General features: G+C 47.0%; 1 protein-coding gene across 2 annotated transcripts; it reads right to left on the bottom strand.

Moving 5' to 3' along the window:
* Positions 1 to 45,990: 45,990 nt before the first annotated feature.
* On the bottom strand, positions 45,991 to 68,162 carry CXXC4 (CXXC finger protein 4). Of its 2 annotated transcripts, XM_086888316.1 has the most exons (2): positions 67,065 to 68,162; positions 45,991 to 49,636 (listed from the first exon to the last, which is right to left on the bottom strand). In XM_086888316.1, exons 1-2 carry the CDS (start codon positions 68,151 to 68,153, stop codon positions 49,592 to 49,594), a joined length of 1,134 nt encoding a protein of 377 aa, XP_086744442.1. In that variant the 5' UTR covers positions 68,154 to 68,162; the 3' UTR covers positions 45,991 to 49,591. The 2 variants fall into 2 exon arrangements, with proteins under 2 accessions (XP_086744442.1, XP_086744441.1); XM_086888315.1 differs by lacking the exon at positions 45,991 to 49,636 and having other exon boundaries at positions 66,933 to 68,162.
* Positions 68,163 to 72,089: the final 3,927 nt, after the last annotated feature.

The raw sequence follows: 72,089 nt of genomic DNA, 5'->3' as shown, positions 1-72,089 counted from the left end.
AGTAGCATCCTCCTTCAGAGCAACCTGTTTTCCACAGAGCCCTGCTAGGTCTCCTCTCACCATGTCAGGGGGGAAAGAAACAGCAGCTGCTCCAGCATTTGGTGTACACCACAGTTTAATCAGATTCTGCCTCCAAATATTAATGGCATAAAGAGACTCATGGGCCACAAAGTACTTCAAGAGGTCATCCAGCCCATTTCCTTGATTTAAGGCTGGATTAGTTACAGTATATCATTCCTGCCAAAGCTAGATCTAATCTGCTCTTCGAGATCTTCAGCAATGGAGATTTGACAGCCTCTGAAGGCTGCTGCCTCACCATCATTACCATTACAAAGTCTCTCCTTGATGCCTAACTCGATTCTTCCTGGCAGCGATTGAAGACCAGTGCTCCTCTCCTAGCCACTAGAGAGAAGAGATTATTCCCAGCTACCTTGAGGTGGCCTTTCATCTCTGCAAAGATTGCCTTCACACCTCCTCTCAGTCCTCATCTGTCTGGGCTAAACACAAACTCAGTCCTTTCTTGGTGGCACATTTCCTTCTCTTCTCTCCTCGCTCCATAAAGGTGTGTGCAAACAAGCAAATAAGATCAGCACAGTTACAGGAATTGGGGAGGAGGCTTGTGCCTAAGTGAAACTGCCCAAAGAAAATTCTGGTGTGCTATCTGGCATTTACACAGAAAGTTGTGTAACTATTTACTGAGCAATCAGTAAACATGGTTTTCAACCATGGCAACCTCTGTACCATGCATCCCACATTCATAGACAGCTGCTTCAAATAAATAGGCAACAGACCTGAAATAGCATCACACCACTGCCTTAATTATTAGCCTGTTGATCTCATATCATGTGTAAATAGGGACCTTAGAAAGCAATTTTAGAGGAAAGAAACATGAATCTTAATCATCCCAGATAAAAAGGGGAGCTGTAGACAGACCAGGCTAGGAAAGGTATTGCAAAAATTGCTTCCTCTCTGAAAAAGAGTATGCCAGTTATCTAGAAAATATATCTATCAATCCAAATGCACAGAAAAAAACAAAATCTGACTGATGTGACAGAGTATGCCAGGTGCCACCTGCTGTTACAACCTGCTTTTGCTATTACGATGTGTCACACCCGTGTGCCAACAGTGATGATAAATATAACGTGTATGCTGCTTTAATGCCCAGGTGCTCATTTTGGGTAAATGACCTCTGGATCTGAATATTGTTTCAACCCAGAACTGGTAGTGTCTGTAAACTGGTGACTCAGTCACGTGAATCTCAAATTCAGCATGTTACACTTGCAATCAGTTGGAGGGCAGGTATTAGTGGATACCAAATAGGGGCAGTAGCTCCAAAATCCACGTTGAAGCCTGTTTATGAATACCCATTTAAATATGCCATCTGTGAGAGCATCTCATACATCCTGTTTGGTTCCAAGTTCTGACATTTATTACAGCTGCCTGTCCTAACCTACTGCCCAGAAGCTCACCTTTTCATGGCTGGATACATTAATTGGTGGTGGTGACAAGGACCACCCTACCTGTGGCAACATCCGCCCTCAAGTGACACAATGCTGCTGTACTCTAAATTTTAAGCACCTGTGCCTTCAGCCTTAAGGTTTACCTATCCCTGGATTGGCAATGTGTCACAGCAGAGCCAGCTGAGCGTGGATCATCTTTAAGGATGGTTTCTGAGTTTGTATTAGCCTCATTAAAAAGCCAAGCCACTCCTGCAGTATTTTCTGTGCTGTGGCTCATGATTAACCTACACAGACTGGGGGGTGGTGGTGAGACCCAGTGGTTTGCTAGTCACAAAGCCCTTCCTCACTATCTTTCTGCAGCAACTTAACAGAAGGAGCACAAAAAAGATGAGATGGGATGGGAGGTTGTTTTTCCAAAAATATTATTCATGGATATGATGTAGTGAGAAGGTAGGGCAGGACTTGTGCTCCTTGCTGACCTTGGAGAACCTCAGCTGCTGGTGGCAGGCTGTGCTCAACCAAAATGCAGTCACTGATACAGGAAGACAATTGCAAATGACATCAAAAACTGTGTTTTTCTTAAGATTCTCAAGATTCAACATAACCCCCCCCTAAAATTCATGTCTTTTTAGAAAAATGAAAGATTTAGGGTTTTTCATAATTAAGAAAGCTTTCAGTAGCAATATACATGAAATCAATGGGCACACTTCACTAATTCAGATGATACATGAACCATTCTGTACACTCTTGCAAAATGCCAAATTACCTTTATAAGCAACAAAGTAGATTCTGCCCCCAAAATTGCAGGGTTTCATTTTGCAGCCATTTAGTTGGGAAGCACATGGCTTTCTCCACAGCTCAGCCCAAACAATGCAAGGAACCACAAAAGCAAAATACATGTAAACTCCATTTGGCAGCCATTTGGGGCTTGTTCCCACCGGCCAGGTGAGAAGAGGGATGGACGTGTCACCTCCCACAGATGTAATATCTAAGCAGACTGAGCCACGAGAGGTCAGAGCCGGCACTCAGCGGCGGCAGGCACAAAGCCAGCGTGTTCACCTCGGTTTGCACAGTGCCAGGGACCTGGCCTCTGTCCCAAAAGAAAGGTGACACCACAGTCTAGGATTACAGCTCTGGAACACAAGAGAGGATTGCATCGTTCCCAAAGTCTCCCTCCCTGCACTCCTAACCCCGCCAGGTCCTTCAACCACCTGCGGAAATTGAGATGACCTGACAAAGGGGCAGCATCCGCCTTGGACTCAGTGCTGAAGCATCCTAACCGAGCTGGTCCTCGCAGTGTTGAGCACCTCTCAGAGAGCTAGCCAGCAAATCCTGCACTATAAAATGTGTCCTTGGCTGCTTCCTCCAGTTTTTCAGTGCAGATTTCTTTCCCTTAACCATGCATGCCTGCATGCATTCACCCTCAGTGTCTTCAATTGCAGCAGCTTGCTTAAATATACTTCTACAGAGCACAAGGCAAAGAAAACTCACAGCCAAATCCTACCTGAGGCACCATTCACTTCACCTCAATGTGTGCTCCACACTTAATATTGTTAACATAATGTCTAACAAGTCTCCTCTTGATTACATTGGCAAGAAGAGGGGGGGAAAAAAGAGCAAAACACCGAGTTTCTGAATAGATTATTCAGAGAACAATGAAATAAACTCCAATCTAACTTTTCAAGTGCAAAAAGGTCCAGTGTGTGGAAGCTGAGTGCTGAACTGCAAGATGATCCCAGCAAAGTTCCCCACAGGAATGGTGCAGGGCAGACACAGGCAACACAAGGACAGGGCAAAGGAGCAAGGCAGGTACAGAGAGATCTGCCTTTATTTCATTCCACTGGTGGAAGAATTCAGGTTTTATGGTTGACAGATCACACTGTACCCTGCTTAGATCTAGTCAGAGGAAAACACAAACAAATATCACCCATAAAAGAGGCTCAGGTCAGCCTTTGCCTGCTGCAGACAAGCATGCGCTAACAAATGCAGAAGGAAATCTAGCTCCCTCTGGACAAATGCAGACCATGGAATAAATGTCATGTCTGGCAAATTGCTGCACAAGTTCAGAATGCATTTAACCATTTCCAAACACCCCCAAAACCCATTACTTTTCCTAGATTCTTCCACTGGCACATGTCTGCTCTTGGTGTTTGGCCTTATATAGATGAAGTGGGCAACCAGAGAGGAGTAGTCCCAGACCAAGGTGCTGATGTGGCCACAGCCCACCCAGCAGCAGAGTTCCTGGGGCCATCCAGCCTCAGCCCATCTGGGAGGCATTTCCTCTCCACAGCAGCATACATGAAATGCAGATGATGTGTCTGAATTACAGCCATGAAGGTTTGGTCTCTTACAGTCCCAGTGACAGGCGAGTTATTTGCGGCTACACACAATTATCCTTTCTGCTAATAATTTTCAGGCCTTCACAATAATTTTATTGCCTGCTTAAATCTTCTCCTGTCCATCTTTCCTCCCTGTCAACAAATAGATTGTGCCTAGTTTTGCTTTTTTAAAAGTTGCTTTAAAAAAGCCAGCACAGTAATTCCCTTTGAACAGCCAGACCACGTGGGCTCAAGCTTGAGAGTTCGAACAGCAGCTGTGGCAGAAAATAACCTATTCATTAGGCTTCCAAGGAGAGCCGATCAAATTACTCAATACAAATAATTTATCTAACAATTTTCTCTTTGCAGATAATCTACATGCAGGACACTTCCACTGAGGAAAAACAATTGTTTTTTAATTATTATTTTTTACAAAAATTTGTTTAAAGTTTTGCTGCTTCTGTACACGGTTGCTAGGAGCGTTCATTATTCGTGGGTCAGTATTTGTGCTGTGAGATTGGCACGTGCTATTGTTTCCACACTCTGCTGAGATGACCTATGCTGTGAAACAGGCCTGAATAAAATTGCTGAGGCTTTGTCTTTCCTCTATAGGTAGCATTCTGAGAGGTAGATGTGGAAAAAGTGGTATGGGGAATATTGACATTGCAAGGCTGTTTCTCCCCACCAGCACGGGGCAAGAAAGCGGGGAACACTTAATGTTATAAATGGATCCCAAATTTAAACCTGCTGGAGTTCTTTCTTTGGTCGGAAACAGAAGAACATATATGTGTGTGTGTATATATATGTTGGCTGTTTAGCAAGTTTACATTCCATTTTCTCTTGTCATGCTGACACAAACTATTTGCTCTTGTGTCTGGACTGCTATTTGCAAAGGGCACAGTGACTACCCTTAGCTGTTTTTCTTTGATTAACTGTCTAAAAGCCAGTTTTTGGAGGCAGGTGGGAAGGTCCTGATTGGGTGGCCCAGAGTCCATAAATAACAGAAATTTGCTTTTCCTGTGTGTGGTTGGGATCCACCAATCTCCATTTCACAGCACACTACCAGGCTGCTGGCAGGGGTCCATGAGGAGTGGTGCCTCTGGTCCCCACGGTGCCACCTTCCTGCACAGGACCCCTGGTTACAGCCCTCAGCTGCCTTCAGAAAGAGAAAATTTCCCTCCGTGTGATGCTGCGTGCGTGTCAGCCCGCGGCGCGATGATTGATGGCACAGCTGCTTCTGCAACCCCTGCCGGAGAGCTCTAATTTAATTAATGGCTTTCGGCATGTGCGCGACATAACTCCTGCAGCACCTCCGTGCCCCGGGGGAGCGCGGGCACGGCAGGGTGGCTGCTCCTGGCAGCGGCAGGGAAATCGGGAGGGTGGCAGGACAGATGTGCGCGCACAAGGGCCAGATGCCATGGGGCGCCTCGCGGGTTGGTGTTAACCTTCACACGTTGGCAGCGGCACGTGGAGGCCGCGCTCCATGAGCCTCCCTCAGCAGGGCGGCAGCAGCAGCAGGCTCCAGAGCTGCTGGGCATCTGCCACCTGCCTGCCATGTCCTCGGGAAAGCCACCAGGAGCAGGTGAGAGCTGCCCCACCTGATGCCTTTTGGTGATGCACAGGTGGAAACACCTGGACCCAGGAGTAGGGGAAATGGAGTAATTTGTTTTCCCCTTGATTGGCAGCAAGGGGAGATCTCAAAGGGTTAATGGTGTCTTCTCAGCCCAGATGTACAAAAGGAAAGAAAAAAACAATCTATGCTAAGCTTTCCTGAAGTCTGGGGAACTCAGAAGGATGTGGCAAAAGCATTTCCCAGTTGTAGAATACTGCAGGATGTCTTTTATCTTCTACCGCAGCACCTTTTGTCCTTGTCAGGAGTAGGGGATGTGGGGCCAGACCACAGAACAAGAAAATAGGTTAGAGGTAAGCTGGCTAACATGACACTCCCTTGCCCCCTCAAAACTCCACCCTGGTTTAGAGTCTGAACCTATACCCAGACCTCCCACACCTAACTCAGTCTTGCCTAAAGAGAAAGAGTATTGCCAAAATACCAACTAAATTAGAACCAGTTTTCGGGAATAGCTGCCCTGGGAGAAGGAATTGCAAGAGTTGTCTGAGATCCCAGCTTAGTGGGCTTTCCTTCGTCTCCCCACCTTTAGGCGCAGTCACTGATGACCTTTTAATGCCCACCACTGATGAAGGCTCAAGCTTGGTACCATCTACACTCCTTGACACAATAAAGCTCAGCCTTCAAGAGAAAAGCTGCTGTCTTCCAGACCTGCAGTTCCCAGTGCAAGAAAGAACCATCAACAGAGACACTAATATGTTTTTGGTTTGCTATTGAAAAGAAGAAAGAACAAGGGCAAAGGAAAAACCTCAGAGAACTTCCATCAGCTCCCAAAATGGTCCCTAGCTGTATGGGTTTGGGAAAAGGATAAGCATTTTATTTTCTTCAGCATGCCCTGCAGCATTTGTCCATCATTTTCTTTGAGATGAGCCAGGCTCGTTTAACTCCAATATTTACTGGTAAAAATATTCCTCTATCTTGTTTTCCTGGAACATTTCAGCTTGGCTCTGCAGTCAGGCATTTCTGAAGAGCATTTGCTTCAGTTCAGCAGAATCTTCAACTTAGGACCAGGTTTTAAAAATAGTAAGCTTCTACTTTTTTTTTTTTTTTTTAGCTTTTTTTCCCCTTTCCTTGCTGTTTCCTTTTCATTACCAAGGTACAGCTGGAAAGAGGGAGAGAGACAGACATTCTCCTTTGTTTTGAACTTTGGACCAAAGGCTTATGCTTCAGAAAAGCAATGCTGCTCTCCCAAAGGCCATCCTTCATTTCTGTTATGCCTCGTTGCCTCTCCTCCCCACATGAGAGAAAACCCCCAACAATATCTTCTCCCTCGAGCTCTAAGAAAACAGGTAATGATGCATGGATGTGCAATGAAATTTCAAAAATGTGCACTGACTTTTTAGAAATATGCCAACTGGCAAATAAAAAGTAAAATTAAAAATCAGACCTAGCCAATGTTTAAGGTGTTAAGTCTTCAGTAGCACCAACTGTGAACTGAAGCCTCTGTCACAGCACAGCAGCTTGCCCAATATTTATTGTTTACAATTTAGCCAAAAAATATGATCTGGTGCTTAACATAAAAGATAGTTTGCTTATTGTTATTATCTGTTTCCAGCCTACTGCTGACACACTCCAGCAGTCCTTGAGTGTGTCCTGTACAAGGTATTTATAGGTTTTCCTACTCAAAAAGCCTTCAAAAACCATAGCTTTGGTTGTATAGTGACCTGCCCATATGTATGGATATATCCAGCAGGAGAGACTCTGTATTTTGTGCTTACGTGAAGGCGAAGTGATAGCAACTCCTTCAGAGCTGGGTACAGGAGCCAAGCTACAGATGCAAATACATTGACAAGTCAATAGAAATGTGTGCAAACTCTCTGTGTTGAGTCATATTTGGTTTAATTTCCCTATAGATACAAGTATTTATGGCTGAATCCTATGCTGTGCACCTGAAGGTTTACCATCAAGTGTATGTGTGCAAATGGACATGGCTGTACACCATCGCTAGCGGGTGTGCATATGTGAGCACATGAATTAAAATATATACATTAGTTTTGCTTAAGTCTCCTTTCTCAGTGTTCTCTACAAGGAGTTGTAGGAAGCAAATAGATCTGAAAGTGTGTGTGTGTGTGTGTGTGTGTGTGTGTGTGTGTGTGTGTGAGGCTGCAGGGGTGTTTGTGCGTTCCCGCTGGCACACCCAGCAGTGCGCACGCAGGGATGCCGGAGCAGGGTAGCAGCCAATCCACAATCCCACGTTCTGGATGCTAACAGCAAGGGTGTATCCATGCTGCTGGGTGCAATTCTGAGCTGTGCCCAGAGCTGCTGGCTCCACAGGCAGTGAATGGGCAGTGACTGGGCAAATCAACGCAGCAGAGAAGCCGTCAGGGTAGGTGCTGGTGGGTGGCAAGGCCAAGCCTGCTGGCTGCATGGGCTTGTTCAGCTCCTGCTGGGCTGTGATTGAAAGCAAACAGGATGTGGTTCCCTATGGAAAGGCTGGAGCTGCAGGGGATGTGGCTGGCTGTGCTGGGCAGCACCTGAGAGCCAGCATCAGCCAGGAGGCTGCAGCCCCACACGGGGCCATCCTTCTGTGGCTTATTTTAACCACTTAATCAAATTGCACTCCTGGGCTTTTCACTGAAGGTAGCTCGAATCACATTTAGACAAAGCAATTTGGAAACATTTTATTGAGAGAAGCCAAATAGAAGTAGGCTTAGAAATAATCACATGCATGCCACACATTTTCTGGTCTTTTTCATAAAGCTTTTCAAAGCAGAGATATTTACATTAACAAGGGTTTGCATTTTCCCAGGATTACAGGTTACACTTTCAGCTCTGTGCTGGGGATAACTCCCCTGTGGCTGTAAAGCCCAGGTGTGCCCAGCTGCCCACCCATTCCCCTTTCATGAGCACCCTTGCTCCGCAAGCCCCATCCTCCTAGAGTCCCACCCTGCTGGATGTGTGGCTTGAGCAGACAGAGACCACAGTGGTGCTCCATGGCCCCACCATGGAACACAGCAGAGCTGCCTTGGGACGCTGGCCCAGCAGGGTCCCAGGTGCCTGTGCCAGCGCAGCTGGACCCTGGAGGATGCAGGATGGTGACACCCACCACTGTACCTCTGACCTGGAGGGTGGCATCGAGCACTGCCCGGCTCTGATGGACTGTCAGGTCTGAGGTATAGGCTCTGATCTCACCTACTTCCATGCACAATCCACAGTACCGCATTAAAACCTAGCATTTCCCCCCACACCGACTCAGTACAAAGTAAATCACAAGTTCAGGCCTCTTACCTTTCAGATTTGTGTTTTCCCTCCTCCACACTCTTTTTTTGCAACATTCAGTTGGCATTTGTGAAAACTACACCACAGGGATAAAATCCCAACTTCTCTTCACGTGTAACACACTCACACTGGCAAAGAACTGGGCCAAGGGGCTCAGAGGGAAGGATATGCAATAGGAAGGGCAAAGCGCCTGTGAATTTCCTTTATTAAAAGATGAGAGGTAAGTGTGTTATGTCTTCTCTGAAACTGCAGGAGAATTGTTTTCATATAAAATATTTGAAAAGTTTGCTATATGGCTTTTCACCAGTCTTTCAGGAAAAAATTATGAGTATTATTTACTTTGTTCCAGAAATATTTTAAGAATTTAAGAGTAATCCCTGTTTTATAGGCATGGCATACTTACTCTCTTTACATGTGCGGTAAAAGCAAAAAAAATTTTATATATCTTATTCAAATCTATGAAGTACCATTACAGAAAATTGTTACTTTTATTACTCAAGCTGAACTTTTATGAATAGCTACTCCATTAGATTTACACACTGACTTTTTAGAGTTAGAAATGACACTGCAAAACACAGGAATAGCTGCAACATTTATTTTAAGGGCTGCATTACAAATAATTTTCAGGTAACAATTCTTTTTCTGCTCAGGTTATTACTTTATTCCTCCCTTTTTTCCCCCCAAACAAATTGCAAGGTGTAAATCCAGCACTTACAGTGACAGATGTCAGAGGAACTGAATGCTCCTTGCAGATCCTCCAGAGCTTCTTTCTTTGTCCCCCAGACATTTCTTTCCTTCTTTGACCAGGCAGGCTTTTCCCACCCAGCAGAATCTGTCCCACGGTGGGCTCAAGGGCAGGGTCCTGTCAGACAGGGGATACACTAATGCAGGTCATGAGCTGCTGTCGAAGGTGAGATGTGGAGCTGCAGCTCACAGCATTTGGAGGTGTCTGGAAACCATTTCAATTTGAATGTGAGTGTAAAGGAATATACTTATTTCCATGCTCTCAGAGAGGAACACACATGCAGACCTCACATATTTCTAACTAGGGTATCCCAGACACAGAAATGTATGCACAACACACAAAGGCAAGTCCAACACATCACAGAAACATCAGTAAAACCTCTGCAGCTGTGCTGTGGGACCCCTGGGATGTCTCTGCTAAGCTAAACCCCTTTGCCCCTGGCCTGAAGTACTCAGCTTCCATGCAAATATAATTTCCAGGCCCAAAAGAAAAATCTGACGAAGCTCAGTAGCTCTGTATCTGGAAACATCTCCTTCTCCATGGCATGGAGCCCTGACAGCACCTCGCAGTCCAGTGCCACAGCAGGGCAAGGACTAACAGGCTGCCCAGGGAAGTGGTGTGGCCACCAACCCTGGGGCCATTTATAAGACAGTGCAGATGTGGCACTGTGGGGTGAGGTTTAGTGGTGGGCTTGGCAGTGTTAGGTTTGTGGTTGGACTTGATCTTAGAAGTCTTTTCCAACATAAATGATTCTTTGATTGTAACAGCCACAGTCACTTGCAAGCTCTGAGGTGAGCAAGAACAAAGACCTCTGGATACCAGGACTACCACAGACATTTCAGCCATCACACCAGCCATGGGCAGATGCTGGATTTAAGGTTTATGGGAATATGGCTGTCTTTGAAGGTGGGTGGTGAGCTCGTACAGCAGGTTTCCCTACATGGGACATTTCCATTTATTCTCCCAAAGCCTCCAGTGCTGCTGCTGCCAGAGATAATGCTCTGGACAAGGACAGCTGGTATTGCTTCTGCATCCCTTGGTGTATCACCTCCTTTTGCCTCCTTTTCTTCATTCCTTCTCAACATTTTGGAAGATGCTGAGGAACAGAAATGGCAAGGCTAGAAACAGCATTCCAGCCAGTTCCCAAATATTGTGAAGCTTTACCTGGCAGGTTCTCATGCTGCCTGTGGTGCTTGAGCTGTACAGCAGGAACATGTGGCCCTAGCAGGCAGAACCAGTCCCACAGCTTGCCATAACTCTCCCTGAAATGCTAACAAGCAGAGAGCAGCAGTGCTAAATACCTGGATGTGAAAGCAGAAGGCTTTCTCTATGGGGTCAGGCCTCAAAAGAAGAGAACATTTGTATTGCATTTTTAAGCTAATGACAGAAAACTTTTCCCATTGAGATAAAAATAATAAAAATAAAAGGATTGTGGCCTATAACACTCATATCTTACACCTTCAGGCATCCTATTCCTCCGCCTGTCACTTTTATATATGCATATATAAAAAGTGTGATAGCCTGTCACTTTCTACATATAAAAATATTATAGCTGGCACCAGTGGCGACCACTATATTTTAGTGCACAAAAAAAAAAAATTCCATGAGGACACTGCCTTGATTTCTCCCATTTATATTTTCCCAGACCATTACATTTAGGAATCAAGATGTTGGTATGTGTTCTCTATATGAAAGTTAAGGGATAGACAAGAGTTCTTTCTTCAAAGGAAAATTAATTCATCTCTTTCTCCATACAGGAATGAATGAGCTTTTTTTCTCTGTTATTTGTAAGTATTTCATACTCTTGCAGACAGCTACTATGTTTGCTTGGGTTGGAGATTTTCTTTTTTAACAAAAGTGGATTTGATTTTTAGGGATGCAACAAGTTAAACTTGCATACTGAGGACAGACAAGGAGTTTTCTCACCTCTTCTTGATCAAGCATCTATAAGAAGAGCACTGTATCATGTTCAAGTAGGAGCTAGAGCAATACTAAACACTACCAGCTCAGGGAGGGTACAGCAAAGGGCTTGTAAGGCCTCTCAGGCAAGCATTATCTCCTCCTCTTCCTTTTGTTCCATTAGTAGCATCAGAATTAACAGAGGTTTTTGTTGAAATCTAAAGAGAGGCTTGAGGGAGAGCCTAAGAAAACCCACCCATCATGGTTTCAGTAGCCCTCCACTGCTACTAATCTTCCTGCGTGGTTCTGGGGCTGTGATGACACCTGAACTGCTCCTGAGAGGCCGGGGGACTGGTGCCACCCCTCTGGGAGCACTGCTCAAGCAGAGCCTGCTCCTGCCAGCTCTGGGAACATCAGTGGGGCGTAGCTGGTGTAACTACACTGCCAGCCTTACGGGAACTGTGAATGACTAGCAAGGTTTGGGGCTTCAGTTAGTGGTGACAGTGTGGGACAGACCATTTAGGACAAATCAGCTCTGCAGCATCCATGTGTTTCTGTGACACAAATGAGTAATTAGCACTGATGAGACAATACATGCCCAAAAAGTAGGGTAATAATTAAAAAAGAAAAAAATCCCTCTATAGAAGTCAGTAACTCCTTCTGTTCCCCCAGAATTTCATGTTTCAGCCTGTCTGTTTTATCCCCTTTACCCTCCCCACTGACAATAGAGAGCACTGCAGCCTGTACTGTAGAGGACAACTACCTGTAAGGATGTTTTCCAGCTGGGGGCTGGACTGACTCCTTCCTCTCCTCTTGGAGACATTCTCACCACTTACACAGCAAAAAGTGTTGTTTTTGTCAGAGATCCTCTGTGAGCTGAAGGAGATGGCCAACCTTGAAAAATCAGATATATTTCTAGGTGGGAAGTGCACTGGGTATGCCAGTGTGGAAGATGAGCCTCCTGTATGCTCATAACCTACTTATGACTGCTTATCTATTAATGAATAAGGCCTCGGGAAGTCAGGTTTAAAACAACAACAAAATTGATAGCTAGAAGAAATGCAAAAGAAAGTGAATTTTCAAAAGCACTTAGCACTGACTTCTAATGAGTACATTGATTTCCAACACCATTTCCAGTTAAATAGCTCTGATATATTAAATAGACCATAAATATAGAGATGCTCTAATACTAAATCATAAGCACCTCACACCCCAGTCTTTAGACCAAGGCTGGAGCATATGAGTAAGTATTTGGAAAATCTTTTTTAGGATTCAGCTCGAGGCACTTTGTGTTTTCTCCCAATTTGGCAGCTAAGGGAGCCAGAAATGCTGGCTCTTAAAAGTTTGCAGGAACATCAGAAAAATCCTGGTGTTCAAACAAAACTGCCTGAGAACACTGGCCATCCTAGGTGGCAAAAGGCAGGAAGCTGGAAGGTAAAAAAATGGCAACACAGAGAAAACAAAGTCAGTAAGTAGTGAAGTAATTTTAAAAGGTCAATGGTGTAGGAAGCAGACATCAAAAGGGAGAAAAAAAATCTAAATAAATGTAAATCCATTCAGTCTTGCCTCCTACAAGTCATTAAATATTTCCCAGCAGTGCTGTGCTAGCTGCTCTGTGTTCTCAGGCTTGGAGGAGCATTTCTGCCCGCTCACACTACTGTGGGAAGGCAAATGGCCCTGAGCCAGGGATTTCCAAACAGCAGCATCTTGCCAGCCTCTCACAGTGCTGCCAACCACTGCCTTTTTTGCCCCCAGCTAAACTGGAATGGTGGTTTAGATTTTTATTTTTTTTTCCCCAGTGTCCCTTGGCTCTGAAATTAATTCCTCTGGGATTTGGAAGTGCCAAGATGCACTGACCTCTAGCTTGCACTCTCACTTGGGTTGGTTTTGCGGTGTGTTGCCGAGGTGATGCCTAGAAAGGCTCAGGATAGCCCAGAGCAAGGGGTTCAGGCTAATTTTAGGGAGGGAGGAATTGTATCAGTTGAATGGGTTTGTGTTTTCAGGGCATTAGCTCTATTTTAAACATTTAAGGGATCTGTTAAGGCACCTGAACCATCAAGACTGGGATTAAAGCGCTTACCTAAGGCTACACCATTGACAAGGGCAGATAGAAATTAAGGTTGTGATGGAACTCACCGTTCCTAGAGGCTGTGTGTGGGGACAGGGCATGCAGGATGCAGTACAGTGGAGCCTGTTCCAAAATTCACCTCCACCAGCATCCACACGTCCAGTTCTGGGGAAAGTGGTGGCCAGCTTACTCTTACTCCTGTGGGTTTTTCTTTCATGCAGATAATGATGGATGGGACATTTAAAGTCATTGGAAAATTAACAAATTTATAAGTATGTGAAGGAGTTTTTTTCTGTCTGAAACTGTTCAGCATTTTCAGGTTTCAGCTAACAGCTGGAATAGGCAGTTTGTCTCTTTGCCTCAATTTCTGTATCTTTTGGGTAGCATGTGGAGGAAAAGGAAATGTGGAGGAAACAGTGGATAGTATACTGGTTTTGGCTGGGAGTTAGTTATCTTCACACTAGCTGGTATGGGGCTGCATTTTGGGTTAGTGCTGGAAAGAGTCTTGGTAGCAGAGGAATATTTTTGTTATTCCTGAGCAGAGCTTGCACAGAGTTAAGCTCTTTTCTGCTCCTCACTCCATCCCACCAGCAGGGAGGCAAGGGGTGCAGAAGGAGCTGGGAGGGGACACAGCTGGGACAGCTGACCCCAAGTGACCCAAGGGATATCCCACACCAAATGGTGTCGATGTTGGCACATAGAGTGGAGGGAAGAAGGAGTGTGGGGGGATGTTTGGAGTGATGGCATTTGTCTACCCAAGTGACCATTACATGTGATGGAGACCTGCTTTCCTGGGCATGGCTGAACTTCCAGCAGGAAGTGGTGAATGAGTTCCTTGTTTTGCCTTCCTTGCATGCACAGCTTTTGCTTTCCCTACTAAACTGTCTTTATCCCAACCCAGGAGTTGTCTCACTTTTACCCATCCAGTTCTCTATCTGATCCCAGCGGGGGTCAGGAGTGAGTGAGCAGCTGTGTGGGCTGTAGCGTGCCCACTGCAGTGTTAAACCACAGCAAAGATGTGGGATCTTGGGGGGCTGCAAGATGCTGATAATCAAGCCAGAGGATGATGTTGCTTTCCATCTTCAAACTGTTCCAAGTATCTGCTCAGCTGGTTAGCCAGGTTTTCCCCTGCTTTGGTGGCTAGGGCTGGACCACTTTTGTGAAACATCTGCAAAAACAGACCATGCACCTATGCTTCTGGAAAAAAATCTCCTAGGAAAATGGGGAAACGGATGGATGTATTCTGTCCTTTCAGGCAAAGGCTGAAAGAATTTTAAAAACCCCACAGCAGCAGTACACTGAACGGCTTTCTCCAGTCATTTTTATCTATAGGAAGAGTTCTTTGGGTGGTTCCCCTCGGGTGCTGCCACTGTCAGATCCTCTGCCAGAGCATGATGCATAGAGCATCCATGTATGGATGCATATAGCACCCGTACGTGCTTTGGAGGCCTGCAGGACGGCCTCTGGGAGTAATCTGGGTAGGACAGAGAAAAGGGGGCCAGGTAACAAGTCACAGTGTGAATTCAGCTGCTGCCCATGAAAAGTGTGGCTGAGAAATCTCGTTCTAGGTGTTGCTTCACAACACTGGTGAAGTATCTCTTCTCTTGCTGAGGGGAAGCAGCCTCTCCAGCCTGGCAGCGGCAGCCTTGAGGCTCCGGATGGACATGGACAAGGGAGTAGGGTCAGCATGAGCACAGCGGGACCAGCGACGGGGACAGCAGCCCGAACATCTCCTTGGTGGCCAAAGCAGCCGCTGGCAGGTTAATCGTGAGCCTCGCTGTACGCCCGCTATTTGCCATCCTCGGCAAACAAACACACCCTGCGGCAGACCCATCCCCGGGGCGCGGAGTTCCACCCGGCTGGAGCAGCACCCGCCCATCCGCGGGGTCGCTTTCAGAGGATGCTGAAGCTGGATGCAGCGCGTTAAAGGGGAAGAGCGGGGTCGGGGAGGCCAAAAGCCGGGGAATGAGGCCGCGGCTGCTCTATTGAGGCCACGTCAGCGAGACAGGGGAGCATAAACAGCGGAGGCAAACGAAGGCAGAGCATTTAAAGCCGGTGTGCATTTTCGAGGCAGAGGGAGAGACATCCCCCGGCTCCCGCATCCCCGCCGCCGGGGCCCCCTCCCGCTAATTACGGCGAGGCTTCCTCTCCTTTCAGCTGACAGCCGCGCGGCGTAATTAGCGTCTAATGAAACGCCGAAAAGTCAGGAAAGCGAGAGCGGGCTAAACAATAAACAGCGCTGTCGGGGCGGGGCGGGCGGGTGACGGCCGGGCCGGGCGGAGCGCGGTGACACGGTGACACCGAGCGCGCGGTGACACGGTGACACCGAGCGCGCCGCCAGCCCGCCGCAGACAGACAGCTCCAATTAATCCCAGGAGGCGCGCGTGACAGGCGAGCCAGGCAGACAATTAGAGTGAAGGAGGAAATTGGAAATGGCAAAGGTGTGAACATATGTCAAATTACAACTAAATGATAAATTACAATTCTGTCATTGAAATAAGCGGTAATTAAGAAAGATTTCAGCTAGCCCTCTTGGAGGGAAGAGAGGAGGAAGAGGAGCAAGCAGATTTTTCTTCACCCCCGTCCCCCACCCCGTCCCCCCGTCCCCCCCGCCTTTTTTTTTAATAATATAGTTTGAGTGTGCTGGCGGTATTGTTTCCATCCATCGCATACATTGGAGCTGGTTCGTCCTCTTTCTTTCTGAATGCGTTCGTGTACTTAAAATATAATACCTTGCTTCCCCCTCCCCCCTCCCCATCCCCCTGCCTGGCAGAGTGATGGTGTCAGAAATGAGCAGGGAGCTGATAGCAACTGATAAAAACCCATATGGAGGGATTAAAAAAAAAAAAAAAAAAAAAAAAAAAAGAAAAAAAGCCCACCCCGACCCTCCCCGGTCTGTTTAAGCCGCTGCACTCTAATTATTTTAAACAAGCCTGGCGCAGCACAGCTGACAATTAGGAAACCCTGCTTGCAGGCCCGGGGGATTCATGTGAGCTCTCATCATCATTGCCGGCTCCACGTCCTTCCCATTTTGGCACGGCGATGGATGAAGGCAGGCGGGGCTGCCTGCCCTTGCAGCCCACTCTGCTGAGACTTGAACCAGTCAGGGAATCGCGGCTTTGGAAGGCAGAATCCCAGCCCAATCCAGGAGCCATGGTACCCGAGGTCCCTCTGGCCCCCGGGCACATCCACTGTGAATTTTTTGCCAGCAATGGGATTTCTGTGGAACACTGCTGCTATTCCCCAGCTGGTGTTATCTGCTGAGAGCTTGTGCCAGTAGTTGACACTGCTTCTCCCCACAGAGGAGGAAAGCGTGCCTGGGTAATGATGAATGTTTAGCTTCATGGTAGCACATTTGTCATGTGAAATTAAAATAATATTGTGTAAACAGCACCTTTCAGCTAAGGAGCTGGAGGTGCTGTGCAAATACAAATGGGGGCGGGGGGAGGGTTAGATATCAACTACATGCATAGGTAGACTTTGTACCTCAACAGGACCTGTTTCTACATAAAAGAGTTGTTGCAGAAATTTATCTATTGGCAATAATTGTTTAAAATACACCGAAGCCGGTTTAGCGTACAAATCAATATTAAATCTCTACAAAGCGATCGGCTCTCTTTGCGTTTCATTACATCTATTAGGTTTAATTAATCTGCAAATGGAGTGACATAAAGATTTTTTTTTAAAAAAAAAAAAAAAGCAAGATGGGCTAATTACAGGTCAAAGGCTTTTTATGTGCACCCTTATCATCCCTTACGTATGTATGTTCATTATACACAAACGGGTAAGAGATGGCCTATGGACACATTAGCACATTGATGAGCTGGCTTTGAAATGCAAGGTTTTGCACCAGCCTTCCCTACTCAAACAGGAGAGGAGAAGGAATAAAATAATTCAAAGTGTTAAATGCTTCGGCGTGCTTTCCTGACAGCAAGGTTGGCGCTAGTGACCATCATGGGGGGGATAAATCATTTTGCAGCCACTGCAGCCAGAGAGTGAAGTTCAGATCCTGAAGAGCTTAATTAGGAAGCATGTTAAAAGTGAAAGGGTGAGAGTCATGTTAATTACGTGGGGTTTCTCTTGGAGCAAACCCAGGCAGCAACGGCGCTGTAAGGCTAAGGGAGCATCATGTTGTTCCCTGCATTAATCAGCCCACGTTACTGGTGTGACACAATTGCTTATACAAAACCCCATCCAAATGCAATGGCAAACTGCAGGTGGAAGCTTGGATTTGATTGTGCTTGATTACTGTGATGTAACCCTATCTTTTTGGAGCAGCTCCATGCTCCGAAGAGTATTTCAGACACCAAGTGGGGTGTTGTAAGAGCTCTCCTGTATGCATGAATATGCAGCCTGAAGGTTTTGACCAGACTCTGTGGATTGTTGGGATTTTTTTTCTACCATTAAAAAACACTGTGAAATTAAAGGCTCTTGGTTATCACGTGTAAGAGAACTTTTGATATGAGGTCCCAAAGGCTTTATAGATTAGCAACCCAGTAAATTTTTCTGCTTTGTCCTCTTGATGAGGGTTTAAATCTTGTAAAAATTCTAATTGCAGGGTACATACACGTAATGTCTACAATTCCTGCCTCAAAATTAATGATGATGATGATAATAATAATAAAGTTTCGCTTGAGTAATCCCTTAGTGATGATAATTAGGATAACGGTGAAACTTAAGCTGTGAAGACGTAACTCCTGCTCTCTGAAGCCCTTTAGCTCTCCCACTTCAGCCCTCTGGAATCACCACTGCCCTCAGGAAAACCTGAAATTCTGGAATACTCTTTGTCAGGATGACCTATTTCCAGACATTTCCCCCAAACTTGTGTGATCTGCCAGCAATTTTCCCTTTGGGAAGCCATCCAGCAGACTACCAGGAGAGGGCATAGACTGGTTTCCCAATAGGACCCCTCTCTGGAGTTCAAAGGGGCACAATTCCCACTCACAGGTGCTTCCTTGTTCAGACACTATCGTGCTCTGGCAGCAAGTGGAGAGTTTTGTACATGGAAGTTTTTCCCCTAGTGGTGGAGAAGCCCAAATTAGCACCAAGATGTGTGCTTGTCAAATCTCTGCCAAATCTCTTCTGGTGACAAAGATCACAACTACATGTGTTTCCTACATACTCTTGATTCAGGCAAAAACACAGGTTGGGTTTTTTTTTTCTACTCCTCTATGGACTTGTTCCCTCAACACCCTGTCCTATTATTATTACTTACTGCTAAAAAAAAATCATAAATCACAGTTTTCAGCTGTGATATCAGTCTATCAAAATCTGAGGTGCAATCAATAAAGTTTTACTAAGCAGTCCTTATAAATGATGTATTAGAGTAGCTCACAAAGGAGGTCTGAAATACCTCATACTTTCCATAACATTAAGTGTAGAAGAAAATAGAGAAACCGGTGATATCAGAAGGGAAATGGTTGATTTGACCAGTGAACTGTTCTGGTCTCTTCATCTCCCTTTCTCCATCCACTCACCCCCATATGACTGAAGTATATGAAGGTCAGCCTGTACTTGTGTTTCAAAAATACCACATGGAAACTGCCCTAGAGCTGATGCCATTTCCAAGATTTTCACTTGTTTTTTGTTGTACAGGATTCAAAATCAAAAATTCTGCTGAGAGACACCAACCCACTGGGAATGCCTGGAACAGGTATCTGGAAAGGAGCTCCGCAGATATTTCCACAAGAAACAAATTCTCCCAATGGGTTTCTGCCTTAACCCCACCAATGTCTGATATTGTGTCACTGATCCTGAGATAAAAAAATAAGAGTGCAGCACTGCCTTTGCCTTCCCTCTGTTTGATGTGGGGGAAAGAATAGGAAGCAGGGAGGATCTTACACATGTACTGGCCTGGTAGACGTATTAAAATGCATCATCACCATCATCAGCTGTCATTAGCCACTCCAAGCACTGAGTTATGGCAGGGAAAGCAGAGATTATATGTGCAACGAGGGGGAAAACAGCATTTAAGGCCAGGAATATATTTGGCACTGACAGGACTCTGAAATTGTTTGGCATGAGAATATCACCCATTACATGGATGTGTCGAGTATGTTGTTCAACACTTTTGTGGCTGTGGGTCTGCAACTGGGTGTGATTATCACACATGGAAAATGGATTTGCAGGAAAGATGGCCTGTGACAAATATTAGATAATCATTGACCATTTGAGGCAGTTCCTTGCAGATTCAAAGAAACAAAGATAAGAGCAACACACCAGTAATTCAGGCTATTTTGAGAATCGCTGAAAATGAGTTCCAAAATTAACTGCATATAAGGTAAAAAAGAAACTGCAGAAAGAAGCAGATGAGCTATAGTTTGCACAATATTTTTACCATGGTTTAAAGCAAAATAATTCTCATTATAAACACTTTAGCTTGACAATCTGGCATACCATTACCAGAGATTTTCTACCCTGACAAAAGCCCAACATTACAGCCTTCAAGAATCTTGTATTAGACCAGAGCTGGTTTTAGCATTTTAGAAAATCAAGTTTAGCTTCAATTTGAGATTAAAAGAATATAAAACTAGTAGTTTCTACTTCTGCCATGCACATTAAATCACACTCTAATAAAAAACAGCAACAAACAAAGTGGATTCAAACAACTGCAACCTCCTTCATGCTGTGTTTATTTTAGAGATTGGAAACAGGCAGGAGCACATCAACTTTGCAAATGTCAGGTTCTGCATATATGTTTGAATTCATGAAAATGACAGGCTAACCAGGAATATTGTTTTATGGATTCAATTCCTCCCTGTCCTTCCCCATCCCTCTGCACCTTCAGGAAACCTCCTGTGAGAGCAGCCCCCTAACTTTTATTGTGTCTCTCCAGTCAAGCTGGAGCTGTTCTGGCCCCGAGTCAGATTGCTGCCTGCAGCTGCCAAAAATTGATTTATCTCCCCAGTGAGGTTGCTGGTGATGACCAAAACATCAGAGTAATTTAAGATTTGTGGTCATCTGTACAAACTGATTCCTTCCCCCCACCTTATTTTACAAGCCAAAGTAATGCTTCAGTCTATCTTCTTCCCACCAGTGTTCTTTGAACTTCATTTCATAACCATAATGCTATGGTAGCAAAAACATCTGAAAAGGATACAGCAATTCGCAGCAAATTAAAAAAGTATGTCCCAGAGTTTAAGCAAAAATTTACAGTCAGCAAATGAGTGTGGAGAATCACAGACAAATCGTAGTCTTGATTCAGCAAATATTTGGCAGGTATTCTGACGTACCCCGCAAGCCCAGAAAAAATAGGACAGAGAAAAAAGCTGAAGGAGGAGATAAGACAGGAGTTGTGGTGTTGGTGAGAAACAAGTGCATTGTGCACCATTTTTTTGAGAGGGAAGGTGGGTGCTGCAGACCAGCAGCGTGTCCATCAATGTTCAGCAGCAGCAGCACCTCCAGCCCCTTCTCCCCTCATACCCAAACTGAACTCTGCAGCTACGGGCCCAAAGCTGTTGTGTGGGACCTGAGGACACCCTTAGGCGTGGGCATGTCCTACCCTCAGGCACATTCAGAAATAACACTGGGATGGAGGAAGCCTGCTCTGCTCCAGCTGGCTCTGCTCCACCAGGGAGACCAGCACAGACCTGCAGAGTACGGAGAAATTCCTGCTGGGGCAGCTGCACCAGCATCAGCCAGTGGGCAAAAGTGATGGGACACCCTGTGGGATACTCCACTGTGGCTCCAAGCTCATTGCTCCAGCCCTGGGGGCACGTTCCCAGGGCCCCTGGAAGCCCTGAAGGGCAGATGGCTGGTTTGGGTCCATCAGAACCACACACAGAGCCCAGCACATGGGGGCTCTTTCCCTGCCATGAGCCTGCAGGCACTACACCAACACAGACACCAAGGGGTGATGAAAGCATGCAGAGTAGCGGGCTCATCCATGACATTTCCACTTCTCAAACTCACAGGCAAAAGGGACTATCATTATCCCCTCTTAACGAGGCCCTTAATGATGATCCTGTTGCTCGGTGACTGGCGCATTACCGGCAGGTGCATATAACAACACACAGCCAGAGCTGCTTATAAATCCGTGACCTATTCCAACTCAGACTTGCTGAGGGCCTGACCCAAAATATTTATTCCCTCGTGGAAAACAGATACTTCAGGTCTCCTAATGGTCTCCAGTGTTCCTGGCTGACCCAGTTTGGAGCGTGAGCTACGCTCAGCCCTATTTCAGCACTGAACTAGTTCCATCAGAAATGGTTTCCTTTAAAACTGCTTCCACCAAATGACACACTATGAAAATATTTAGATTTTGGTTGGGTTTTTTTTTTTGGTTTTTTTTTTTGAGGAGAGAAAGAGAAAGCGAGTGGAACTAATCAGAAAATATATACCGGGTAAACTGAAATGGGCATTATGTAACATCAATAGAGTTCCTAATTAATTCAGATTCATTCACATTTTACAGTCCTTTTTAGAATCACCATTTTTGTTCAGACAGAGGGGAGGAAACTATAAGATAATACAAAAATACATGTGACCACAGCTCCTGAGCATATTAATGAAGAGAAATGTAGAAAAGGCAGGATTTTTTCAGGAGAGCAGAATAGCATCTACAGTGATAGATGCAGGGTACAGCAAAATAGGTCAGTAAAGGGAAATATGTGTAATGAATTATATAAAGCTGTATCTATAAAAATGGATGTATTGATGAAAAGTGATTTTAAAATGAAGGCTCAGATACAAATCATTAGTCCCATGGCCAAGACTAATATGTATTCTGCGGTAATAAGCGATGTCATTACAAGTGAATAACAATGCTGTAATGGGCAAGGAGCTTTGCTGGGGGAGGGGACTGATTATCAAGCAGTTAAGAAACCTTTTCTCAGTTGTTCACTTAGCTTTAGTCGCCTCAGGTGCTGGCAGGTACAATTTCCAAAACACAGTGGCAGTGCCAAGGAAGACAAGGAGAAAACTCAAAATTTGGAGTGGTGATGGGGATGCCCCCGCAGGGCTGGCTCACCGAAATCCTGGGAGACGTTACTCTGTTGGATGAGCTTTGGAAGCAAAAGAAATCACCTTACTCTTAGGGGGCTGACTAGAAAGGACCACTGAGGACTTGAGGACAGAGCAGATGGGCAAACCTCCAGCTGCATCCCCCACTGCATTCCCAATGGGTTTATCCCTTGGGAGTACTGCCAAAGCCTGGCCTGCCCTCGCCAACAACCTTCCCTGCTTTTCACACCTCTAACGTTTGCCCTCTCGCTTCCCTCCTCTGCTCCATCTCCCTGGTGCCAGCTCCCTCCAGCCCAGGAGCGGCAGCGCCCGGCCGGTGCCATCCTGCTGGATCGGCGCCTGCGGCCGAGTGGGAATGGATGTGCAGCGCTGAGCTGATACCAGCTGAGCAATATAATGCAGTGCCGTCAGGAGCATTACTCATAGCTGATGAACACATACCTTTCCCAGTGAAACACATACATTCCAGAAAGAAATGCATAGATCATTTGCTGAAGCACATTTATTATAGCGAAATGTGTACCTCAACTAATGAAACGCATAGATCATATAGTAAAATGATTATGCTCACACCTAGCAGGCTCAACCATTTATTTATTTTTAACCAACTTATTTTGGTTAGGAGGCTGAGCATGGCCCTCCCCCTCCCAGGGATTAGCAGCCCAAACCCCATCTTTTTCTTCAAAAGTGTATTTATTTTCCCATCATACAAACCCAGGTTTCCATCCCAAGCTCACTGAAAAATAAATTAGAGCGGAGCCCTCTCTTACAGGAGCTGAGCATGCGAGCTGAAGGCAGTTTTGCTATTGAAGATGAATTTTACCACTGAGTATTAGTGGATACTATATCTGGTGTGCCTGCTAATTAACAATTATATCTGTGTACTACAAAACATTTTAGGCATTCTCTCTTAAATGTTAGCTTTGCTGCCCACTTGAGACATCTTCTGCATCCTTATTAACATCTTCAGCCAGAAATAGGTTGAGTCAGTGGCCCTCCAGGGTCAGCCATAAACCAGCCATTCCCAGTACATAAATTCAGTTGGCTCCACCTCGTGCCCTGAGGAATGAAACAGGTCAAACACTTTGTTTACGACTAAGGAATCCCTCGGTATACATGTGCCACCCATATCCCCAGCTCAGCAATGCTGGGGAACAGATGTAAATTCCAGAGTCATGCTATGGCCCTGACATCACTGACACACTGACCGACTGGGAAAAAAGCCCAGCGCCCTGACCCATTCTGCTACACGGAATCCCGGCAGCAGCCAAAGGACAGCCGGACTCTTTCTCGACGGCCGCCTTGATTAACAACAAAGCTGTGTTTCGAAAAAAAAATAAATGAGGGGTTTCTATTTTATTGGACTGGCCTTTCCTCTGCTGAATCGTATCTTTTTGAAAAACCAACCTAGGGGAGGGGGCAAAAAAGAAAATTGGTTTTTTGGAGCGAGCAAGGAAGGAAAAATAGACCAATAAAAGCAAAACCCGGCAGAAGATCAGGTATGAAATGACTGCATTCAATATCCCTTTCCCCTTTCTTCCCCTGCACACCATTGGTTTCCGATTGTGGAGCATATTGATTTGAATTTTTTTTCATGTTAACTTTTAATTGCCTTGCTAGAGCTGCCAGGCAGTGCCTTGCTGAGCCCATTTCCAGCCGCCATCCCGAGCGCCCCACCATCCCCAGCACCCCGCGCTCTCCATCAATAGGAAATCAAGCGACTGCTCACAGAATAACTCTTCCTACTTTTCGCACTTAGCAGCGAAGCTTTTTCAGCCTGCTCGCGTGTCACCAACCTTCGGAGCAGCTTTGCCGCCCAACTATCAGCCCTGCTGGAGACTTTTTATCTTCCTTACAAACTTATCTTTCGAACATGCTTTTTAATGTGTAATCGTTGTTTGCTTCGGCAGGGGAGGCTTCCTTGGGGCTTATTGTGCTTAACTGGCCCTATTGTTGGGAGCCTTCCTGATAGAAGATGTTGTAAAAATACATGGAGGTCGGGCTGGATATTTGCGTTTCCATTTCATGGAGATAACGACATTTTCCTTAAGTTATATGAGTCCCATTTCATTATTCCGCGAACCTCTCGGTGAACCTCGGGCTTCACTATATAATTTATGGTCCCTGATACAATCCAACGGTGTAATCTCATGATTTATGTGCTTCATTTATAATTTGATCATTTCGGTATAATACGTGTTTTCCTAGATGATTTATGTACTTTCACCTGTAACGCGTGTGTTTCGTGCCACGATATACATATTCATCAGCCGCGCGCCATGCCCCTGATGGCACTTTCCCAGGGAGGAAGGTGGGACACCCCAGCCCGAGGCCAAGTCCCGAGGTTAATTGCAATCAATTCACCTTCCATGCAATTACACTTTCATCTGCACGCGCCTGTGAAGTGAGCATGCTTAACGCCGTATCAGCGGGAAAGCAAATGCGCCTCTTTTCCCCTTAGAGCCAATAAAGCCAGCCGTGGCATAGGATTACAGGGGGGCAGCAGGGACAGATTAGCCCTCCTTTCTAACATTTCCATTGAGAAGGTGCTGAGAATAATTAATTATGTCCCCGTTGTGCTGATTAACGCGGGTCTCGTATCCCGAATGCTGACGAGGCAGCAGTAGCCTGCTCTGATTTCAGGAGAGCATCCATCCCCATGCGGGCACAAAGCCCAGGAAAACAAAAACACACCCCTCCCTAACTCCCCCCCTCTGAGATGAGGGCTGGAAGGAGCCAGAGGGACCACCCTGTCTGCTCACTTGTGGGACCAGCTGTGCCCAAACTTCTCTCTGCAGAGGCAAGCCCACCACCCTTCAGGTCACACGTCTTCTTCCCAGCGCCTTCCACCTTTATCACCAATCTCACTCGTTTTCAGCCTCCTGGTCCCTTCCTGCCACACAGCCTGGTCTTCTGGTGCTGTCCACCTCGTCCCCCACCTTCCTGCACCTACCAATTAGCCTCAGCATAAACAGATCCTGCTCTTTCCACTATCCTGTGCAGGATGCGCTCCCAACGCCACACACCATCCTCAGTATCCTCAGTGCTCTCAGGTGAACTCTTGCCAATTAATCCGTATTTTTCTCCAACAGTAGTGCTCAAACTGGGGCAGTCAATGCCACCTGAGCCCTCGCTAGCACTGGGTGATGCAGAAAGTCTCTCTCACCTGAGATTCACCCCTTGTTTCACCCAGAGAAGCATCTGCTTTTCCACAGCTGTGCCTCAGCTTGTGATGCTCTCCATCCCCAGCAGATCCTTTCTGCCTGTCAATCTGCTGTTTTGCTAAGCGCTCCTGACCAGGGATGTGCACCATTTATTCCTACCTAAAAGCAGTCCTTTGAACTTGTCCTTATTGAACAATCTCACCTTTTCTCCAGCTGTCCCTGTTTCCTTGCACCCAACCATAGGGATGGGGTACAAAGATGATGGTTCATTGTCAGTGGCCTTTTCCCCCTCCATGCTCTGAATCCTTGTGGCATCTACAGGGGAGCATGGCTTGAGACAGCATCAGAAGCCTTGCTGAGTGAAGATAGATGATATTCATTGCCTCTCCACATGGCTTATTGCCCTGTCATAGGAGGAAATAAGGTGAGTTTGACATGATTTGTTCCTGACAAATCCCTGTTGGCTGTTACTTATCTCCATGCTATATTCTAGAGGCTCATAAATAATTTGCTTGATTATTTCTTCCAGCACTTTTCATGCACTAAGTAGGCTGACTGGTCTATGGCTCCTTGGTCCCCTTGCTTTGCCTTTTTTCCAAGATGGGCATTCCTGTTATCCTCTCCCAGGCTTTGGAAATCTCCCCTGGCTGCCACCGGTTCTAAAAAAATAAAATAGCCAACAGCTAAACGGCTGTTTCTGTGAGCTCCCTTGGATCCAGTCCTGAGGAAAATATCCTGCTGTATTCTTCTTCCACCCTAAATTCCACCTCCTTGCTTTTGAGATGAACACTGTCAACCTAAAAAAATAAAGCTGGAGGAAAAATAAGAAAGGTATGGTGTGCTTTTTTTCTTCCTGACATCACCTATTGCTGGCTTTCCCACCTCATTTAACAGAGGGCCACTCTTTCCTGGTCATCATGGGAACTAAATAAGATACCTGTGGAACATATCTGCATCAGAATGAGATGTTCCCTTGTCCTCTCTTAGAATATATATATTTGGATGTATAAAAATGTATGGTTGTATATAAATACATAACAAAGATAAAAATATGGGTATAAAACAAGCTGGTGCTTTGATACCAGGAGGGGCAGGATGTCCATGTGGACAGGGCATTCCCCCAAGCACCAGCGCTACTCATTTTCAAATATCCCAGCCCACGAGGTAGCTTGCCAAAAGAAATACCACCAAGCTGCAGCTTTTTACCACATGATGAAACAAAAGCCCAGAACAAACTTAGTGTCTGTTAAAACTCAGCTGTGTAAACAGGAGGAAGCTGGCGTGTGTGCAGTCTTTTAAGTGTAAGCCAGATGTGGATCCAGCCGTGGTGCATCCCTTCCACAGCCAGGATCTGAGGAGCAGGGACTTACCCAGACCTGTCTGCCCTGCTGCCCTCCTCAACACACAAACTCGGGCTGGTGTGTTCATGTCAACCAACACCACTCTGCATTAAGAAGGACCATCTCTACATTATCCTACGACTTTGAAATTAAAAATCAGCTTGACAGACTTTGATGGTATTTGCTGGGGACTCCCTCTCCAACAGGATGAAACAGCAAGTGGAGACCACTTTATAGAAAAATAAGATATTCTGTTTAATTGGGAAAAATACAGACAGTATTCTGCACTATAAAAATCAAAAATACAAAAATAAAACCCTCAAACCCCACAAAACTCTAACAAAAAGCATGCAGCCCCTCAAAGACCTGAGCTGTGACCTGACTGGTTTTGTCAGATAATATTGGATATCCCTGGCAATTAAAAGCATCTTTCAGGAATGTGGTTCTTAAAAGATCCTATCTATATGTCAGAAAAGCTTAGGCCTCTTGTGTCTGAGATCAATTATAGTACTGGATAGAGAATAAATGTTGTCTCGGTGCAAGTGTGGAGGGAATTTTGCCCATCTTAGTTGAAACCAGTCACCCAAGAACTGGTCTAAGGAAGTAGCCATTAAACTCTCACCACATCAGAAAAGATGAAGAAGAATTTATTAATTCTTGCCTCACTAGGAAAAGACCTCTGAGAGCTTAAGGCTAGTTTGCATCCCCCAATTATTGCCATTTTTTCTTGGCCTCGCTCTCCAAAGGGCACTGCCACATCTGGTCCCTGTGTTGCGTCGGCAGGGCCTGGGTACATCCTGCAGTGTCACTGATACTCACCCATCACACAGTGCAGCCCACAGACCTCTGGGTTCTGTCAGCTGGGGGGAAGGGGAAGAGAACAGGAGAGAGAAAAAAGAGATGCATTGCAGCCTGTGGACACACCCCAAGCACAACAGCATCAAAAAGCTGAATTTTGGAGTGACCTCTTTGCCGCTGGCATGTCTGGGTTCACAGTGAGGCACTGGCAAGCACAGCCCCAAGAGGGCCTGGCAGAGATGGAGGACAGACATCCATCCCAAACTGACCTGCATGTCAACAGCTACTGCAGTGCCAGAAATGACCCTGTACCACTGCAGGCAGCTGGTGCAGACCCTGGCACCTACAGTGCTGCAGCTGGCCGGTGCACTGGTGCTGCCGTCACGAGTAAGCTCATGAACTGCAGGGATGTGTTGGGAAGAGTGACTTCCTAACTTCACAGCTCACACCCTGCCATCGGGTGTCCCGTGAGCTGCTCCCCAGAAGGTACCTCAGAACCACCTATTCTGGTCCTGGGTCTGCTGCTGGCAGCCAGCTTCTCGGGGAAAAGTGACCTCACAAGCACATGGTGCAGCTGTGCGAAGGCTGCTGACTGGAATTACCTCAAAACCACATACTCCCCTTCCTGTCCCTGGGAGGGCCATAAGGCTGATGCATGAGAAGGTTTGGCAGGGAAGAAGACTAAAGTTCACAGAATCAGAGAATGGTTTGGATCAGACAGGACCTCAAAGACTTTGTTTCCAGCTCCTTTGCAATGGACAGGGACACCTTCCACTAGACCAGGTTGCTCAAATCCCCAATCCAACCTGGCCTTGAGCCCAGCACTTCTGGCTCTTTTGATGACTTATCAGCCCCCCTCTGCAGAACTGGCTGCACCAGCACATACCAAAGCCAGCGCCTGCCTCCGACCCACCAGCTGTGCAGGCAGCAGTGACACAACAAGAACAAACATCATCCAAGCTGCCCATCTCCAAACACCTGCATGCACCCAGCCTTCCCACCCTGCTTAGACCTCAGCAATCTCTTCTCCTCAACAGACTTCAATTCACAAATAGCATCAGATAATGGGTCTGAATACAGATTTTCTCATTACTGACAAGGACCCATTCCCAGCTACAGCAGCAGGGGCTTCCTGACCATACCCACCACCATCAGTCCTTACTTTCACCTTCATTCCTGAGGCACCTCTCCAGGGGTGCTGCTAGTTCTAAGAGCAGCCTCAGGGAAGTATTGCATAGGGCTTGTGTCATCAGAGGCAGAAAGCTTGCAGGAGATGAGACAGCTGCCACCCTCAAGGATTTGCATGGTTCTTTCTAAGGTGCCACAAATAGTGCTCCAGAGGAGCATCAAGGCAGCAGGATAAAGCATGGAGTCTGTCAACCAAAATACAGGAACAAAGCTATTTCCTCCAGATACAGAAGGAAACAGGGCACTTGTGTGGAAGGGACTGGCCCAGGGCCAGCAATGACCTCACCTCAGTATATTGGGTGTGTTTACCACTGAGATCTCCAAATATGAATGAAGAAAAAACATCAAAATCTGAGAAGACAGGTCCCATGTTCTCAGTAGCAACCTTGTTTGACTGGTGAGTGCTGGACTGGAATACTGGGTAAAATAAAAAGTTGCAGTCAGGTACTTGAGGTGGCATATAAACCTAAAATATGTTTTTCTGTTCAGTGTCATTATTGATACGGATCAAGCTCTGGTTGCTGTAAAGCTTTGCATCAGGCACTCTTTACTTCGTATTCTTAAGGTCAACAAACATGACCTCTAACTTTTCACCTCTAACTTAATTTATAGTATAGAGTAGCGAACAACAGAAGATGAACACCAAACTTTTATATTGACAAAAATAATTAGGAATTTTAGTTGACAAGGGAGGTCCTTGGCAAGACCTGCATTGTGCCCAAGCACTGAATTCCCACCCAGACAAAGAATTTGTGGGTGAAACTTGGCTCCAGGCAGCTGCTCAATTGAATAACCTCACCAGCAGTGCAGATGTAACATACGCCTACCCTTTTTCAAATGTCAGAGGACTGGGCTGGACAGTTCCCACCAAACTCTTCTGCAAAATGCCAACACTTGGCTCAACCAAGCACAAGTCAGGAGAAGTGCTGAGTTTTATGGAAATGGAGACTGAATGTTATGAAGAGACCTCTTTTCTGTACCCCACTTCAGTGTTTTACTAGAACCACAGCAAGACAATTATTAATGCCCCCAAAGTTCTCACAAGAAAGTGGTGAACTGCAAGTGGCCACCACCAGCAGCCCATGAAGTGCCTAGGTGGGAAGATAAGCCCCATATTCCCTAAGAAGCATTGGCATCAGCTGAAGCCCTGTCTGGATCACAGAGCAGCACTGATGTGACACATTATCCAGAGCCTTGGGAAAGCAGCCCCAAGTTCATAACCTGATGATCAAGTGGACAAACTTCTTGGCTTGACCATTGGTGTAAATTTTTTAAGGCTCACCTTTGGGACAGGCAGGTGCATTAACTGCAGCACAGCAGCCTTGGGACTGGGAGCACCCATTGCCACAGAGTTTGTGTCCCTGGAAAGCACAAGTGTGATGGAAAGCGTTTTTTCAAGAGAGTGCATCTGTGTAAGCTGGGAGATGTGTGACATTGTAGTTTCAGACCTCTGGTGACACTCAGGCTCAGCACAGCCCCCATTTCTGAATGGGTGCTTGTGCCAACAGAGATAGGTGATAGCCATCAGTCCCTGGGAGGCCCATAAGGCTGATGCATGAGAAGGTTTGGCAGGGAAGAAGACAAAAGCATGATGCTGTGATGCTTGAAACCATTGCACTTTTAAAAGACAAGCAAGGAAGAGCTTTCTCTGTTGACACAGCACGTTCCTTGTAGATTATGACTCTTCTGACTGCAGAAATGAAGGAAGAAGCAGATTTATCTTTGCTCTCAGGAGGCACCCAAAGACAAGACCAACAGTAAAGTGAGCCTGCAAGGAGTCCACAGTGAGGTCATGTAGGACCAGTGGAATCAGGATCTCATTGCCAAAGAGTTTGCAGCTGGGTGCCTATGGAGACTGCAGGTGGGCAGCAAAGAGGTGAATAGTATCACGCTTCAGGAACAGAGCAGACACTCAGTTCTTGGAAATAAATCCTATGTTCAAGTAGTCGGCTCTGAAGGTAGGTAGGACTGTACTGCTGCTTGCTCTTCATATCAGAAATGCTTTGCAAACAGCATCCAAATCCTTCATGTGAAGGACTGACATGCATATAAGTTCAGGTTTTGGGTGGGAAAGGCTGAGCTGCTCTTTGTGCTGCAGCTGGGCAGGATACCCAACCAGCTCCAGCCATTCTCGCTGGAGCCACGACCGGACAGCCGGGTATGATGACACTGGCAGTGAGTCCATGGGGACAGCGTGTGAGCTGGAAAGTGGTGCCTGACCCCACACCAAGCCCAGATGTGGCCCCTCTGTGCAGCACCAAACACCTCTCTCCTTACCTGGGATGTCCCAAGGACACCCTGACTGTGCCACCACAGCCCTCCAGTGGAGGTCTGGGACCCAGCCAGGCAGCCCCCAGAATGTCCCACAGGTAACTGAGAGTCTGGGGCCACCCCACCGGTGGTCCAGGACAGCAGGGACCCCAACCACAAGTAAGGTGAGCCTCCATACTCTCGTTTCCCCAGCACCTCTTGCAGGTTTATGGGTCTCCTCTGTCATGACAACTTGACTGCTGCTTCATTGTCTGAGGTACAGGGGGGCACCTCTGCCGAGAGGGAGACCATCATTCAGAGAGCTAAAAAGTGAAAAGAAGACAACTCATGTCTCTCAAGCAGTTTTCACAGCCTCTCCTAGGCCAAGGCTGAGCACCTCATTGGCCTGAGGGACAACATAAGTGTCAAAAGCTGATCCTCCCTTTCATTTTAAAAATTAGAAAACAAGACTCAAATTGTTTTTTGCCTCCCAGGCAGGAAGTGGCCCATACTCATCCTGCAGCATCTGGAACTGGCAGGCTGGGGTCTGGTGGGTGCATGACTCTCATTGCCCCATGCCAGGATTGGGAACTCTGAAAGCACTGGGTCCACATGTCACACAGCTTTTAGGAATAACTTCCCTGCCAGAGACAGGTAGGTTTGATCAGTATGGGAATACTGTTTATTGTGAAGAATTGAGAACTTTTCTTTAAATAAATTAAGGGGAAAAAAAAAAAAAAAAAGGGAAAAATTTGGAGTCAGTGTGTTTCTCTCCCCTGCAAGATGTCCAGAAGCTTTTGTGTCTGTTTATCTGCAATCTCCTGGTTTCTTTGTTGTCGGAGCGCATTTCACTCTCGTGTCAAAGTGTGTCAACTCTAACCTTTCCCTCCACTGGCACCCCTCCAGCTCCCCAACCCCGTTGCCTCAGCCAGCCACAACACCCCCCTGCCTGGCGAGCAGGCACCTCCTCCCCCTCAGCACAGGCAGAAAGGTAATTAATACTGTTTAGGTATTTTTGTTGTTGTTGTTGCTGTTGCTTTCTGAGGCTCAACAGCATAAATGTGACTTCTGCCCAATTAAACTCTGGGATAAAAATAAAAGAAAAGAAGGTCTTAGAGCAGTTCTTTATTTCTGCACATTAAAACTGGAGCCTGAGATTTACTGAGACCCTCTCCCACCACCACCCCCAATGAAGGAAACCTTCAAATAAATCTTCAGATAAAGATGCCTCCAGCCAAAATGACCATTACTATCCACAAGCAGGCACATATATATATATATAAAAATGCATATATACACATGCACACATACCTATATATAAACCCCCAATCTGTTTGTGACTATTCCTACTAATGCTAAGGGTACATTTCCACCCCCCCCATCACAACAGCATTTGCACATTTATAGGAGGAATAAAGAAGGAAAAGAAAAAAGATGCATGATACATGCGGAGAAGCCTTTCCTCTGCCATCCAGAGAAAGAAGAACTAAAAGGATTATAAAAGTTCAGATTAAAATGATATAAAATCTAGCATTTGGCTCCAACACTAGTGCCTTGGTCCTCTGTAGCTAATCTGTATGCACTCTGTGACCTCCTCGCAGCGAACCCTGCTAAATATATTATTCCCACGGGGGCTTTCACTGCTGCTTGGTGTCAGAAATCAATATGTATGAGGCGCGTGGATGGGAATTTCTAATAGATCTGCCTGGCCCTGTGCTGCTTTTCAATATCTGCCTTGGACTATTAGTGCCGGCTCGGTGCCTGTGAAATAACCGAGATAATCTTTTAAGGTGCACTGTTAAGGTGGAACCCAAATGTTGCCGTTTCAATTAAAACAAAATATACATATATATAAATATATATATATATAGATATATGTTCATACATCAGTCAGCACCGTGCGTGACCTGGCGTGTAGCCTGATTATAAACAATGATGGGGATTAAGGTATTAGGGTGAGTATGTTAATGTCTAGATTTCTGAGGAACAGCTTTAGTTTCTTTCTTATTTTTTTATTAACGGAAAATTGCATAGATTCACAGGAGGAGGGGGGAGGAATTAGAAGTGGAGGGAATGAGGGATGGCACATTGTCTGTGCAATTGCCTCCATGCTGGCGGAGCCGCGGAGGTGAAAGAGCGAGATCGCTGTATTACTGCAGATAATGCACCCATTTTACCTAAGCGACACCAGACTGTGGCTCTGCAATGCTCTCCATTTTAGACTGGTTTGTGCACAGTGGAGTTATTGCCTGGGTGAGCCGGAGTGGGTTAGGGGGGGGTTGTTGGGTTTTCTCAATGATGGGGGGGAGCCTTTCCCAGTTATTTGCATTCTTGCCCCCGGCTTTCCCCTCACTCCTCTGAGGGTGTTGAAGGTGGGCAGGAGTGAACAGGTTGAGGGGTGCCCCCTGCACCTCCAGGGCAGGGTGTCCCCCCCAGGCAGCGGAGCAAGGCTCAGGTCTGGGAGCAGGCTGAGGGGAAGGCTACATCCTGCTCTTTAGTTCTCCTTCTCACTCTTTGTTTTCAGTTGAATGCACAGAGGAAGCTGTCTCAGCTCAGTGCACAGAGGTGCGGCTATAAAAGCAATAACTTGCTAAAGGACCGCTCACTCTCCCTTTTTTTTTCCCTTTTTATTAGGGGAAAGGTAATCACTAATCCATGCATCCGCTCCCCCAGCTTTGCAGGCGGCCAGGCTGAGTTCAGCCCTGTGCTGGAGATGACAAGTGGAGAGTCACCACCCCAGAGGATCCTTTTTAGTCATGTTTAGCTCTGCTGCCCTTGCGAGGTTGTCACCCTACCAGAGGTTGAAGAACTGGCACATGGCCCTGATATTTTTCTTTCCCCCTCTCTCCTCCTCGCACACTTCGCTTAGCATGGCCCAATCCACCTGACAACTCTCCAGTGTGCCCTCGACTGCTTGTCTGGCCTGAGCTGGAGGCAGCAGGGGGATGTGGGCATAAGGGGAGAAGCACAGGGAGAAATCTCTAACCTAGGAGTTCTCACACTGTGTCAGGCCTGTCCATCAGGCTAAAAGCAAAAGGCTCCAAAAGGTTTTAAGCATTCGAATTTCACAGCAACCCCTTGAAATCAGAGGAAGATGGAATTGGATCCGTTTTGTTCTGTTTTACGTAATAACTGTGCTTTTCTCCACAGGTGCCATGACCCTGCAGGATGCAACCCTGCTCCCAGAAACAGAAAACCATCAGTGTTACCTGAGAAATATGAACATGGCTTTTCAGACACTTTCCTGGGTCTGCTTCAGTTTCTGGTTAAGCATTAGTGTGTTGCACAGATATAAAGTAAAAAAAAACCCCAAAACAACAAGCAAACAAAAAATAATACTCAGGGTGGTTTTTGGAGTTTATTCTTTTGTTTGTTTTCTTTTCTTATGCTCAGCCATAAATAAGCCGCAAATCTCTCTAGTCCCTGAAAAATTTCACCTGAATATGCTTCTGCCCCACGCACTGTATATAAATAGATCAGAGCAGCAAAGCTCAATTCTAGATTTAAAAATCCACCTGCAAAGATTGCAGGTATTTACACCCAGGGAGCAGCTTTCCAGCAGCTCCTCTGGAAAACAGGACCAGGCAGGGATGCGTGCACATCTCGGCTCTGCTGCCTGAGGTCCTGGTCCAGCACATTGATGGCCATGGGAACTAAATTCCATGTGTCTAGTTTGGATTAACTATCCCTTGCATCTGGGAAAACACAAATGTTTATGAAGGGCTCCACCATTGCTGGTGGTTTCATCCCAGATGCCGAGAGCCAGCTCCCTCTCTGCCTCAGCTTCTCACAGTATTTATAATACAAACACTTCTAATCTAAGGAACTCAATTCCCAACAGTTTAATAGGGCTGAAGTTCCCTTCCCGCCTCCCCTTTCCCAAACCATCAATTAGGTAGGTATATGTGAAAACAAACAACCTATGTGTTTTCTGCATCTCTGAGGAGGTGTAATGGGGCGAAGTGCTGGTTATGTGCGTTTACTAATGGGAACAGAGGAGCAGAGTGGGTCTTTGCAAACGGGCAGGTTTGGTTTTTCCATGAATGCTGAAAAAGAGCAGCTTTCAGCAGCACAGTGAGTGCTGGAGAAGGAAAAGGCAGGGGAAGGGCTTGCATGCTTGCCACAGCTTTGCAGAGTGGCCATGGTGTTGCCAGTAGCAGGAGTGGTGGGAATGAGACCCAGAACCTAATCCTGATACCCCAGATGGGGAAGGCATCAGGCTGTAGCCCAGAAAAATCCCCCTCCCTGGGTGTGGAAATCCTTCATGTCTGTTTTCCTGACTCGTTTAGTCTCATGTCTTTATGTTCATGGCAGCAGAGTAGGCCATGGAAGTCCCCTACAGTCCACAGCCGATGGTCACTTCTAGTTTGCTGTGCTTTAGTCCATGCTGACCACCAGAGCTCAACTACAGACACCCGAGTCCATACTTAAACAAAAGGATTCCTTTAATACATTCTTTAAACCCACACTCACACCTATACTTCAGAGAGGTTGCACACCTCCATTTCTCAAAGAGGCCTCCAAAGCAGTAAAAGTCCACGTGGGGCTCCACCAAGCCAGTGAGTGACACATGAAGCACCCCTCGGTCTTCTGAGTAACTCTCGTGGTGTAAACCAACGTGTAAAATCACCTGTGCACGTATCAAAGCAGCTTGTGAGCCATTCCTGACAAAAACACTGGAGCTGTTAGGGGGGCAGCCTGCAGAAGGTGGACCAGCTGCTCCTCACGCTTGCCACTATCCTGTGCCGTGTTGACGCCACCGCAGCACCAGGACAAACGCCCGCCGAGGCAGAGCGCTGCTTTGTCTGACCTTTTGCCATGACCTCTGCCTTACTGCCTCACGGACCACATCTGCAGAGACGGGATTTGACAACAAGTGTCACGTCTCTTCCATCCTAAAGGCAAATAAATGTCCCTTTCGATCATGGCTGTCACACAGGCTCATGGCTGAGTGACACCCCAGCCCAGCAAATTACTCCTACCCTAGTTGCTGCCAGCATTGGAAATACAGCTGGTTTGGAGACACTCCTGGATAAAGGCACAACCAGAAGTAAACCCAGACTACAGGTCCACCCTGCGATACGCACATGCAATGCAGGTACCAACAACACCCAAGTAAAAAAATCACTTTTGCAGTAAGCACGACCTTTTTTGAAGGTGGGCATTCCACAGCCATGCTGTGAAGGGAAACGCAATTAAATCAACTCTATAGAAAGCAGCTGGTGGCTGTAAGGGAAGTCACACCAGTGCAGGCTGATCAGCCCACTTGTGCTCTCCCTCCACACAGGTTGCTAGTTCCACGCCGGGAGTGGCTCATGGCCCCTTCTGCTGCACAGTGGGGCACAGGCACTCTGCCACCCACAGCTCGGCTGGCAACCACAGCAACCAGTGCCCAAGGGTCTGGGAAGGGAGTGGGAGAGGTGTGCTGGCCTGGCAATGAAGCTGAAAGGCAAGCCCATGTTGTAGATGAGGCACCACCGTAGGAGGCAGCCACCACCCCGAGCAACCCCCGTTTAATGTGGCACAGCTTTGGGCTTTCTTTGCATGTCCTGGGGGAAAAAGCTATCACTTCCTGGTGGATGTTGAGATCTTTTGTTCCACAGTGTTCCAGGGAGTTCCTGCCACACCACTTGGACACCATGGCAGCTCCCTGAATTCCTCCTCTGATGTGCTACCGAGGTGCTGCCTACACCTCTGTGGGCCAATTAAGAGCCAGAGTAAAAACAGCCTTGAAAGCTGCTTGTGACAGGTGTCCATTAGAGTATGAATGAAGCAAAAATGTCATTCAAATGTGAAACAAAGAGCCCAGAGCAGCACCAGACAGTGAGATTGATAAGAGCCTTGGGGTCGGTGCAGGAGTTGTGTCACACCACATCTCTCCCATGCCATGCCCATGGCCAGAGCAGGGCATTTCCTGGAAATGTGGCCATGTGCCTTACACTGCCAGGCACCTCAGACACTGGGAAGGGCTTTGAGGAGCAAGTTCCTCTCTGGAGGGGCCAGGGGGAGGCAAATGCTCTCATGCAGCGTGGGAGGAGAGAACAGCAGGGGCCACAGGCAGGGCCAAGAGCCCAAGTGCACCTACAGAGTCACGGCCATGCTGGCTTCCTCTGCACACCCAGACAGCTCCTGTTGGGCTTTTTCTCCCTCTCCCATTGCCTCTCCTTGCAGCACTGCCACCTTCCTCCGATGAAGGGGTGGGGGGCTGACTGACAGCACATTCCCCAGCGTATTATAATATAATATTATAATAATATATAATATAATATATTATAATAATAATATTTCTTTTTGTTGTTTTTTTTTTTTTTAATACCACTCCAGAGCGGTAGCACCTTTACTTGTGGAGGTGCGTGTTCTAAGCAGTGTTTCATCACTCCTTCCCTGGCTAAAGCACCCTCACCAAAAGGTCTCGGTCCTGCCCCAGCTCTGGCAGCGCTGACCATCCTGTCCCGAGCCTGGGTTCCCATTAAAGACCTGCCGGGAGCTGGTCCCCCCGGGGCAGCCCCCGCGGGGCTGAGGGGCGGCGGGAGCCGCAGGCAGCGCTGGCCCGGGGCTGGGCTCCCCCTGCTCCTGGGCCTCTCGGGAGCCGGAGCAATTCATCTCAGCCCTTCCCCGCAAATTACTCCTGTGACCACACAACGCGAGCCGGCCATTCAGGCTGAGCTCCAGCCGTGCATTATCCAGACGGCGAATCCCGCTGAGCCTGGCATCTCAGCCCCGCTCCCGCTGCTCGCCCTGCCTCCCAGAAGGCAGCTCCCAACAGCCGCTACTGTGGCAAAGGGAAAACCCATTCCAGTGGAAAGCAGGCAAAGTTTTACATCTCCCAACTCCCCCCAAAAAATTATAAGCGCAGGTGCTGCCACACTTGCATTCACTCCCAGCTGCTCCAGCTGCAAGCTGGAGGTGCCAGCTGAAATACGCCAGGAAGGGGCTTCCTGCACTGCTCACTGCTGTGTGGGTTTCCAGGGGGAGCGAGGCCAGATCTCATGGAATTGCTCAGCTGCACTAATCGAGGTCTGTTTTCCCTCTTTTCCCCCCATAAGGAAGTGGGGGTTGCAGAGCCATTCAGTGGCAAGGGAAGGAAGGAAAGGGGAAGGAGGGGAGAGAAAGAGATAGAGTGGGAACAGAGCCAAATTGGACCGCATGTCTTTAAAGAAGTAAAAAGTAGAGTTAGCCTAACAAACCCAATCTCCAGCCCAGCACTGCCTGTTACCACTCACATGTCCACAGGGATGACAAGCAAATGCCAATGCTCTGGGACATGGTGGCACCGATGGGTTCACCAGCAGAGATGGTCTTTGGGCTGTGCCAGGTGTGCTCGGGCTGGCTGGAACACAGGCACAGAGGTGGCTGCAGGCATGTGCAGCAAAACGTGCCCACAGTTCTGCCCCTGCTTCTCTGCCTGGAGGTGTCCCTGGCCCCAGGCTCCAGAAGCAGAGAAGCCCCATCTGTACAGACCAGGACAGCCCAGCAGAGCAGCTGCTGCCCTTCCCAGGCAAGCCAGGGGCCAGCCAGCTGCATTTGAAGCGTAAGGCACGTTTCAGCCCAGAGGAGCAGTTTCTTCTTTCAGCCCCATGGGCTGCACCAGGGATGCTCAGCTCTTGTGGTTATGTCTCAGAACTACCAGCCCCAGAGCCTTCTTCCCCGTCTCCTCCCCAGCTCCCTAGGAAGTTTTGGGCAGCCCAGTTAGGACACAGCCTTGAGCAGCCTGCTGCTGTTTTCCATGGCTACTGGCAGCTCTGGTACCCAGCTCAGCTGTGACCTATGGAACGCAGTGGTGGCATTAGGCACAGGCATGTCCCTGGTAGGCTCAGATGGGGAATGGCTTTGCTCCCTGAGACTGTCCTCTCCTGCAAAAGCGACAAACACACAAGTGGTGACAAAATTGTTGAAGGGAAAGGCATTGCAAAAAGGGAATTCAGAAGTCAAACATCATGTTCTGGGCTGAAAACAAAAAGCATTTCCCAGCACAGGTTCCCCATTTCCATCTCCCTGCAGATGAAGTCTGCCACTCCCCAGCCACCTCCCCACTCATTTGCAGGCAGAAGCAGGGGTAAGCAAGCAACACTCTGCATTTAGAGTAATCTAAGAAAAAATGCCGACCTGCCACGGCCAGACAAGATTGCTTTTGCATGGCTCTGGATTCCAGACCGTGCCACTTCGCTGCTCAGAGCCTGAAGGACCACTGAGGCTTGGCACAGCTCAGTGCAGCCACTGCAGCAAGCGGAAATGCTCCTCCAGCAGCAACAGCCGAATACAGCATCCCCAGGTGCCAAATGCCACGAGTTTTTTCTCCTGCACCTGCAAAGGGGCAGGAGCAGACCCCAGTTCCAGAGGTGTGGTAATGGCAGCAGAAGGCACTTAGCCCCCCAAAAAATAATGTGAGGGAAGAGCAAGGAAAAAAATTCTCCCTTTAGCTGAACAGACACCAGGAACTCCAACGCCCACTTTGTTTAAGGGGAAGATATTTGAAGGAGCAGCAACAACCCACAGTAGGAAGAACCATGGTGCTGTACATCCCACATCTTGTGCAGATTGCTGCCAAAGTGGTGGGAAGGTGACACATCGCAGGCAGAACAACAACTTTAAAATAATAATTAATGAATTATTACTGACAATTGGAAAAAAAAAAATCCCAGTTGCCTATACAAATGAACGTTGGCTTGTGGAGTTTCTAGCGATAATAAATATTTAAACACCTCCCTTGTTTTAACATAAAGCAGAAGAGAAATGTAGCAATCGCGGTGGGAGCGGTGAAGTGTCAGAACAGCAGCGTGGAGTGTTGGATCAAAACACGGCAGAGGCTCACACCCCACCAGCAGGGAGCAGGGAGGGGGCCACCCCACCCCCTGGAATGGCACTGCCCTGGCATCAGCATCACTCCCAGCACATTCCTATTAACAACCACCCTGGCTATAACCTGCCTCTGCGCTCAGCACACCGGGCCAGGAAGCTGCCAAACCGGGTTGCTGGTTCCTTTCAGTGGACCAAGAGACAGGAATTGTAGCCCTCACAGTGCATGTGCCAGGAGAGCATCTCTTCTGCCTGCTCCCTGGGGCACAGTTTGGCATTTCTGGGAAGCATTTTGGCTGGCAGTGCCACAGCCATCTGCCTTCCTTGCCCAGCTTTTCCTTGCCATCATACAAGTGGTATTTTATGTTAAGGGGATGCCCACCCAAAAATCCCTGACCCACCTCAGCTGCTTCCAGCCTTGCTGGTAGCGAACCAGACTGAGTCTGCCCACAGAGAGCTCCAGAATTAATGCCCTTCTCACTCTTTCCTTTACTCCTAGCAAAGCTGGTGGCAACATCTGCAGTTCACATCACCTAAAGTGCCTATTACAAGGTCCCATTTTTGGCGTTTCACAGCTTTACTCAGACCTTTAATCCTGCAGGCTGAAACCTTTCAGGCAAGACATCTGCCTCTAACTCAGTGCCTGCCTTGAGCTAGGTGTGCTTTCAAATTCTTAGCAAAACCAACTCAGCTGTTTCCAAGAAAATAATTAGGGAAGAAAATAGCTAAGACCTGGCTTTCTACAACCTCTTTTCCAGAACCCTCACTGTGGCCAGAGAAAGTTTAGGACATACCAGTGATGTACTCACTGCCCCACAGAAGTACCCCTAGATTTTCTCAGCACCAGCATTTTAGGGCACTTGTAACCTACATATTCACTGCTGTCACTGCAATCTGCATCAGCTTCCTGACCCTGCCACGATGGGGATGTAAAAAGTTTAATTTCAATTGCTTCAGCCCAGTATCTGCCACCATTTCCCTGTGGAATCCAGTGGCACAAGCAGAAGAGCACCACCCACACACCAAGTACCTATCTACCTTGCAGGTGCTCCAGCCTCTGGGAACCCAAGCCACGGTGCAGCTGCACTCCCATCACCTTCCCAGGACAAAAAGCATGGAGCTGCTGACAGGAGCCACAGCATCTGCCATATCTGCCTTCCTCTAGGGAAGAGAGGAGTTAAAGAAAGGAAATACAGGGGAAAGGGGAACAAAGAATGAGAAAGCAAGAGTGAGCAAATGAGCTTTTTCCTCTGCCTTGCTGGGGAGCTGCAGTTTTCTCTGGCTGCTGCAATTCTATCTTATGTTATTGAAGTAAGATGTGCTGGGTCACAACAGGAAAAAAAAAATCATCAGCTAATAATCCTGCTTGTGCTTCATCTTTGTGGTGAGACTGCTTCAGGATCATCCCCACCTTCTAAAAGTCATTCCAGCAGAACTAGGAAAGGCAGGGACCAGAGCAATGGGCCCTAAGGATCCCTGTCGAGGACAGCTGTGCCACTGGCAGGGTCACTGTACACAGAGCCTGGGTCCAGTCCAGTCCAGCTGCGCCATTCAGTGACACTTCATCTCACTGCTTGCGTTCAAGGCCTGAAAGCTGACAAAACATGAGCCCTCCTTCAGCTCTTAAATTCCCATTTGCTCTTTGGTAAGATTAAGATTACCTGTGTGACTGGGCCTCTAATGGACTGAAAAATATAACTTTTATGCATAATGTTTGTGACACACTTCAGATGAACATATGGAAAGGACGACAACTTCTTTACATAGAGGACTACATGTAGTTGTGTGCAGACATCAGGCCAACCTATTTTATCTTTGCTGCCTCTCTCTGCACAAAGTGCCATTCCATCCCAATGGCCTCCTTGCAGAGACCTTGTAAAGGGTTATCAATTACTGCCAGCTTCCTTGTCCATTGATATGTCTTAAAACAGCTATGACATGGGAATTTGTGTTCCTTCGGTGTACTACACTTGGTATTGCCAAGCTGTTTGAGTTTGAACTAACCACCTAAGAAAGAAAATACTCCACCACCTGCAGAGTCATTTCTGACCAGACATTTGCCAGGCACAGCAGGTCAGGGAGCATCAGACCCCAGGAGCGTGAGAAGATGCTGGCCCTGGACCTCTGTGTGCTGAGAGGTCGCCTGCCCGCGCGTGCTCCAGCTGTGCCTGCGCTGACACGCAGCCCGCAATGAGCATCACCCGGCCACAGCCACTGAGCCACACTGGAGGCAAATGCTCTGCTTAATTGGTCTCAGCTGGAAGCTGCCCTGTGCATGTCAGCGTGTTTAAGAAAGCAGTTCTACAGGAGAGAAGACACCAGAGTAACCAATTAAAGAAAAAAACCTGATTTCCCTTCCCCCTCTTTCCCAGCCCTAAGCCCTGGAAGTTTGTTGTATTTTTTTAGGAGTGTTTCTCACTGTTAATGAAATCAACTTGAGAATAAGGTTTTGCTGTTGGTATTTCCAAAGCCTAATACTGACAGCAGTTGTGGAGATAGTTACAGAGACCTGGTAAATCAAGTCAAGGTTTGCACCTTTATTTCTTCTTTTTTGTTGTGTGTGGTTTTGTTGGTTTTTTTTCTTTAAAAAGAGGAAAGAAGTGACACCAGGAAACGCTTCATCCAGTTCAAATCCAAGTTTATTAGCCTGTAAAAGTCTGTTTCCACACAGTAATCATAATAAATGAATGAATGTTTATGGAGCGTAGCATAAAAATATACGGAGTCAGCCATAGGTTGGAGTTTATGATTGCTCACAAAAATTAATCAGCAGATCACATGGCATTGCATCAGAAAGGCAAATCAGTCCTAGGAATGCAAACAATCAAGACAAAAAGGCAAAACAAGTAAGAGCAGAGTATCAGAAAGCAATAATTAGTTCACAGTTCCCAGTGTGGGTGACAAATTTTGCTAGATCAGGTTATTTACTCACTAATTCTCCAACAAAAGGTTGAAAGCCAGTTGTAATAATTAATCTCGGTCAACATATCAGCCACTCAAATTCACTACCACTCTCTAGGTATGACCATTAAAATGCAGGCATGTAAGAGACTAGGTACACTCAATAGCCCAGCTCCTTTTCCTACAGCCTGGTGGCCACCAACACTCACAGCTGTAAGTCAAAAGCTAGCACAAGACAAGTGAGTTGAGATGTTCTAGCCCCTGTCTGGACATGTAAAAACCTTCTCTCCTCTTAAAAACCTCCAGTGTGCTACAGGCTCCTCAGATCTGGGGCAGTTCACCTCTCCTCTGGGCACAGCAAACCTGACCCCCTGCATGGGAAAGGTGTTGGACACCTGGCATAAACTCGTGTGTGTCACACGTACCAGGGAGAGGGCAGTGGGAACATCCCCCACTGGGTCCTGTTTGCTTTAGTGCTGATGTTCTGTAGGGTTGTGTCCAGCTGCCAAGCTGATGTATGGACTTTGCTCACAATCTACATCCAATGCAGAGAAGACCCCTGTTAGGAGATTCGAGTAAGCACCAGGAGTTTCTGACCTAGACTAACTCTTCTGTCTCTTCCCAAAGGAAAATGTCCAGCCAAAAAGAGATGTATTTCTTCTAATGCTTTGGGCTTTCCTGAAGAAGTGCAGAGGGTCAGTCTTACTAACTCTGTAAAGAGAGCGGACTTAAAGGAGCAAGGGAAGAAAGGTGCTTTCTTTTCAAATATAGGATGCTTATACACATCATAAACCAAGCTGAGGAGAACTGCACCGAATAATTAATCCAGGCTCTGGCTGACATGATGACACCTGCAGATCCTTCTACCAGAATTCTGAATTATTTTCTATCAAAGATCATTGACTCTGCAAGTCAAGGCCCTGTACAGGCCAATGAACCCACAATCGCAGCATCTTCTGTTACAGGGAAGTCATATTACACTAAGAGGCACCTTCAGAGTTGGTTGGGAAATTAACCCATTAAGGCCAATTTCTAAAACCTGTTCTTCAGGAATGGGTGGTAGCATGAAAAATTCTTCCTGATTATTACGTTAATAATAACGTGACAATCCTTTAATATCATCTGAGAACTTAGAAGAGCAGTGAAAATCTTCCAGAACATCACAGCTTCTTTAGGCAATCTAGATCCTTGTCTTGCAAGAATAACATTTTGCTACCTGTGTTTCCTTCATTCCTCCTGCCTTGGGTAAAACAGCTCTGCTGAAGCACCCAGTGACCCAGCTGAGTGTGTCCACCCTAAAAACCAAACAGCAAACCAAGGCAATCCTACAGGAGGAGCAGATCCCTTCAGCACTTCATCATTCTTTCCTCAGATAGATACAGGGGTTTCAAACATCATTGTATGTTCTGCAATTATTACTGAGAAGAAGAATTTCTTTCCTTTATAGATTTTGGGACCATCTATCCATGCTCAGTGCACACTGGTAACTGAGTAGACCCTTACAGTGAGGTAAGACCAAACTTGTAACTAAGCCAGCTATATAATATCCTCCAATGCCTTGAGCTATCTGGTAAAGCCCATGGGAACATGGGGAGGACTGGAGCCTCCCAGAAGGCACACTGCCCTGTTTCACTAGACTGTTCATAATTTCAGTCTTGTTCCTTGGAAATATATAAGACAGCACTGACATGGCTAGTGGCAAAACCAAATTGAGCCCAACACAGCCTAGAAGAATTGAGTTTCCACACAAAAGGGTATTTTCCTTCCTTCCTTTAACAGGCTCAGTAATAAGTTTGTCAGTTTTGGCTTTGAAGAATTACCTGCTTCTTGACTGGGTTTTTATTTTTAGTTGCTTGGTTTTGGTGTTTGTTTGTTTGTTTTTTTAATTAAAAAAGTAAAAGCTATAAAAAAAACTAGAGGTAGTTTTAAACTGCAAGGTTCATATCTGGGGCGAGTATTTCTTCGGAGCTGAGGGACGGTTTTCATTCAGACCAGTATAAAACAATACTTGAGGGGAAAAAATGTTGAAAGAGAAAGCATTAAAAGAATAGGAACTCAGAGACCTCTTCCTGCTTCCAAATCGACCGTCTCATGAAATGAGTGTATTTCCTCCCTGTGAATTCTATATTTAATCCAGAGAGATCACTGAGTATGCCTGAGCAACCTGGCAGCCCTTTTCCTCCTCTTCAAACAGACCTCAAGATTCACTCTTGTCTAATGAGCAGTCTACGTCTCCCAAGAACATATATCCTTACGGATTTCGATGAGAGCAGACAGGATCAGTGGAAAATCCACTTCTGTTCCTTTTTCTTTTGTTGCTTTCTTTAAAAACAAAAGGATACACCAAGGCTCCCCCTGGAAAATCAGCTGGCATTGAAGGCATCTCACAGACTGAAGGACCTACCTCATTTTTCAAACTTGTTCACAATTCTGTTTTGGCACCTAAGAGCAGACTTTCTGTTGATTAAAGGAATATTCGCAGAAAAATGACATTCCAAATTTCACCAAAATCAGATGACTTGCTTGTCACGAACCTTCCCACCTATCTGAAGCTGCTTCAATGCTGGCAAGTAGTATGGGGAAACAAAATGTCAAGAGGAAAACATTTCTTTAGCTATGTATAGTTTTTGAGACAGATAGAGAGCTGAACTTTGAACTGAAAAGCTGAACTGAGTAAAACAAAAAGGAAGATAATGTTGTCATTCTCTCAGAAACTAGCTTTGTAATTCCAAGTACTTCAACAGCAATGGGATGACCTATCCTCAGGACTATTGTTTGTTGCAAGAGCTACAGATGAGATTTCATCTTTGCATGCTTCTCCATACAAAGCTAACTGCTAATTTATCACACCACCCTCACTAGTCCACTCTTTTTATACAACACAGGTCTGCATTAATGGGTTAAAGACTGTTCTGTAATCAGTCTTGCTCCTACTTCACTAACCTTTCATAGCCTCAAAATCTCAAAGTAACATTCCTAGTCGAAAAAAAGGCAGTATTTTTTTTCTGCTATTTTAAAAAATCCAGAGTACAATGTTACCTTCAGTTACACAACTTATGGGGTTTCCATCAATTGCCAATTGAGAAGGAATAAGCTCTGTGGCTATTGTACCAACACTTCATAAGCATTCATTCCCATACACAAGACTGAGGTCAGCATTTGGACCTTCTTGCTCATTTTGAGGGTTATTCTGTAAAAGAGGTTTTCTTTGTTTAAGATCCCACAAACAGGACCTGTTTATGGAAAAAGAGAGATATTTTGAATACTAAAGTCCTTTATTCAACAACACAGAAATATCACAAAAACAACTTTACTGGGCAAATTGAATGTTTTTATACAGTTTTGTACATGCCCCATAAGTGATTATTTTTTCATAAATACACTGTTTTCCAAAACTGGTTTTTTTTTTTTCCATAATTGCACAAGCATACATACACCTTACACAAATATCTATTAGAAAATTTAATAGATAACTGCACAGTTCAGAAATAGGAGAACACTGTGAAAGGAGTACATTTCTGTGGCCCATGTTTCTGAAAATACCATCCTAGTTCCCTGCAATTGTGAAAATGGAGTACTTTCTAACATAGGAGCTGTCTTTTGTTCACTAAGAATACAGTAGAGCTCAGCGTGAAACTGCCAAATTTAATAAAAACAAAATCTGAAACATTTAGCTGTTACATGAGAACCCACTGTTTGATATCACTATGCATCTAACCATGATCAAAGACCCACTACTGCTTTTTGCTGAATGCATTCGACCCTGAATGGTATGTTCATTTAACTACTTTCTTTCTTCATTATTTGATTACAGATATAGCCCGTTTAAAGACTTTACATTCTTCAACATTAATTGCAGGACTTACATACCAGGGGGTCTGTACAAAAGGGAGTATTTTCCCTCATAGGGAGGGTCTGTTATTAATTGACAGAATGGGTACGTGTGCCTCCCTTTCAAGCTTACCATTTTTCATAAGTTTATCTGGGGTATGCCAAAAATGCTTCCACTAGGCTTAGCGCTCACACCTAGAAGACAGAAAGAGTTCTCCTTTTTTTTTTTTTTGCCCACACCCTTTGTTTTTTTTCAACTTTTCACTGTGAGAAAGAAGAACAGAGAAGAATACAAATTTTCACACTGGAAAATGGTATTGGACCTCATGAAAAGCACAAGTTTGGTAATTAGAACTTGACAATAATCCGATTGACAAATACGTATATAAATGGGGAGGGGTGGGGAGGGCAGTGGGGAGAGACAGGCCAGAAAACTGATTTCCTTCTTCAAACATCACTAATTAAAATGCTCTATGCGTACTACATCATATAAATACTGTTTCAGCAGAATCTAAAAACCTGATGGTGCAAAGGAACAGCATCCGAAACAAAAACCATGTGGGTAAATCAAAGAAAAATCACCTCTCATTCATTTTCATTAATTAACAGGTATGCTTGTTGGTGTGTTTAACAATTTCGAATTGACATGTAAAACACCACAATTACAATATACAGATCCATCAGTTCTTTAAAACAAAACAACAAAACAAAAAAAGGAACCACAACAAGACATGCAACATTAGGGTATTAGACAGTAAGTACATTGCTATGAGTATCTTTGTACACCTAATGTAGCCTGAACTGAACTTTGCCTCTGCTTCTGTAAGAGCAATGAGAGTTTTCCAAAGAGCAAAGCAAGCTTACCAGCCAGATGTGCAAATAAGGCTTCAGTTTGTAAATTGATCAGCACTTTGGTAGAGAAGATCTTGCAGAGCTCATATTGGTCTAGTGATCAGTAACAGAGGTCCCTAACCAAAAAGTCTCCAACACAAAAAAATCCATACACAGCTGCCATACAAACAGACACAAAGCTCATTGAATGGGCACTGGATGAATGTTCAACTGAGGATCTCACAAACTGTAAGAGGGGCACCATGATAGAAGCATTTTAAGTGTGACATTCCACCTCTGAAGCCATGTATGTGACGTCATACGATGCCACAGACATGTGCACTGACCCTAAGTTGAGGATGCAGGTGTAAGCCCAGCCCAACTGTGCCCTCCAGTTACCCTGGGTCACCCACACTCTGCTGGTCCTGCTGGCACACACATGCGACCTCAGGAGGTTTCTCCTCCTCCACCTCTTGGTCTTCACCTTCTGGGCTGCTCCCAACACCTACCAGCCCTCAGTTGCCAAAGCTGCCAAAGCATTCCCAACCCATGCCTTGTGCTTCACCAAGTAAGTGTGACCAGGGGCCAAAGGCTCAAGTACTTAGCAAAAACTGGAGAAAGTGCTGAAACAGTAGGAGATTTGCATGTGCTGTGCAACATTACCTGGTTATTTCCATGCCCAGCACCTTGTCTGTGAAACTACTGGTAGGCCTATCTTGTAAAAAATTATAAATCTATCAAATACATGGCACAACAGCATTCATTTCCTTTGGTGGCATGGCCTTCTCACTTGTGAGTGGTATGACAAAGCCAAGCAATAAAAAGTGATGATCAACTGATAATAAGTATCCCTAAGTAAAGAATCCTCCATATTTTTTACGGCACGTCAGCTATATCACTCTGTGTGCTGCCTTTCCATGGAGTAGACATTTCTTCCATACAGCTAGAAAAGGAAGAAGAACGGCAAAGCATTTTTGTGGGGGCCTAAGGGACCAGTCATTCAGCAGAGCCGAGATCAGTGGACCAAGAAACATGTGGGAGAAATGGTCTTTTTTTAAAAGCATTTAAAAAAAAAAAAAAAAAAATCCCAACATTTTTATACCGCAAAAATATCCAGGCTTTCAAAACGAACACAAGTGCGAGTGAGACCTAAACCAGTCCAACTGTCAAAACTCACTTAACTGTGAAGAGCTCCACCTGAACCAAAAATACGGCATTCCACTTTATAAAATATTTACTCCATTGACTGAAAATGTTACATAAGATCTTGCAGGTGAAGGGTAATTAAGCTGAGTCATTGTTTTTCCTAAGGTCTCATACTCTGTTTTGCATCCTAGAACAACCTTTATTTAGATGACTAGTTTTGCACATCCGCCTATGCTGGGCACTCCAGCTCAGAGCACAGTGAAAAACAAGTCAGACACTAGACAGCATTTTTGGATAGATACCCCTCTGTAAAGCTCCTTTGGAAGCAATGCAAGTGCACAAACCACTATTCTAATATAGTGCTTGAAAGATTAATTTTAAGTGTTACGTCTTCCCCTCTCACAACACCACGACAGAAGGTAATTGCTAGATGCGTCACAATCTTTTTATCTTGGAAAACTTGGCATCAAGTCTCTATGGAAGGATGCATGGCAAAACAGTGCTGCTGTTGCTGCTGCTGCTGCTAAACAACTAGCAAAATAATAGTTAAAGCTAGAATTTATTGCTCCGGATTTAATTTGCAGAACCACACTGTTGTGTACAAACCGTTTATCTCCATTGATGCTCAGACATGATTGTCTCCTTGTGTCTAAACACACAAAATACAAGCGGCTATCTGTACAGTTTACAGTACTGAAACACATATATTTGAAAATGAAGTATAGATATGTTACTTTTCAAAGATACATGACTTTATAGCAGGGGTTTACCCAAACTTTTTTTTTTTTTACAGCCACTTTAAAAATAGACAACAACTTCACTAGTATAGCTAAGTTACATCAAAGAAAGAATCGGTGTAGTGAATGTGAAGAAGCTGGCCAATTCCCCAGGCTCAGAGATTTTTGTCTTTTGCTTTTGAGGAAACCCCTATACATAAATGAAAATAGTATCTGAGTATATTCTTCAATGGTGGACTAAGCAGTTTCTTAAAACAAGACTTTAGCTTGCCATTCACTTCGGACTGCCTCGAAAATAAGATACACTACTGCTTAAAAGAACCATCGGAATGCTTCAGCGCTGGGAACAGGTGTTCTCTAAAAAAAAAGCAAGAAAACAAGTTAAGCTTTCTTTTGTGGCATTGGCATACTTGAGTTCTAGTTGTTCTTTTCCTTTACATTTTAGGCATACTTTCAGTTATCTAGGAACAACATGATGCCTCCCACTGCTTGATAATTAATAGAAACATCCTTCTCCAAACACACCACTTTTAGGATCACACGCAATACATCGTACTCGGTATGTAACACACCTAATACGCTGTCTCCTCCTTAGTTTGTTAACAAGGTAGTCATGAAAATGCAAACATTGCTAGGGAAAATATCTGCAAAACAGACAGTGCTTTCAGAATGACCGCACGGTTGTACAGTGGTTTCTGCCTTGACCGGCACACTGGGCACACAGTCATGGCTTGGTGGGCTGTGAGTTAAACACATTTTTGGCAAGACCATGCTCAGGGCAGGGGGCCAGCAAAGGCACTGCTCTGTCACTTGGAAAGCATGCTGTGTCTTCAGACACATTAGGAGGAGAGGCTGGCATTTTCAAACCTCACCTTGTTCCACATTTAGGCTGCAATGCAGAAAGAACTGAAAACACATCCATGACTTCATTCCAGTGAGGGAATCACCCTGCTGTCTTGGGTGCACTGCCCAGACTGCCCCTGTCCTTTCCTTCACACAGGACCTTGGCTTACACAGAAACAGTCCTGTGTAAACAGAGAGAGCTACTACCCACCTCCTTCTCCCACCTGCTGCACCCTGAAAGTGATATCCACTTGCATCCAGGTGCCTCCATACACATTTGAGTAGCAGCAAATTCCCACCACAGCTTTTGAGGCTGAAGGGGCTGAGCCTGCAAAGGCTGTGCCATTTCTTTGATGTGCTTCTTGTCCTCAATTTCCTTCAGTCAAAAGATGATGAAAGTGCCCTTGAATCCGGGCATCTCAACCCACATGTCTCCCCTCCAGAATTAATGACTGCATGTCCAGGGAGGAGAGTGAGCCCTAACATGACACTCTATCAGTCTGTCCCAGCTCCCAAGTACTTGTTTCATTAAGAACCACCCACAAAACAGAAGTGTTATATCTGAAAAAAAAATTCTCCTAAAAGCAAAACTCTGGAAATTTGCAAATAAATTCTTGTAACAAAGAGGTTCTCATGGATTTTGCTGGTGCCACATTTAAGTACCATGTCTCTTTTTGAAAGAATTACTTAACTTTTATTTCAGGGAAGACCTTTTTAATGTTTCCCTAGTTTTTCCACAAAGATCCAACAAACCATGGATGCTGCAGTGTACAACGTGCATGGTACTCAGTGTCAGACTATTACTTTCTGAATTCCAGGAACTGCTCATTGGTATGGCACGTATTTTTTGTTGAATAATTAGCCCAGTTTGTGATAAATAGGCTCAAGCAGTACACATCTTCTCTTTTTGTAAAAGCCATATGAAAGGGGAGCTGTTATTGTTATGTTTATTGCTTCTGCACTTGGAAATACCAGAGATCAAAATAATTCTGCTGTATTATCAGAACTCTGACCTGTTGTCAATTCAATATCCACTCCCCTTCCACAAATGTTACACTTCAATAAATCATCCGAAAATTAACTTCCAAGGACAATAAGCTGGTGTGTTGAATATAATCACCCTGACAAGTGTGAGTTCTCTTTGTGCTGGTGGTACAAAAGTAAGAATTGCTCATATCCATCTTTCCCAGTCCCTGTTCTGCCCATTTACATGAGGTGAGCATGAGCACAAGCAGTGACAGAGCACGGCATCCCTCGCACCCAGGTATGCTGAGCAGAGCTAACGCAATTTCCAGACCATCCACACCGGTCTGTGTGGGCTGTAAGATGGCTGCTGAGAGCGAGGTTTACAGATTTATAATTTATAAAGAGCTTGGCTGCAGACGAGGCTGGAGTTCAGAATGGCAGGAAACAATCGTACAACTAAATTGACCTCAAAAGAACAGTCAAACATGCAAACATATTAAACTCAATACACTGTCTTCACTTGAAAACTAAATGTAATATTCTGCTGTGGGTCCATCTGCCTGAACACAAAACCACAGTTAGACAGATTTAAAGACGTAGTGACTGAGACAGCTTTTATTTATTTTCTTGCCACATCAGGTTGAGTTACTGTCAGATGTTGTCATATCAGCTGGAAGTAAAGGTGTAACGTCTGATTAAAAGGTCATTCAGACCTTTAAATACACAGAATAGTATTTTTGAAGGGCAAGGCTGTGGTTTAATATGTGTGCTTTTGAAAACCTGCAAGATAAGGAATTTTTGCATCCGTGTACTAAGTTCTAATTAAAGATATACATTTACAATTAAATATCCATTGTGCTAATTACCAATTTGGGAATGAATTATTAATCCACACCTCCACAAAAAGAAAAAAATCTTTTAAAACTGAACAGCTAGATCAAGTTAAATCTAAACCAGTATATGCAATGAAATAGATAGATTTCACTGCTCCAAGAATCAAGGTTATTCCCAGACAAAGAGAGCCCGTTCAGAGGTTCAGCACACCAACACACAAGTTTAAGTGCAATGACCATCTAGTGCCTGGCTGTATAAATCCAGCAGTCCCAGCTGGGGAATCAAACTCTCGGCAAGATTACAGCGCATTTCTGGATCTCTGTGCTGCCGGTGGGGAATCGTTATCCTGAGTGACAGGAAAGACAGATCCCCCTGGAAGCGAAGGGAGGGGTGGTGAGGAGCAGAACCAGAGTTGATCGGCGCCGTTTTGCTGTAAAAGCCTTCACTGCTCGTGCTGGTGCAAATGCTGACAAACGGCAGGCTTGCTCTCAGGAGGATGCTCAGAAACCTGCAGCCCTGGCTTCTCCAATCGGGTAATGCCATAAAGCATGGCACTGGAGAGGATTTATCCCTACATAAACCCGGGGTGAAATGTCCTCCACACTTTCAAACTTTCTATTCTGCTCCCTATGCGCCAGCTTTCACTGTAGAAGAAATAGCTCGAATATTTGAAATCTGAAAATCTAATTATTGCCTAGAAAAATGAGCTTCATATAGGGAACCAAGCATGCTACATTTTTGGAAGAGAAGGTAAAAAACAGGCAACAGAAACCAGCAGAAAATCTCCACAATTAAGCAGAAAAACGATACCTATGTTTCTGTCCTGGACACCCCACAGGGAAATGTAAAAGCAGACCCTTGCTATACACAACACATGAAAACAGCATGCTGGCAGGAGCTGTGAATTCCTCACCAAAGTCTGTTTCAACACCTGTATTTTCACAGCAAAAGCACTCATTAAAGAAGGATGCCTCCCACTGCCCTCTGGGGTGACCGACTGACGGAGCAAGGCATGGGATGCCACAGTGGGATTTGCTCCTCCAAAGCCCGCCTGCTTGCCCAGCCCTTGGCGAGCTCAAGCCTACCACACCTGCCAGAGAATCCTCTCTCCTCAGCTGAGTCTCACAGCCACCTGAAAGATGTGATACAGGAAATCTGGTTGCACCTGCTTGGGATGCTGCTGCTGCTTAGGGCACAGGAAAAATTCAGAGCTATCTAACCAAGACTCACTATAAGTCACCTCTATTACTATTTTCTAGAAGGCTGGGCATCATTTGAGTTGAGGTGAACCACATTCAGAAATAAAATAGAATAATAAAATATATCAGAGCACTACATGATTATGACCTAATACTTTACCAATGTCAAAAGATGTTGCATTATGTAAGAATCCTTTGATGTTTGATCCATGAGCAAAAATCCTGCTCTCATTGAAGTAAACTCACATGTTGGCTACAGCAAATTATTACCCAGATGTGGCATTCCTCATTCCTCTTGAGGAGCCCTGGAAACAATCCAGCTCAAAGGAGGCTCTCTGGGAAGGATATGGCAGCTTAGGTATGTCCAACAAAATCTGGACTATCTGGTGGTCTTTACAGAGACCTATACAACCACAGAAAGAATTAATTAATCTCAAATTCACATGGTAAATGACAATAAACTGGTGGATTTCCCAAAGCAGCGGGATTGGTGCTAGCAATACAGGGAAAACTGAGCTTACCAAGATTTGCAGATAACCCAACATAAGCTTCTCAAGCTGGAGAATAATCCCTTCTTGAAATGCCTTGCACAAGAGGAGCAGTTTGGCCTGGTAGGCTATATACATATATATATATATGTGTGTGTGTGTGTCTATGTATATCTTAATATATCTATATATATTGAGAAAGAGACATATAATCACATATAGAGAAATCTGGTGCTCTGTGGTGGACAAAATGATTCAGGTGGGAAGTCTTGGCCCCTGTGTGAAATGCAATTTGAACCAATCAGCAGCCCAGCCGAGCAAACACTGACCATCACTGGCCATAAACCAGTGCTGGTATGCTTTCCTTACACTGTGTGAATGCAGCCTGTGCACCTCATCAGTCTCACAGAGCCCACATGACCACCAGCAGGAAAGCAAACTGGCCTTTACTTGTACTGCCAGTGCCACAAGCTAATTCAGGTGTCTGATGGTCACCCTGGAAATGACATCAGCGATGCTCATACATTAACAGTGCAGACTCTGGTGCAAATTCAAAACTCACTTTCTATCCCCAAGTTCCCTCTCTTGAAAGACCCTTCCCCAGACAAGAGCTGAGCCCAGGGCACACTTGGTGGCACAGTCTCATTGCTGGAATGGAGCTGTGTCACACAGTGACAGGCTAAAGCCCAGCAGAGGGATGCGGTCTCCTGACCTGCAGAGCACTGTAAGATCATAGAATGGTTTGGATTGGAAGGGCCCTTACAGATCACCTCCAGCTCACCTGCCATGGGCAGGGACACCACCCACAGCACCAGGTTGCTCAGATCCCCATCCAACTTGGCTTTGAACACTGGCAGGGATGAGGCATCCACAGCTTTTTTGGGCAGCCTGTTCCAGTGCCTCACCACCCTCACTATAAGGCATTTCTTCCTAGCATGTAATCTAAACCTACCTTCTTTCAGTCTAAAGTCATTTCTCCTTTTCCTACCACTATGTGCTCCTGTAGAAAGTCCCTCTCCAGTTTTCTTGTAGGCTCTCTCCAGAAACTGGAAGGATAACCATCTCCTGAACCACAAAGCATCAGCATCTCCTGACACGCAGGAAGGCAGGTGGAAGATGCCATGTGTCCTGCACCAGCCTGCTCTGCCACTGGCAAATACAGTCTGGACAGCATCTCCACTCCTTACTTGCCTAAATGCTAAGCCACCCTGAGAGGAAAACAGCCTTTCAAAGTATCTTCAACCCACTTTGTTCCGCTCATAAATATACATTACCTACAGCAATGACTTTGGGGAAAACCTCATGACGCTCAGATTCAGCTCACACAGTCTCCTTGAACGTTTTTCTTCAGGCAAGGAAGCTTGGGGGCAAGAAACTAGCATGTGAACTGCATCCCCTGGAAATGCAGAAGGAAAAAACAGAGCCCAGCGTGTGGCACGTTTTTCCCAGCTGCTCCGCTGCCTGTCCTGGAGGAATGCCAGGAGACCCACCACGCTGACCCGGCACCGAGGGGGCCAGCTGTGGCTGCAGGAGGATGAGTGGATGAGGCTTTGGCACACACATGCACACCAGCTGGCACAGGGGAGCTCCGTGCAGGAATAGCCCTCGCCTCAAACTCCCGGCATCCTCCCACCCAGCCACAGGCCCAGGGGGGGGATGTGCTGCCCCAGCTCTGGATGAGGTGTGAAACAGTCCACGAAGCTGCTGCCGCTCCCCACAGCTGCCAAAATCCCTGGCTGCCCACCAACGCTGTGCTCCTGCTCTCTGTACGTGTTATCAGGCAGTAACAGATGTCCTCTAATAACAAGCTTATTATTGGACTTAGCAGATAAAAAGGGACATGTACGCTGGGTGAGAAGCCTGGTGGTGAGCTTTCTTCTGCAGCCCACCTTAAAATATTTCTCCCCATACCTGAGCTACAGGCCTGTCTCCCTTCATACCAAGGATGAGATTTAACATTTATTTTAAAAGTCAGCTTTATTTGCTCCGAGAGGACACGCATCTGCGTGCTGGCAGTTATTTTTCCACTTGCGCTGCATATCTCTCAGGCTGTATTTGAGACAAACCAGATTTAGAACATACCAGATTAGGAAAACTCATTTGACTTTCTCTGCTGCCAGCTCCATCGAGTGAAAAGTAAACCTCTGCCACAGGACATTGCAAGTGGAAATTTTAAAAATGTACTCCGAAGCCAGGGTCATGGTTTGAAAACCCAGCTCTTCTCAAATAGCTCAGAGGTAACTTTAGGAGATTTCAGTGGAGTCAGCTGGGGAATAAAGGATTTGTGCCAACGGCCACGGAGACCTGCCACTGTACAGCCGGATCCTGCCACTTGGACTCGACATCAGCAGCAGACCATAGCTCCCCAGCCAAATCAATGGGATTAGTCAGAGAAGTAATGTGTTTCTCCACGGTAGAAAAAAGGAGCAAAGGTATCCCTCATTTACATTCACTGCACACCACAGTTTATTTTATATATTAAGGTGGTTTTTTTTTTTACTATAGAGATGAGATCAAATCTGGGGGAATGGGATCTCGATTCTCGATCTGAAAAAATGCATAATGCCATTGGGGAAAACAGACGGCAACTACAGATCAGAAATCATCAGGAATCCAGACTAACGCTGTCAAAGGGAAAAAACAGCTCAGTCCCAGCAAATATTAGTGACGGAGCCCCTGGAGCCCCTCTCAGTGCCGGTGAGCATCACCTTCAGCTCTGCGGAGTGCAGCTCACATGCTCCACCATCGGCCTCAACAGCCCCAGGGGTCAGCTCGAGTCACTGAGCACCGCAGCGGTGCGCAGAGGGTACCGGCACACGGATGCAGGCAGAGCGCTGCAAAGGAACACATCTGCTCTGCCCATCCCCTCCCAGGCTGGGAATAGCTGGCTGTGGACGCCTTCCAGCGCGCTCCCTCCCTTGTGCCAGTGCAGCCCTTTTGGCCAGCGAGCCGAGGGACGGAGCCAAGTCTCCACCTCCGCCGTCTCGCTCGCTCCCGAGGGGAGCACGGCTTGGCCGCGCCTGGCATGGCGCTCCCGGGGCTGGGAGCTCCTCCTGCCATCTGCCGCCCGGCTCCAGCTGGCCACACTCCGGCCTCAGGCGGGGGCTCCCAGTGGCCTCCTGGCAAAGGCAGCAGGGAACGGATCAGAGGTTTGGCTTCTCGGCTAAAGGGTCTCCCACATCTCACTGCCAAAGGGACTCTTTCCCCGTGTCTACGTCTCTCTAGAGCAGTTCATGCAGTTCCTTCACTTTTCAGCCACCCCTGTACCTGAGGGTGGAGCTCCTAAGTCTGCCGGAGTGCCTACTCAGCTTATGTGACTATTCTGCTTTTTTTCATTTCTTATTTGCATTCCAGCAGCATATGTAGGCCTCAGGCAGGATGAGGGATTGTTTCTGTTGGTTCTGCCTGCCTGGCCTCTCAACCAGTAGGTCTGGCCCGTCTCCTGCTTTTTCAGGAACTGGGAAGGGCTCATATAAGTTTTAAGCATTACTTCAGAGCCAAAAATGATACTAAGCAGGTCAGAAAAGGTGTCATTCAGTGCTCCCACACCGACTGTGGGAATTAATATCAATAGTCAAATGCTTTATTAGCAGAAAGCAGAAAGCTCTGTTACTTACAAAAGTTTTATAGAGAAATTATTGGATACAGGTTTCTTACCGCAATGCAACATAAAACCCAAACCTACAATTCACAAGACACTAAAAATGAAATATCCACACCTGTGACTGGCTTCTGCTTTTGCCTAGGACCTGTCTGGTTACTTCTGCTGACTTCTCTGTCAGACACTGTCAACTAGAAGTGTGCCTGCCTGCTGCAATGGATGTACCACGTGCATACACCTCCCCCTCTCACACACACTGCCATTCACCTTCTCCCTAATCAAATCTCTGTGAAGACCATCCATCAGCCCCTATCATTTATCCTTCCCACACACACCAGCTCACAAAACAGAATTATTCTTGTTAACATTCATTCCATTAATGAGAAATCCCTGCTGGTTCATCATCCAGTGGTACAAGTCTTTGCTCTCACAGGCTGACATCTCTATCATCCTCCAAACTGCTGCCCTGGGGTACAGTAATCTCTTACAGACTGGTCTCCAAGCAGAGGAGAGGCACGTTTCTCAGTACCAAACCTAAATTTAAATCTCTTTCGCCTTAAGCTGCTGGGGCTTCAGTATCTTTTTCTCCTGCATGGAACCTAAAATCAGCTATGATGCCTCATTGGTTAGCTAACTGCTTCTGTCCTTTGGGATTTTTCATATGCTGTTGATAAAAGAGCCAGTGAAAAATATATCCATTAAATTCTTGGTCTCTGCTTGCTTGTATCCTTTTCTGAAAAGCTCACAAAAAAAAAAAAAAAAGGGAAGGAGAAATACAGAAATCCATCACTCCAATGCACCACTTGATATCTGGACTGAGTATAATCAACCAATGCCTAAGACTCATCACAGGTGCCAGTTCGGCTCTCTCGTAGCCAAGCATCAAGGGGAGCACCATGTATTGTCTGACTTGATGCAGGAAGAGGAGCAGCAACACAAACTCCTATACGACAGGTCACCACAATTCCTGACAGGTGAGGGAAACAATACATTGTAAATGGTTTTGAATCCCATTCTTCCCCATGGGTGTCTTCTGAAATTTGCAAGGATGATAATGAAGACACATCCCAGTAATTATTTACATGACACTCTGACCTCCACTGGACTTTGACCTCCAATTTACTCTACATCAGCTTCCAAGCAACCAGCCAACCATTTCACCACCGCCCAGAGCTCAGCTGAACTGGTAATTTAGAGGCAATAGGTTTTACATGATTTCTAAGATGGTGTCATCGAGTCCTCTCTCACCCCCTGCCATGTGGGTCACACAACTCTTCCAAATATATTTTTCTCCTGGTTTTTTCACTCTAAAATGAAAAGCTTTTTTTTTTTTTCTTCACTAATACTACTCACTTTGGAGATCACATATTTAAGAATGTATATTCCTTGCCTCTCCTTTTCTGTTTCCAACCTCTTCAATTGCCTCTCGCTCTGCCCTCCTTGTAGCTTCTACACAGACTCTGAGAGCGCTTCAGCTCTCTTACAAGCCTGTAGCTGCCAAGGCTGCTGCACCCAATCTCCAATCCCCCACCACAGTTAGGATGTGCAGAAGGACAAATGTTACTGAACTGCAGCTGTTTTGTAGCATTTTTTTTCATGACAATGGGGCAAATTCTTTGTGCTAACATAGTGCCAGATTGATATGCTGTCAGCATGCTCCAGCTTTCCTAGGAAACATAGTACACACCACCAAAGAAACCTTTAAGACCAAGAAGTCCTCGTGCAAGAAATCATAATTTTCAGCCTCGCCTTTGCAAGCTTCCCCTCTCTCTTGCACATCTGTCGGCTCTTCTGTATGTATGCCTTTATCATTTTCTTACCCCTTGAACAACTTGTTTGGATGACAAGACTCCGCCCGTACCAAATGCTCACCCTGATATCCAAATTCTCTCCACAAACTCCAGTCAATTTTTAAAAATGAATTAAAGAATCTGGTTTGTGGTATCAACAATGGCATGGGGAAAGCCCTGCTTACCCTCATTAAGGTTCCCTTCAGCTCTGTGAAATCTTGGCCTTCCCCTGCAGTAGTTTTGGAAAGGTGGTTACTGGTGAGCTCTTCAATTGCCTCACCTGAATTTGAGTAATTTATTACTCATAGCAGCAAATACAACTCATGCTCTTCTCAGCAAGGGAGATGTCACTGCATCTTCAGCCCTACCACTGCACCCTTATGTGCTCAGTCTGTCCCATGGTAACTGAGTCACCCCTGTGGAGGAGCAGGCATGCCCTCAACTGAGGCTTCACATGTTACAACCAGCCCTCAGCCACTCTGGAATCCTCCTCTGCTTGAGCACTCTGCAGCTCATCTTTCCTCCTCCTCTGCCCTCATCTTAAGTGGTAACCCTCCTGAACTTCCTTGGATTTACCCCATTTTCCAGTATTTATTAAGTTCTTCTCTCCACCTCAAATTTTAATACTGCTTCTCCACTTCCTAAACCAGTGACTAATCTCTCTGATCTCTGTCACAGATAGTTTCTTAGTCAAATATATAGAAAGATAACTTCCAGTCAAATCAAGTCTGATACCAGCTAGCGGGGATCCTACATAGAAGTACAACAGACACCATGACCACAGCAGTCTGGAGCAGAAAAGAAAATTGTCCTGAGAAAGGAGAGGTGCAAAGTTTTAAAATGCCCAGCACTTCAGAGATTGAGATAAAGAAAAATACTGAATAGAGCAGGAAAAAAATAAGATCCTATGGTGAATACAGGAAAGGCACTTGATGAGTATGCTGCCTGACAAGAACACTGCATCCGGCATGACCCAGGCTGCCTTTATCCCTTTTACGTTCTCATATCTCACTTGGCACCACTGTCTGCTTAAATAGGAAGGAACAGAGGAATTCTGGAAAACTGCAAAAAAATTAAACAGGCTTCACATATACCTGGCTATGGATTTTTATAGCGTTAATTAAGAGGATGCAGAAGAGTTGCAGGGAAGAGAAAATATTTCCCATAATGTCTGAGAGTAGAAGTTAACAAGCCTGCTGGGATCTTTTTAGCCCCTGCAGAGCTAAGGCTTCAACATTATTAAATGGCTGTCGCATCTAAAGTATGGTGCAACATAACTCAATGCACAACAGAAAGCACAGGATGCTGAAATGGGGGATGACTTTAGATTACAGCGCAGAGTAATTCAGTTTCAGGACAGGTGTTTGCATGTGACTGAACAAGATACGACTATGGAAAACAACAGAAGTACCCAAAAGACGAAAGAAGGCAGACATGCAGTCAGGGCTCTCAAATGACAAAAAAAGCAGCAAAGGAAGCCACATCCTTCAAGACATTGTGGTTCAGTACAATCATCCAAGCAGCTGAGCTATCAAAAACACAGACACTACAGAAGCAGAGAAATGCTTTCCCTGGGTGGTGGTACTCCTCAGGAGACATGGTGCCTGCTGACGGTTTTTAAGCACATAGTTGATGGCTTGAGAATTATAGCCACCAAGGCTACAGTGACACAAGTTACTTATTGCTCCCAACTCACTTGGGTACATCCAAAAAGCTTATCTTAAAGCCTTCCCCTCTGCAAGCAGCAGCCATTTCCCATTGCAACCAGTGATCAAAAGGATTATGCTGTATTTGATGAGTCTTTAAGGTGTACATCCTAGGTTTGCCTGCTTAGAATTATTTCACCAAACCTAACCCTTACAATATATGCATGTTAAGAGCTGGAAGACTACTCGTTTTCAACACTACGAATTTTTAGGGTATTTGGAAAAGACCTGCTCTGAGTCACTGCTATGCATAAATGCATGACACAATATAAAGAAATTAATATCAACCTTTTTTTTTTAACTCTCTCTGGGACACTTTTCTTTGAAAACCCAAAAAGCAGTACCATGGCGTTGCTTTCTGAAAGAAAAAAAAAAATTCTCTTCCCCTTCTTTCCCCAATATTAAGGGATTGCTTGCTGACATGCTAATCCATTCTCCAAGTGAGCAAGGTCTTCCCTGACTTCAGTAAAGGTGTTAGGTGTGCACTTAGAAAACAGAATTGCATGGAAAGTGGCCTCAAAATCTGATAATATCCACATACATGAACAAGCAAGCAGACAAAAAATCAAGACTGTTCCTTCCTGTTGCCCACTTCTTATCAGTGGCATGTAGCCTGACATTCACATATCTACCAACTTAAACAAAGTCTCCCTATATGATGTGTATAGTCTACAACAATTTGTACAAACACAGAATCGTGTTTGTAAACACAATGATTTTCCAGACATCCTGTAGCTGGCATAGGACTCCAAGTCATGATGGGTTTATGCACCTCTAACTGAAATATCTAGTTCAAAGTGACCTAGACGATTTGGGGGAAAAAAGAGGAAAAAAAATACACTTATTATGCTAATTACTGCACAAAACACCCCCAAACCACCCTCATTCATCATCTTTCTCATGACACATGCAGCTTGCCCAGCCTAAACAATACAAAGAGATTTCATTATGACAGCTTAAAAAAATAGACTAATCAGTCACAACACTGAAATCCAGGGTCTGGCACAGAATCTTGATGCCCCAAGCGCATAACCTATGCTAGAACAACTTAGAAAACCATGCAAAGAACTTCTCAGTGCAATCAAAATTCAGAACCATCACAACCAGTTAACCTCTCTTACCATACGGACAATTTCACTAGCAAACAATCATAGTCCAATGACTTAAAGCAAGAGATTTTCAACTCAAGTAGAAAGCAGAGTTTTTATGAAAGAGGCTGTTAAGTCCCTGACTGGCCTACAGTTTTGCAGAATTTCTTGAAATTCTGTTCAGTTCAGTACCAAATCCCACCACTAAGAGATTTTCTTAGGCAGGAGCAACTTCATTTTTGCCCCACCTTTAACAACAGTGTGCACAGTCTATCAAGCAGCTATTTATACTCTGAACAGTAATGTCATGGGGTTTGGGCACTTTCTCTGCTTTACAAGTATCAAATGAGTAAAGGGAAACAAAAACATATGAAAAACCATGGTAAACCAGGCACCATCCAACCACATTTCAGAGGAAATCAAGAAATCTCAGAGAACATCAAGGAGACCAAAAGTTTGTCTCCTCTGGGCTCTAAACATATCCCTCCACCCTGTGACTCCCACCAACCGCAGCGCATTCCTGCCTTGCAAGATGTGAACCTAAGACAGAAAGTCAATTCTCTTCAAGAAGATTTCTGAGCAGCAGAGAACAGGCACTGGTGAGCAAAGATGTAGCTGCTCTGGTCTCTGCTGGAGGTGGCAGTAGGAGGCCTGGTGTTGTCGCCAAGAACCTCCAGAGGTCAAAAGGAAAACTCATCACTGAACGTATGTTTATCCCAGACATGCAGTATCTGAATGAAAATGACAAAACCTCATGGCAAAATGAGCAACAAAGGTCAGATCTTGCGCTGCCTCTCAGTTCCTCCCCTCCCTGCTCACTCTGTCACAGCAGGATCATACACCACATTGGAAGCCCCAAGCATGAGCATCAGAGTCACGCAGTGAGGGCTCTCTTATGGTGCTAGCAGCCAGTTCCAGCATCAGGCACATTCCCTGCAGGCTCAGACCCACAAACAGAACAAGAGAACCCTGGCCGAGCACCAGGGGCACAAACAAGGAGGAAAAAGAGGAAAAAACAGCACGCAGGGCTGATCAGGGCTTTGCAGCCAATGCCAATGTAAATTGCGCTCGGGGCAGACGGCAGTTCTTGCTCCAGCTGTAAACGCCCGGGAACAAGGACTGCTTTTTTGCCCTTTTGCAAGGCATTTAACATATGCACACAGGGAGCCTCGACCAGATGGAGGGCTACGAGGCAGTGGCAGGAAGAAGAGACAGCCTGTCACAGAGCCGTGCTGCTGATGTTTAGTGATGAACACGAGCTACAAGGTGGTCTTCCTTTCCACCTTCCAGTTAGCCCGTTGGATCGTGTTAGCCGCCTGCTTCTTATCAGACTTTACAGTTCCCCCTCACCACCGCTCAATTCCATCATGCCGTCACTTAACTTGTGCATGTAATTTAAAGCCAGATAGACGGCGGGGAAATTGCTTCCTCTGAGGCCCCTACTAATTGACCCCTATCCACAGAGCTCAGCAGTCTTCCCTTAACAGCGCTCGCACGCGCTACCGCAACACGAAGTGCAAGTTCGGAGGTTGCCAGCGCAGCCTCTCTCCCCTGTGGCAATGCCATATGGTGTTAAGACTTTCAGGATCAGACGCCGTTCCTGCTGAAATCAATCATCACAACCTATCCCTGGAGAAGGCCATCTCAAAATCCCACTGGCTCGAAGCGCAGCTCAGCGAGGTGCCTCGGATTGGGAGGCTGGTATTGACTCAATCAGGTTGGTATGCAAACGCTCGCTTTAGTAGTGCACATATCAATTAGTTGGGCTGTTACAAAGGGAGCAAGTGGTGCCTGCTACGATGACAGCATGCCTAAACAGCTGATATTTCACATTTGGCAGGACCCTTCAGCCCCTGCCAACGCAAGTCAGCCTCTCTGGCTGAGCTTGCTGCCACGCTAATGAAAATGTGCGCTGGGGCAACTGAGATTCATACACTGAATGGGGTTCACTTAAAAGGATGTAATCTACCGTCAGGCACCTAATCTTCATAACCTGCAGCAGAAGTTACAGGCATGTACACCAATCAGAGGAAAATAAGTACTCTCTATGGGTAAATAAAGATTATGTCTCTTTAAACTGATTGTAAATCTGAATGAACACAGAATATACATACACAAGTAGGCAGCGTGCAACGTGACGTCAATCTGATTTTTATAGATTTATTATTGCCGTACATAAAATTTCCTAGTAATAATAACATTCTATGAAAAATACTAGAGCATTGGGACACTTTTAATGTGAAAACAGTACAAGAAAAGTAAGAAAAAATAATTCAAGTGTTTAAAAAAAAAATGCTGGGCGAGAAGCATTCCATGAAAAATGCAAGGGTCAGGAACTGGAAAGCATTCACGTGAATCTGTCTTCAAACCCATGTCCTATCCTTGAAAGTTATATCCTATGCCTTCATTGCACCAGTAGAAGAGATTTAAGGGAAAATTTATTGACAGTTTATTGGCTTTTTTCTAATTTTTCATTTGTTTTTAAACATGGTTCCACCCCCTGCCGTAAATCACCCCCGCAATTCGCAGCCGCTGTTGAGCACAAGTCACGAATCACCTAAGTGTGTAGTGGAATGTAAGCCCCTCAATCCTTGACACATATCCACGGAAGCGTGCCTACCGAGGTGCCAGGGGATCATCCCCACAGAGCTGTGGATTCCCCAGGAGCACAGGCCAAATGAGTCACCCCAGCCACTCACTCTGCAGGGAGACTGTCCTTGCCCACCCCCAACACCAACACCGCTGCTGCAGGGCCCTCGTGAAGGCCCTGTCACCCTCTGACACCCTTACAGCTGGTGGCCGTACAGCCAGAGCACTGCTGCTGCACCTGTGCTGTAGGCAGCCCTTCTGTCACTGTATTGGTTGATTTAAGTTTTTATAAAGAAGAAAGAAGACATAAGGAAAACAACCATATAAGTCAGTTATTCTTCCTCTCCTCCTGAGAAACGGCACTTCTGTAAAGAAATTAGCCATATCCTGTGACAAAACTTTGTGATGGGCCATGACCTGCAGAGGAGTGATGCCTTGCTGACATCTCCACAGCTGGAAAGGGAAACCTGTTTCCTTCGAGTCACAGTACAGCAGCAGAGGAGCTTTTGTGTTTATGTATCTGACGGAGAGCAAGTGGGGGAAAGAAAGAAAGAAGAAGAGGTGGAGGCAGGTGGTTATGAGAGCACACAAGTGCCTAATTAAACCATAGGTTTTACTAGTCACAGTGGTTAAACAATTTTAACGGGATGCTAATTCTCACAGCATGCCTGAAAAGTTTTTAACGTTACCAAACACCTTTGTCAGGAGCAAGGTAGTTCTGGAAACGTGCTCAGAGATGCACACAAACCCACAGGAAGATCTGATAATGTACAAATTCGTTTCTTCCAGAGATAGCTCACTTTCTGCACAAATCGATAAACCATCAGGACCTATCATTTATCACAAATATTAAATCCCAGCAGCACCCTGGTTTGCAAGCCTAATGAGGGAACCTGGCACACAAAGGCACTCTCAGTGCTGAGTCGTGTGGGGGGAATTCTCCACGCCTCTGGTTCAGGGAGTCTCTTTTAGGCTGTACTCAGCATTAACAGAGCAGGGCATTAACTATCCTTGTTGCAAACTTGCTACAGAATCAACAGAGGTATATCATTGAGGAAAACAAGAGCTGAAAACCCAGTCCAGCTTCTATCCCCTGGGAAGTCCATCCTGGTTTTTGTGTTAGCGATGCTGGGTCACTATTCACAAAAAAAAGAGCTAAAAGGATGCAGGGCTACAAATTAAACTTTCAGCAAGGACAATTCAGTCTTGGAAGAAGGAATTAATTAGTTGTTTTGATGAGACTGGTTAGGAAAGAGTTAATGCTATCAGCCAAACGTCAGTTAACCCCCAAATGTTGCTTTTGTCCCATGGCAGTGTCAATACCAACACTGTTATCTCAATTTATTTAATACAGAACAAATTAATTGGCTCTAAGTGTTGCTTTTTCCCTGGAATCCCTCATCCCATCTCTTCTTGGAGAGAGCTCCTGCAAGCAATGAGCAAGGGAATAAACCGCTATGCAAACACACACAGGCGCACACACACAACAGAGGGAAGTTGCAATTTCTCACTTAGTTGCTGATTTCTGTGACTACAAATCTTGGTGTCACCCGCCACAAACTACTCCTCTGTACTAAATCCATCATCCTCGACACCTTCAGACACATCTGAGATGCGTGTCGAACCAGCAACACTATAATTTTAATAATGACAAGGAATTAAGTATGATTACTACTCTTTCCTCTCACTTGTTTCCTTCCCCTAACGATACCATCCAATTGCCATTTTCCTCACGGTTGTGTATTTTGGTTCCCATTGTCTGTCGCGCCCGATACAATAACTGAAATGTCTGCGACACGGGATCTGCCTGTCTCTCGCACGTCTAGCAAATCTGAAAACCTGTTGTTACAGCTTTGGGGAACACAATACATTGTCAGCTCAGAGGAAACGTTGTAAAAATAATCGCACATACAGTTCAGTCAGAAATCAGTTCAGTCATACCTGTGCTATTCTTCCATTGTGTTTAATACACCACAAGCAGGTTATTTCATAAAAGACATTGCCAAAGAGATCACTTGGGTGCGTTTCACCTACTACTGGGATCCATGGCCCGTTGTCTGTCTGGGACAAACTGCTACCAGCCAGCCTGGAGATGAACTTGCCATTGCTTTCCCTGAACTTCTGACAGCGAGAGCCTGGTGTTCAGCTAAAACTTTCCCTTTCCCACCTCCCCGTTCCTACAAACCTCCCCGAATCGTCATGATTGCCATTAATTAAAAAAGGAAAAAAAAAAAAAAAAAAAGAAAAAGGTAGAGAGAGAAATAAGAAGAAAAGAGTAAGTAAAAGAAAACGGAACCAGAGAGCCAGCAGTCTTATGGAAACAGCACGGCAGGTAAACCAGGTTAGCTTCGTTCCGTAAGGGCCACGAGCTGGCGGGGCGGGGGCCGGCGCCCCCCGGCCGTCCCTCCTCGGCCCGGGGCCGGGGGCCGGGGCCCGGGGCCCGGCTCGGCGGGGCGCCGCGGGAGGCGGCGTTTCTCTTCCCTGCGGGGCGGAGAGGGGCGGGCGGCGGGGCCGCGCCGCGGGGAGCCGCGCCCGCGGCGGGGGCTCCCTCAGAGCCTGAAGGAGGCCTCGGAGAAGGGATGCTGCATCTTGAAGCTAGACAAGAAGCACTGGAGGGGCGGGGGCAGGGGGTTGAGGAGGGACGGCGGGAGGCTGGGGAAAAAGAAATCATCTCCTCTGACCTCTAACGAAGTGCCCGGTTTTTTCTTAAGCTCTTCACATTTCCTAAATTTGCAGATCTGGTGTCCCGTTTTGCGGTTCCTGCAACTGCTGCAGACTCCACAGTTGATGAGCCGCTTGCAGGGCACGCACACCCCGCAGCGTTTCCGCTTCTTCTTGGCGGGGTTGCCCGCCCCGGCCCCGGCCCCGCCGCCGGTGCCGCCGGCCCCCCCGCCGCCTCCGCCGCCACCGCCGCCGCCGCCTCCGCCGCCCCCCGCGCCGGCGGCGGCGCCCAGGGCGGAGGCGGGCGAGGCCGAGGCGTGGCTCTGCGGGCAGTCCGCCAGGTTGGCGATCTGGAAGGCGCTGTCTGTGACGGCGGCCGAGGCCGCGGCGGGGGAGTGCAGGGCCGTCATGACGATGACCCCGGGGGGCAGGGAGAGGCCGCCCAGCGCCGGGATGGCCGAGAAGGTGCCGACACGGTCGGGGAGGTTCATGATCTCGGCTTCGGCGGCGCCGCACTTAAGCTTGTTCATACACTCGCCGGCCAGCGGCCGGCAGTGCTCGGGGGCGAGGGTGGAGAGGAAGTTGCCGTTGGCCATGGGCAGGGCGGGCTGCTCGGCCGGCGGGCAGCCGGGCTTGCCCAGCCGCTGCGAGTCGCTCCGGTGGTGCATGCCGCCCCTGCCGGCGTGCAGCGAGGAGGCGGCGGCGGCGGCCGCGGAGGCGGCGGCGGCGGCGGCAGCGGAGGAGGAGGAGGAGGAGGAGGAGGGTTTCCTCGCGCCGCCCGCCGCGCCGCCGCCGCCGCCGCTGCCCCAGAGCATGGCGGTGGCGGCGGCGGCCGTGGCGGTGTCGCAGTTCCAGGGGGACATGCCGATGCGGGCGGCGGCGGCGGCGGCCGCGCTGGGGAAGATGGGGGTGGTGATGCGGGCGATCTTGGCCGCCTGCGGGAAGGCGCCGCCGTTGGTCTTGTAGAAGGTGGCGAAGGAGCGGTACCTCTCCATCTCCGAGTTGTAATCCACAAGGCTGTTGAGGGCCCCCTCGGGCAGGTGGCTGTCCTTGGGCAGCCCCGGCGCCTCGGGGTTGGGGCCGCTCTCCACGCACACGTTGGTGTTCATGGTGGCCGGGGCGAGGGGGGCGGCGGGGAGGGACGGGACGGGGGGGCTGGGGGCCGGGGGGAGAGGGACGGGGCGGGGAGGGGGGGGTCGCTTAATCCTCCTCCTCCTCCTCCGGACGCATCCTCCCCGCGGTCGGTGCTTGGCCGGGCAGCCGTTCCTCCGGCATCCTCACGGGAGCTGCCGCAGCTGAAACACAAAAAGTCATTTCCGAGGGGGTGCGCGCGCGCGGGGGGCGCTCACGGCCGCCCACGGCACCCCGGGGGAGGGGGGGGAGCACACCCGGCTGGGGGGCACACGCCGCCGTAGCCGCGGGCAGAGGGCTCGAAGCGCCGGCCCGGGTGGAGCGAGCCCGGTCCCGGGACGAGATGGGGGGCGGGGGACACGACACGGGGGCCGGGACCTGCCCACCTACCAGCACCGGGAAAAATGAAAAGGCAGGGAGAAAGGGCGGCGGGGGGGAGGAAATAAATAAAAGGAATTAGAAAAAAAAAAAAGAGAAAAAGAGGGAGGTGGGGGAGGGAGCCGCCAGCTGCCACGGTGTCCTTCTGAGCCCGGCGGTCATTAGCTGCCTGCCGGCACAGCTGGCTCCGCCGGGCGCTGGTTGCGGCGGCACCGGCTCCCCCGGCCCCCCCCTCCCCCGCCGCCTCCGGGTACGGGGGGGCTGCCTGCAGGCCGTGGGGGGCACGGGGCTAGGTTTAAAAAAAAAATACTTAAGCAATTTCACAGCCTGTGATCCCGGCGCCTGCAGCTGTACTAACGACGGAGTATTCATCCCAGCCTCTCGGGGAGGATTCCCCGCCACCGCCGCCGGGGGCTGCGCAGGGAGGTCTGGGGACACACACACCGAGACGGGGACAGCCCCTGTGCGGGCGCCGCGGGGCAGGGGCTTCGCCGAGAGACAGCCCGGGAGCGCTCGGGAGGGCACGTCGCTGTACCTGCCGAACTAGACCTCAGCGGGGAAAGATGGCTTTCTGCTTCAGGCTAGGAAAGTTTAGGAGGGGGCTAAAGGACACGGCGTCCGTTTTATTTCCCACCGCCCTCTTTTTCCCCCAGGGAGGTGAAGGGTATTTTAATTCGTGGCAACGAGGAAGGTATATTATGGCAGCCTGCGCGAACTAAAGCAAAACATAAGCATAACTTAAAAAGCCCTCAGTTTATGAACACTGCCTCTTTGTTTTCCAGATGCTCTACCTGAATAGTTAGGATTTCCAGCATCTTTTCTGATGTAGGGCTATCAGAAACGCTCACTCTTGAGGCACTCGTGGGGCTACGTCTAGTTTCCAGACTCCGGTATGTTTAGTTCAAAATGGTTATCAATTACGGTAATTACGATCATAATTAGATTAATGAACCGTTTGCAGCCCAACCTACCGAGTGCAAAAACTTCATCTTCTCCCAACGTCGTGCACTGAAAGCGGGCTTTATGTAAACAAATCCAGATGAAGGGAGCGTAAATCTAAAGAAGGAACCTCACCCCCGGCTGCACTGGGGACTGGCGGGCGTCTTTCCGTCGGGGGAAAAAAAAAAAAAGAAGAAAAAAGAAAAAAAAAAAAAAAAAAAGACCCCAAGCTCGCAGGAGCCACCTCTGTGTTTCCACGTCAGGGAAAAACCCAGACTCTCGCTGCCTTCAGAGGTCTAGTGGCAATACAAAGGCTGCCCCGGAAAGCTCTAGGCTAAGCGTCGTCTTGTGGAGGGATGCGAAGGATTTGCTTACAGCAAAAGAAAAAAAACCTCTCCCGTTTCCAGAAAGGAAAACCTAGCTGCATGTCCCCGATAACAACTACTGAATAAAACTAGTTTTGCCAGCCATGTGTTCGAAAGCCACGCATCTGGTAAGGAATAAAATGTTAGCGTTCAGCCTTTTATGCCAGAAGTCATATGCATTTTCTTGCCCTATTTCCCCCAGCATTAAACTGGCTTCTCTCCACAAAACCTTCCCTCGCTGGCTACCTTTTCTCTCCTCGCGATCCCCTCGCAGGCTTTATTGCCACCAGCAGCGAGAAAATGATGGTGCCCACCAACCGGGTCATTATTGTTTAATCGATGCATCTCCGGAGCATGAAAAGGGTACCCGAGACGCAGTTATTGATTTCCCTCCCCCTCTAACTATCGCCTTCTTTTCCACGAATGAAATAAATAAATAGAAATTGCTAGCCGGGCTTTGCGATTCTGTCCCTGCTTAAGCTAAATGTGACCGTACATGTTCAATATTGCATGTCTGCTCTGCCAAAGACAGAGAGATCAAAGGTCATATTTAACATTCAGGAGGAGGGGCGGGTGCAGATTAATTAATAAATTAATATAGCGACGCCTTTTATTGCCCAAGTCTAGCATTAATCTACTTTTACGATCCCAGAGGACAAGAACAACAGAAAAAAAAGAGCCCCCGACAAACCCACAAAATTAAAAAAAAAAAAAAAAAGCAAAACACAAACGACCCACCCCGCTAAAAAAAACCCACAACTAAAACACAAAACCACACACACAAAAACCAAAAAAACAAAAGAAAAAAACCCGCGAAGAATAAGGGGGGAAAAGATGAGGGGGGAAAGCAAACCAGTCACTTACCAGGCTCTTTATTTGGGGGGGCTTGAGTGTGCAGACGCTACCAGCCTGTCTGCCTTTAATTAGTTGCACATCAGTCCCTAACACAAAGAAGAAGAAGAAGAAGAAAAATATCCAGATGTGCCTTGGCAGCTCCTCAATTACAACTTTGATACTTGTAAACAAACTGCGAGGGGCGGTGGGGAAGGTGGGGGGGCGGGGGGATAAATTAAGCCGCCGATCCACTAAACAAATACCTGTAAGTGGCTTTTTTCCCCCCTCTCCCTCTCTCGCTCGTTGCAGAGAAAGGAGGAGGAGGGGGGAGCAGGGGAGGCGGCGGGGGGCGAGGAAGGAGCAGGCACAGAGGGAGGGCGGGCGGGAGGGAGTGTGTGTGTGTGTGTCTGTGTGTGTGTGCGTGTGCGCGGTGGTCTCCTCTGCCGGCGCGCTGCTCGCCGCCCGTCTCCCGGCGCCCGCCCTCGCACACAGCGCCGGGAGTGCGTGTGCGTGTGGCGGTGCGGGGGAGGGGAGGGCGGGGGCGGGCGGGAGGCGATCGCCGCCGAGGTGAGGGAGCGCGCCGGGAGGACGCAGGGATGCGGACACCCGCCGCTGCCGCTGCCGCTGCCGCTGCCGAGCGCTGGCGGGGCCGCCGCCGAGCGGCGCGCACGGGCCGCGGCGCAGCGCGGGGGCCGCCCCCGCCGCCGCCCCCTGCGCTCCCTCCCGCGGCGGGGGCGCTGCGGCCGCGGCCGCCCGGTGCGGGGCTGCCGGCGGGGCGGGGCCGCGCCGCGCCGCAGAGGGGAGGGGAGGGGAGGGGGCGGCGGCGGGGGCGCGCCCCCCGCGCTGCGCCCTGTCACCCTCCCCGCGGGCGGGCGGGGAACTGCCGGCAAACTTTGTGCCCCGGGAAGTTGGCGGAGGGGAGCGGCGCTTCTCCCCCTCCCCGCCCGGCCCGGCCCGGCCCGGCCCGGCTGTGCCCGGCGGGCTGGAGCGGCAGGCAGGTGCCCCGGTCAGCGCACGGCCACGCAGCATGGAATTTTTCACGCGCGTTCGCAGATCTCTAATGACTACCAAGCCCCGCGCACGCTATAATTTTATTTTCTTTTTCAGACGCGTGAGGTGCTGCAGATTTCAGGCGTATTTAGGCGAAATGGAGCCAGCTGAACCGTGGATGTTACACAAGTGTCTCGACGCTCACCAGAAGTACTTTCCCAACGTTTGCCCTTTGCAGGTGCCAGAGCCCAGGAGGTGCATGGCACCTGTCCTGGCAGGCCATGTGTACCCCGCACCTGAACTGCCAACATTGAAACGCATCTCTTTACAAGCCACTGATGTGCAGGTACTGCATGCAAACACACTACAGTTCCTTAAAGAATTTCAGCAAACTATTAGGAAAAAAAC

Source organism: Cyanistes caeruleus, chromosome 5 (assembly GCF_971803275.1).
Source record: "Cyanistes caeruleus chromosome 5, bCyaCae1.hap1.1, whole genome shotgun sequence".
Classification (NCBI taxonomy): domain Eukaryota; kingdom Metazoa; phylum Chordata; class Aves; order Passeriformes; family Paridae; genus Cyanistes; species Cyanistes caeruleus.
The sequence above is the reverse complement of the archived record's forward strand: the minus strand, read 5'-3'. Positions and strand labels throughout refer to the sequence as shown.

What these genes read in the sequence shown, in the direction of transcription:
- CXXC4 (XM_086888315.1), bottom strand. Translation starts at nt 68,153, where the DNA reads ATGAACACCAACGTGTGCGTGGAGAGCGGCCCCAACCCCGAGGCGCCG.